Consider the following 72,089-nt stretch of genomic DNA (forward strand, 5'->3'; position numbering starts at 1 on the left):
TAAGCTAGTACAGTCGTTATGGAAATCTTTATGGAAACATCTCAAATTAAAACGTACTGGGGCTGGGGAGACAGCTCCATAGTTAAAGCCATTGTTAAGCAAGGGGACCAAAGTTCAGATCTCTAAAACAGTGCTTCTTTACCTTCCTAATACTGTGACCTTTTAATACTGTTCCTCGTGTTGTGATGGCTGACACCCAATCATAAAGTACTTTCAATGCTACTTCATAACTGTAATTTTGCTACTGTTATGAGTCAAAATGTAAGTATCTGTGTTTTATGATGGTCTTGGGTGACTCCTATGAAAGTGTCCTTCAACCTCCAAAGGGGTCACTACCCAAACATTGGGAACCACTGTCCTAGGGCCACAGTGAATACGACAGTATGCTGAAATTCCAGCCTATGAAGGCAGAGACAAGGGAGTTGCACAGAAGTCTGGCTAGTGAAACTAGGCATATCTTGTGAGTTCTGTGTTTGATTGAGAGATCCTGCCCCAAAGAACAAGGTTGTAGAGTAACCAAAGAGGATTTTTTTCAACATCAACTTTGGCCGCACACACATAAACACATGTGTTCATGCCTGAACATATGCACACCTTTGAACACACACACACACACACACACACACACACACACACACACACGTAAGCCTGATGATCTGACATTCTATCCCTGGAACCCACATAAAGGTGGAAAAGAGAGAACCTAATCTATAAAATTGGTCTCTGCTCTCTACATTTGTGTCATACCACAAGCAGACACACACATCATACACATATGTACACACATAATAATGATAAATAGTGATAAATACAGTTTTTAAAAAAAAAGAAGAAAAGAACTGTCACATAACCCACCTATACTACTCCAGAGCAAATGCCCAAGTGACTCCATATCCTACCACAGAGATTCTTGCACATTCATGTTTACTGCTGCATTTGTCATAATTGCAAGAAAATGGATCCTCCCTATATGTCCACCAACAAACAGATGGATAAAGAAATTGTAGTGCCACTACACAATGCTGAAAGGTAGAGGTAAACAGATGAAAGTGACTGATGTTGAGAAATACTACAGTAAACCGGGTAACTCAGAAAGAAAAAAAAAAGAATATCCTCTTATATGCAGATCCTAGCATATAATGGTTATATGTGTGCATCTATGTGGATATGTGTGCACAGGAGACCATGAGAAGAAGAGCAGCTGAGGAAGGCGGGGTGATGGGGCATTATGTCATGAAAGGAGGCTACAAAGGGTTGGAAGGGTTGGGAAGAGTCAGGAGATATAGGAGAAGAGGATGGTAGGAGAATTAAAAAATATTTTTAAGTGCCAAAATCAAACCTGATATATGTATACTCACTTAAAATTCCTAAAACAAAATAATAATAAGCTTACAAATAATATCAGGCCTAAAATTATAGCTCTCTGTGAAAGGAAAAGAATTCATCAAAAGTAACATGCCTAGAACAGTTTCTGTTAGCAGTTTTTATTCAGTAATTTATTTTGAACTGTCTCAGGGACTTTTCTCTCATTCCCCTCTGTCAGCCTTTATTTGCAAACACCCCGAATCTATCTTCTATATTCTTTCTATGACTTTAAGCTGCTACCCACTTCCTATCTGACCTTGTCTTACCTCCTGAATTTTTTTGACATGAGTCATTCCTGCAGTCTTTACAGTGCCTCCTGGTGTGGCTTGCAAGGGTCTCCATCCACTTAACTAGAAGGTGTGTTGCTTTTCTATAGCAGCTGCAACACATCACAATGATGACAGTAAGTCATTCGTTTATTGCTCACAGAGCCATTGGCCAGAAGTCTGCCCAATGTGGTGTCACAAGCTGTCATTTACACTGACTTCTCTTCTAGAGATTTAGGAAGGACTAAAAGTCCTTGGTATTTTGCTGGCTTGCTGCCGTGGGGTAACTGCTCTCAGATAGAAATCACTTTAGGTTCTTGTTCTGTGCCCTCCTCTTCTACAGCTTGTACCAGCTTTTGTCATTTCTACACAGGGTTCCCTGCCTCTATGTTGAGGAGTTGGAGAGGTGGCTCAGCAGTTAAGAGTGCTTATTGTTCATCTAGAGAAGCAGAGTTCAGTTCTCATCAGTTACACTCACACCGCCTGTAACTCCAGCTCAGGGATCCAACACTTCCTTCTGTCCTCTACATGCATCTACATGGCATACACACACACAGACACACGTGATATACAAAGGTAAAATTTTAAAAATAATTCTCCAAAAGCATTAGTATACTGAGCTGGGCATGGTGGCTGTCTTATTAGGTTTCTATCAGTGTGATAAAACACCACTGCCAAAAGCAACTTTGGGAAGAAAGGGTTTGTTTGGCTTACACTTACAGTCCATCATCAAAGGAAGTCAAGACAGGAACTCAAGACAAGAACCTGGAGGCAGAACTGAAGCAGAAGCTGTGAAAGAACGCTGCTTACTGCTCCCCATGGTTTGCTTCACCTGCTTGCTTATGCATCCCAGGACCACTTTCCCAGAGGTGACAACACATCAGGCTGAGCCCTCCCATATTAATCATTAAGCAAGAAAGTACCAGACAGACTTGCCAACAGGCAATCTGATGATGGCATTTTCTCCTTGGGCTCTGTCTTCCAAGATAAACTCTACCTGTTGTAAAAGTAGACAAAGCACAAACAAAACAACAGCAAACAGGACAGTGGTACAGACAGACCTATAGTTCCAGCATCAGGAAAGTGAAAACAGAAAGATCAAGAGTTCAAGGTCATTCTCAGCTACATAGAGAGTTCTAGTCCAGCCAGGGCTACAAGACCGTACTTCAACACACATTCCCTTCTTCAAATATCTGATTCCCACTCCTATCTGTCTAGCCAGGGAAAACGATTGTCTGTAAAGGATCTATATGATTTGACTAGGACTATCCGAATAATTGCTGTATTTTTTTAGAGCAACTGATGAGTGACATTAATTTCACCTGCAGTATCTCTGGCTCCACATAACATAGTCATGTACTTGATTCTTCACTGAACTCACTGGTTCAACTGCCCTTGAGGAATGATTGTACAGGGATGATCATAGTTAGACATCACCTTCCAAGACAGTCAAGAAAACATCTCTGCAGAATGCTACTTTATACAAGATTAAATAGATGGGTATTGAAGGAAAAGAGAACCTTCCAGAAAGAATATGCAAAATCCACATGACTGAAAAATGCACAACCAATGTGTGTACCGCAGGAGGAACAAAAACTACAGAGGTTAGCAGGCTATGAGGGGTTCATAGATCCAACTGAAGATTCCCTCTCTTCTAAAAACAAAGGTTGGTGGGCTGGTATAATTCAAATGATATTCTGAACACAGAACTCCGCCATAGCATAGAGGATTGGCTGTAACCAGCAAAGTGTGTTAGCCATCCTAGGAGCCTGGGATTGGATCACAAGAGACTGTTGAATATAAGCACAGTCACCGAGTAGCTAAAATCAGCAGGACTCTGCGATTGCTTCAGTGTGGGAGTGATATAGCTGTAGTCCCCAGGAAGCAGACCCTAAAACAGAGATTTCGGAAAAGGGTGTTTACTAAGGTGTACTCTGGAAGTCAACACCTGTGCAAGAGCGGATGAAATCAGGACTGGGCAAAGCGAGAGGCTGAGCAATAACTTAGACCCAATAGAGTCCTCAACCAACCTCAAAGGAGGAGCTGGGGTGTTATGAACAGATTGTCCTTCGGGGGGGATGAGGATGATTCTGGGGCTGATTCCTCTGTGCTGATCAGTCATTAGATGCATAATACACTGGGAAGAGTTCTTGATTTTGAAAGAGTTGTTACTCTGCTCTAGCAACTTCTGAAGGGGGCTGACACTGGAGAGCCATCTGCTAGGCAATGACTCCTTTATTTTTAAGGAATCTGGGCTTTGTATCACAACATCCATTACAGTGGTAGAAGAGCATAGAAGAGTTAGGGTGATTCTTAGGTTTCCTTTTTATTTTTATCTTACGTGTTTATGTGTTATGAGTGTTTTTGTCTACACATATGCATGTGTACCACATGAATGCCTGGTACCTACAGAAGCCAGAAGAGAGAAGTGGATCTGTTCAAACTGGAGTTAAGAATCATTTTGTCAATGCTAGGGAACCAAGCACAGGTACTCTGCAAAAGAAGCAAGTGCTCTTAATAGCTGAAGCATCTATACAGCCCCAATTCCTAATTTTTCAATGTGTGCATCATAACAATTGTATGTAGGACTGTGTATTGCAAGTTCTGGCTTCAGTAAAATCCCCACTAAGTGGAAGCTCTTCAGGGACTGATTGCATGGGAAGATGGCACACAGTCCCATAATTAATACCTGGATACATAGTTTGCTGGATAAATGAATGCAAACTACATCCATGTCCCTCTCCCCCTAGTTTGTCCCCTTGTTTCTCAGTGCTACCGTCATCCAATGTGGGAAAAGCTCATAGGATTATCAGAGATACCACCTGTGCTGGAGCTGAGCAAACAGCATATCAGGTTCCTCTCAGAAGAGCAGAGGTGACAGTGGAGGGAGGGGGTGATGACATCCCAGGCTTAACCCCTCCTTCAGCACTGCAGCCCTTATGAACTCAGTGCTGAATGATCAGGTCCTTTCCAAAACAGTCAGGATACTGATTCTGAATTCCCCATAAATCCAGACTCCCCCCCACCCACCCCCCTTCTAATTCTCTCTTCCTCGGATCCCCCTCCACCCAACCTCTGACAGACACTTTGGGATTCCCAAAAGATATTTCACATCACATTAAAATTTCTTTGGAATGGAGGAGACTGGTAGAAACAAGGCTGAAAAGGCAGAGGAGGCCAGTCCTGCCTCAGGAAGCGGAGTCTACTTCAGTGGCGCCTTCAGTTTTGTCCCTCCCCCCCGACCCCCACCACACCCCAGTGACCCAGTCCTTTTCTGGCCCCCTCTCGTGGGAACCCAACACCCTACACCGGTGCTGTGCCTGTGCTGAGGGCAAATGGAGCATCATCATTTCAGGTAGGGGTGGACGCTGCCTAGAGACGAGGGAGATGACCAAGCTGCCTGCTCCCTATCTTTTACCATGGTCAGGACCAGAACTAGAACCCTTACCACACTTCAACTCGGTTCATTTAGTGTAGTTCTCACCTCAATTCCCGGCCGCCCCCAATGCCCTAGTCCACTCTAGCCCTTTTCCTTGTACAGTCTCCACTGTGAGCAACTGCGGCCCTCCAGGACCCGCTTGGAGGCTTTGAAGAAGAAGCCTAGGTTTGGGGTTTCAGATAGGAGGTGGGATGTGCCCGAGGCAAAGCCAGCCCTCACCGTAGAGCTAAGGTAGCTAATGCCGTGGTGATCACTGCGGCCACTGCGGCAGAACTCGGTAACTGCGGCTCCAGACGGACTAACAGAGCACCTGCTCAGTTGCGGGGGACCCTGGGACGCAAATCAGATCATCACCGCCATCACCACGTCTTCTAAACCACCAAAGAAAGATGCTGGAGCCCACAGCAGCTACTCACTCCCCTATCACATCCCCTCTGGCAGGAGCACGTGTAAACACACACACACACACACACACACACACACACACACACACACACACACACACACACACACACACGAATTTCCAGAACTGGGGGCAGTGGTCTGAGAGGTGGGCAGAAAAGACGTCTCTAAGAGAAGAAGGGAGAACCTAGCGCGGGGGCGAGCCTGGAGAGCAGTCACTGAGGAGCGCGCGCGGAACTCTGGAGCGGAGGAGGCGCGCCAAGAGTCACCTGGTGGGACAAAAGCCGTCCAGAGCCTGGGACTGGCTGGGGATAAGGGGAGGCTGGTGGGGGAATGGAGGAGTAGGGGCCAGGGCAGGGGGGCGGAAACTAGGAGGGGCGGGCGATGTGGTGGGCGGGAGCCTGAGCCAGCAGCGCCGCGGGAGCAGGTGGAACCGGTGCTGGAGCTCGCTTAGCGGAGCTGAGTGGGACTTCACTGGAGCCATGGAGCTGCTCAAGCTGAACCGCAGCGTGCAGGGACCGGGACCCGGGTTGGGGTCTTCTCTGTGCCGCCCGAGTGTCTCCCTCCTCAACAGCAGTAGTGCCGCCGGCAACCTCAGCTGCGAGCCCCCTCGTATCCGCGGAACCGGGACCAGAGGTGGGTGCCTCCCTAAACCCTTCTCACTGCACCCCACAGCACTATTCGAGAACCCCTTCGACCTCTACACTGCCAGCTGCCCATACCTTTCTCAGGTAGGACTTCCTCGACTTCTACACAGGCCCCTCCCCTCCACACACTGCGCTCCCAAGCTCTCTAACTCCAACACCTTCACACCATGGATCAGAGCCCTGGCCTCACTCATACTTGCCCTGCCATAGCTACTCAGCTCATCCCCCCCCCCCCCCCCCAAGCTCAGCATCACACAGCTGGGAAGCAAGACCTCTTCTTGCCAGCAGGTCTAGCTTTCTTTTCCAGTTTACAGAGCCAGTACGAGGGAGAGAGAGGGGGGAAGGCAGGAACAGGGGAAAGAAAGGCAAAAGAAGGATGCTGGGGGCAGAAACTCTCTGGACTGCATAAGAGATAAGAGTTGTAATCTTCTCCCACCCTACCCAAACCTTCCCAAGAAAAGATCCTCAGATCTGGATTTAGCTAGGACTAGGAGATGCTTCCTTTCTGGTTTCATTTGTCCCTAAACTCCTCTGCTTCCAGGGTCAAGTCCTTCCTTCATCCATCTGCAAGCCTTCTCCATCTCTCTGAAGGACTCCGAGTCCCTTCCAAAGCACCCCCAAGTACCCCTTTTCTCACTTGCCTAGAGCCAACTTCCCCTGGCAACAGTCACCTCACTCCTTTGTGTCACCTTCCCTTCCTACTGCTTTCCCTCATCCCAGCTTCAAAATGACTCATTCTTTCCATCAGTAGCATCTTCATTGCTTCAATGAACATCTTAAACTGCACTTCACCCTTCCATCCCCATACTTGCTTGCAGTGTTTAATGAACATTTCCTAGGCTTAGCGCTGGGGACACCGAATGAACTAGACACAGTCTGCAGTCTCAGCAGTCTGCAGCCAAGTACGCAGGGACAGAGACCACGGGGAAAAATCACTGCCTGGAAATCCCACAAGAGGGTCTGATTGGAATATGGACTCCCAAAGGAATTGAGGGTCTGGTAACTTCACTGAGGGTGGAACCTGGGAGCTTGGGTTCAGTAAATGGAAAGGGAAGGAGTTGGATTCTATGTTCAAGAAGCAAACATTGAAATAAATTATAATCTACATATTTACTCAGCCCGTGAAACAATTCATGCTTTCTCAGTGTGGCTTTTGCCCACTGTCACTTAGACTCTTTCATTCAGGAAATATTTATTGAACCAGAAACTGTGCTGGGCAACAAGGATACCAGTTTAACAAAACTGACACAACCCTACTTCATGGAGTTCTGAGTTTATAGGGGAAACAAGACAAGTAAACCAGGAATGGCAGCATGAAGAGAAGAAACATAGTGAATATACAAGAGAGACATTTCCAGCCTACTCTGCCCTTGGGGGTTAAGACTGGTCTCCTGGGATAGGGATATGATGAAGTAGGGAAATACAACAGAGACCTAAGTGACAGAGCAGCAGAGGTATAAAGTGTCTTAGGCAAAAACAGCCTGTCTAAAAAGCTGAAAGTTTAAGGCCATAGCTTGTTTGTTCAGTACAACATAGTTCTCGAATGGCTGGAACATGTACCATTGAAGGTACCTAATAACATTTAGGCTGAACCAGCCTAGAGTATATTTGGGGAGCTTTATAGCCCTTGCTATAACGTGTAGATTTTTATCCTGAGGCACTGGGATCCACGGAATAGTCTATGCTGTAGGGATTGATTGCATGGTGTTGAGATTGAGATGGAATGCAGAAGGATACTTTTAAAAGCTATTGCATTACACAGATCTGCCTGGAAGATGATGCTAGAACAGAAGGAGGGTCTGGCACTGTGGATGCAGAGAAGTGGCTGGATTTGAGAGCCACTTCTGGAAATGGAGTCAACAGAACCTGAACATTGGTTAGAAGTATCGAGGATGGGTGAGGTCAAGGGATGAAATCCAGCTTCTGGTTTAGGAAAGTGAAAGGATGTGGATGGCCTATCATAGAAAGGCAATCAAGGAGGGGCTGGATATGCACTTCATATTACAGCACTCGCCTGCAACTACAAGCATTCAGCTCCTAGTAACAGAAGAGCAGAAGCAGTTTTGGAAGAGGGGATTATTATAAACTCAACTTGGAACCCATACGGTTCAAAAAATGATGGTTACTCACCAAAGCTGTGGAATCCCAAGATCTGGAACTTACCTTGGAGGTCTGAGCTGGAAGTACAGACTTAAAAAGTCTTCACCTGGGGGGTACTGGAAACCATAGGAATAGGCAAAATACTTTTTTAAAGTATTGTATAAAATGAGAGCAGGGAAGCTGAGACAGGACCCTGCAGAAGGCTGGCATTTAAAAGCAAGGCCGAGGAAGGAAGGTCCACAAGGAGGTGCAAACGAAACAGAAACAATAGCTTCGTCTTTGCAGAAAGTAAGAGGAGGGTCTTAGCTGAGGTCAGTGAGGAATACCAGTTATTGCTATGATGCATCAGAGATGAACAAAACAGCCACGTCGGTGTTGTTCATATACAGTAATTAGTTCTGAGGAGGCGATGTGGATACCAAGACCTGACTCAGAAGGAGGAGGACTGGGCCACAGAGAAGGGGTTGCAAGAAGTGAACAAGAGTGGTTAGGCAAAATGTTCAAGAAGTGGGGGTGTGAGGGGAAAAAGAAAAGTAGGGCAGTGGTAGAAAATGTATGGGGTTGAGGAAAGGTAGGAACACGGCAAAGCATTTCTTGTTCTTTCTTTTCTTTTTTTTCTTTTTAAACAGAATCTCAAAATGATGGGTTCTTTCTTTTTTTTTTTTTTTTTTTTTTTTTTTTTTTTTTTTTTTTTTTTTTCTGTATTAGCCCCTAGAGTAGGAAGGACTACAGGTTTGCTACACCATGGGTGTTTAAAAGTAGAGAAGGATAAAGAGAGATGTTAATGGTTCTGAAACAAAGGAGGGCAGCCAGTAGAGCAAGGGTCCCTGAAGAAGCAAGATGTACAGTGATTCAGAGCCCATTCAAGGACTGGCCTCATTTTTCTAGATGTTGTTACGTACGCACATCAGGTCGTTGCCTGGGTGTTCTCATATCATATGCAAAGACTGTTGGCCAGTCTCACTGGAATAGGACCTCCAGAGATGCATGTGTTGCCTGGGCTCACTACAACAAAAGGGAGAAATTTGTATCCTGCGCACTTTATTTTTAGAAGAACCTGTGACTTTGCCATCAGCTCGAATGCTGTCCACAGTAAAATGGCCAACACCAACACTCACATCAGTATCATCCACGGTCATTTAGAAGTTATTTGTCTGTCACAGGCTACCCTTATTTTATTATTACCTTCAAAATATCACATCTTTCCCATGACTTGCTTAAGTAAACCTTCTCCAGGTATTAACCAGAAAATCATGGAGTATCCTTTCTAAGCGCTCAGATATTTTCAGCAAAGACTGTATGCTCGCTCCGGTTCTCAGCTGTTTCACACAATCAAGATTAACATCTTAACTGAGCTAAATGTGTTAACGTCTGACATTTATACTCACTTAAATAGTGCCCACACACCATTGGTATTACTGACTCCCCCTCTGTGGGAACCACCATCACTTGATTATTCTCCCGTTCACATCCAGAGCTCTGCATTTAACCTGTGCCTCCTGAAGATGTCACCTGCAGAGATGTTATTTAGTCTTGGCTATTGTCCTGGTTTATCCCCATGTCACCACAGTTACTCGGGTGTTCTTTAATCTTAAACGTGGCCTGAATTCAACCTGCTATTACCTTCAGACATGCAGATGATACCTTTCTCCAGTCATCTCATAGAGAAATAAGGGTTACCTTCACCTACCTCTATATTATTCTCAGACACTAAAGCATTACTCAGTGTTCTGCTGTTAACAACTCACCCATGCAGATGACCTCTGCATCCTTGCTCAGTGCCACTGACACTTGGATGTCTCCCACACACCCAGCTCCTGTCCTCAGCTGAATGCTATTCATGCTCATCACAGAGAAATATCCATGAGTCCTATACTGACATCTCTGTTTGTAACTAGAACCAGTGCAGCAGGTGAAGGCATTGGCTGCTTCAGCTCTGTAAAGTCTTTCTTAGAAAAGCCCGGTTTGTTTTTGTTTTGTTTTTAGATAGGCGATCATGTGCCCTCTCTTGGTCTTTCCACCACATCTGGTTTAGAGGGTGCTGGGGATCAAACCTCCAGCTTTGAGCATGCTAGGTGAGCTCTCTGCCAACTGAGCCACATCCTCAGCTCAAGTTGCGATGTGGTCTTGATTCTTGTACTCACGTTTCTCTGCTATCATCTGGATGATTACACAAGCACACACACACACCTCACACACCTCACACACCTCACACACCTCACATTTGTCACACATAAGCCTTCCATATCTGTTCTTGTGAAAAGAACATAGCTTGAATCAGGTGTGGTGGCACACACCTTTAATCTCAGCACTCGGGAGGTAGAGGCAGTAGGATCTATGTGAGTTCAAGGCCACCCTGGTCTATGGAGCTCCTGGTCAGCCAGGACTAAATAAAGAGATCCTATCAAGAAGAAGAGGAGAAAGAGGAGGAGGAAGAAGAGGAGGAGGGGAGCTTGAAAATAGACATCCAACAGCACCAGCATCAGCCTGTCATATGCCATTGGTCCATCAAGACCTTTGACATGTGTCTCCCAAGATACACAGGCAGAAAAGAGAGGCACACTGACGTGAGGTGCCATGGTGAAATATACAAGCTGGGACAAAGAGGCATTTAGACTGAGGTTTGATGGAGAGAAGAAAGAAATAGTATGATGAATGGCTGGACCCGACAGCAACTGTTGGAGGGGAAGCATTTTGGGTATTCAAAGATCTAAGCAAGAAATGCTACTGCTAAGTCCTATTGGAAGAACTCTTTTTAAAAGACTTATAGTGGTGGTGGTGGCGGCAGCAGTGGTGTGTGTGTGTTTGTGTGTGTCTGTGCATGTGCACACTTGTGCATGCAAAATAGGGCGTTAAAATAGGGTTTCTAAGATCTGGAATTGCATACAGTTGTGAGCCAACTAGCATAGAAGTGTTCTTTATATCCTTAAGCCTGCGTTCCAGCCCCATGTTAAGGGATTTCTAATAAATAAAACTTTAATTGAATCCTACAACAACTTCTAAACAAGCAAGTTATCGTTATAAAAAACAATAATACAGTTTGGAAACTAAGCCAAGAGTCAGCTAAGAGAAGACAGCTAGCTAACAGCTGAAGAGGAGGCTGTGCCTCTGGACACTACCCTGCAGTGTAGGAGGCTGTCTCCCATCCTTTCTCTCTTCAAACTCCAATCTCCCTGACACTGAGGCCATGGATATGGATGACTCAGTCTACTTCAGTTCAATCCAATTTTGTTCAGGTTTGCATGCTTATGATAGAGGTCCAGAGATGAGTCTGTCCCCCAATAGACAGTGACACAAATGAATGGGTCATCCTCCCAGCCCCTCTGACTCACCCAGCAACACCGGTCCCTCCTGGGGCTCCCACAGCTTCTTGTACATCTCTCAACCTCACTTCTTATCACATTGATTGACAATTATCTGTTTAAGTATCTCAGATTTCCTCTGTACTGTAAGCTCTCAGATGGCAGGGAATTTGCCATAATCACCTCTTTGTCCCCAGTGCCTGACAGAAAGGAGTCCTCTGCAAATGTTTACTGAGTGAGATGAATATTTGGAGAGTAGTAATGCACAACTCAGAAAGGAATGAAAGGTTCTAATAAGTGTGGGGGGGATATAGAACCTGCACAAGGCCAAGGGAGTAGGAGTTTGTTCCAAATGAGGTGTCCAGGATAGCATTTCCAAAGCAGTGGTAGTCAGTCTGATTTATGGAGGGTAAGAGATTTATAGACATTTATCAAATAAAGGAAATAAGTTTGTGATAGGGCTAGAAGCAGGGGCTTTATGAACGAGTGTTCAGTTCCAGGCTGAGAAACCAGCTTAAAAAGGGAGTCACAAGTGTTCATGGTGCATTAAAGAAACTGAGTCATCAAGTGGGTTGGGTGAGTGTGGCACTCCTAAGGAGGGGTTGTAGTTAGTACAGAGTGGTGGGCGGCTTCTTTTCTCTTGTTTAGCTGGGAAGGGGCTGTTTTGTATTTGTTTTTAGAGAACACGGATATGATCCAACACGGTCCTAAAGGGAATGAGTGGTCAGGGGTATATGGAGGTCCAATGGAATGGTCAGAGAAGGAGCCTGTCAATCCAGTAGCTACAGAGGCGTGATCTTTAGATATATCGAACCAGTGATTCCCTGAAGTGTCTACAGAGAAAAGCAAGCATGGAACCAACCATGATGAGAGATGGGCTTTTCTAAGGGAGAGCAGGGTTGAGCCAATTCAGCTAAGCCTCAGCATTTATGATGGTATCTCATTTATTGTCATCATTTTACTGCGTAGTCCCGGGAGATTAGAGAGCGTTCGCTAGGGGTCAGGATCTAGCTGGATATTACAGTTTGGGAGGTGAAGCGGGATTAGGGCTCTGGATGGATGGGGTCAGACCCTCCGACAGCCACCTCTCTCTTCTATACAGAATTGGAGTTGGCCATTAGAATCACCCTTTATGCAGTGATCTTTCTGATGAGTGTTGGCGGAAACTTGCTCATCATTGTGGTCCTGGGACTGAGCCGACGCCTAAGAACGGTCACCAACGCCTTCCTGCTCTCCCTGGCAGTCAGCGACCTCCTGCTGGCTGTCGCTTGCATGCCCTTCACACTCCTGCCCAACCTCATGGGCACATTCATCTTCGGCACAGTCGTCTGCAAGGCCGTTTCCTACCTCATGGGTAAGTGAGACAAACACTGTCTCCCCCTTTGCCCTCTCCCTTCTTAAAGTCCCTAACAAACACATGGGTTTTTCCTGATAGGGGTGGGGGAAATCATCCTGGTGAGCATGCAGAGGGCGTGTTTCCAAGATGACCCTTTCCTTTAACCTTGTTTAGGGGTATCAGTGAGTGTGTCCACTCTAAATCTCGTGGCCATCGCCCTGGAGCGATACAGCGCCATCTGCCGACCACTTCAAGCACGAGTGTGGCAGACACGCTCCCATGCAGCTCGGGTGATCTTAGCCACGTGGCTGCTGTCCGGACTGCTTATGGTACCCTACCCTGTGTACACCGTGGTGCAGCCAGTGGGACCTCGAGTGCTGCAGTGTATGCATCGCTGGCCCAGTGCACGCGTCCGACAAACCTGGTAAGGAAGTCCCGTTTCCATCTCCCTCAGAAGCTTACACTCCTTACCTAAAGCAAAGTTTCTAGGCTGTGGGCTAGGTGGCAGAGGCAGGGGTAGGATTTGGTTATGCCACCGGGAAGGGCAAGAGACCTGCGAGAGACCCTAAATTGGAACTACAAATGTGGGAGTGCAGAATGAGGTTTGGTGAGAAAATTCTAGAAACTCCAGTCTTTGCCTCTTCGTCTACCTGTGCCTGGCCACAGGGTGATAGTGATTGGTCTGTGTTGTGTTCTCAGGTCCGTGCTACTGCTAATGCTTTTGTTCTTCATCCCGGGTGTGGTTATGGCGGTGGCCTATGGACTCATCTCCCGCGAACTCTACCTAGGGCTCCGCTTTGATGGTGACAATGACAGCGAGACCCAAAGCCGGGTCCGAAACAAAGAGGGCCTGCCGGGTGGGGCAGCACCAGGTGGGTGAAAAACACGAGGGGCGGGGCTTTGGTGATGGGTATGAACTAAGGAATTGTAGGGAGGCCGTGGTGAAAGCTGGGGGGAAGGGGCATCGAGTGGAGGTTGGGCTGCAGTTTGAGAATAGTCTGCCTTCTGCTTTGATTGCACCCTCTGTGCTCTGTGTTCAGGGCCTGTCCACCAGAATGGGGGTTGCGGGCATGTGACCAGTCTGGCTGGAGAAGACAGTGATGGCTGCTACGTGCAACTTCCGCGTTCCCGAATGGAGATGACAACGCTGACCACGCCCACTCCTGGACCAGGCCCTGGCCCTCGGCCCAACCAGGCCAAGCTGCTGGCTAAGAAGCGGGTGGTGCGGATGCTGCTGGTGATTGTTTTGCTTTTCTTCCTGTGTTGGCTGCCAGTGTACAGCGTCAACACGTGGCGCGCCTTTGATGGCCTAGGTGCGCACCGAGCACTCTCAGGGGCCCCTATCTCTTTCATCCACTTGTTGAGTTACGCCTCCGCTTGTGTTAACCCTTTGGTCTACTGTTTCATGCACCGCCGCTTCCGCCAGGCCTGCCTGGACACATGTGCCCGCTGTTGCCCACGCCCTCCACGAGCTCGCCCACGGCCTCTTCCGGATGAGGATCCTCCTACGCCCTCCATCGCTTCTCTGTCCAGGCTAAGCTATACCACCATCAGCACCCTGGGGCCTGGCTGAGGCTTTGGGAGAGTGGAGAATGAGACAAGATACATAATTACTATAAAATGACCCATCCAAACACATAAACAAAATCCAGGATTATCCAGGTGGACACCCAACACCGTGGACAGACCTCTCTCTGCACACATAAAATAGTATCTTTGCTGCCCCAGCTGAAACAGACAGGAGTCTCACATAGGAAAGGAGGCTCACTTCTGATATGGGACTGAGTCTCTCCCTAGACATCTGACACTGACCCCATTATAGACAGACCCAAGGTCAGTAGCTGTAAACTTTCCCTATACAAGGGGAACTCTGACAAGGGCTGATTGGCTTCTCCCATGCAGACACTAATGGCACTATCCTGTAGTGCTCATAGCCTAGTGCGATAGTGACTTAGGATATTGCGGCTGTCCCGTTTGACCTCATCACTGCCTTCCTCAGCCAGCACTGAAATCATCAGCAGGCATAACCACATGCCTTTCAGAGCTGCAGATCTTTCAGCACTGAAAAGTCCCCTCATCCGTTTCCATTAGGGACTGTAGAAAGTCCTCTTCCCTCCTGCCTCTCCTCCCTCACCAGACCACGTCATAAAAGAATAAGTGACTTAGTGTCCTCCTGGACTTCCTGAGCTTTGGCAGGCGGGTGAACAGGTGTTGTTTATGGGAAGCTTCTTCTTCTACTTGCTCCCATGACTTCTCAACCCCGTGTCCAACCTTGTGCAAAAAGGCCTTGGTATGAAGATAGCTAAGGATGAGTAGATCCTCTCTTGATTGCCATCTTGGACCTAACTGTGCTCCAGTGATGTAGTAGCTGGGACTCACCGGGGCAGGTGGGATATCCATGACACTTCATGACTCCTGAGTACATCCTCTCATTGGGTGCCATTGTTAAAGTACTATACTAATGACTGCCTGTTAATTTTTTGATGAAAAGATAAAAGATGAAAGACTACATAAGACTCAGATTATTCAATGCATGTTTGAAATGACAAGAGTCAGACCATGACAAGTACATAGATGTTAATTAAAGAGTAAAGTCTTTTTTATTAGATACTTGATCTCCTTTAGTGCCAGAAACTGGCCAAGATACAGTTGAATAGAAGTGCTGTCACTAGATGTAGCAACAAAGAGACCTGTGGGTGATGATGGGCGGAGCGTAGGACTGGAGGTCAGTGGGCATCTCAGAGCCCACCTCCCTTTTTGACCATAAACTCATCTAACGCTAGAGGAAGACAGAGACCAGCAACCTCAACTCTTCACAGAGAGGGAGGGACAAGGAGGAGGAGGAAGAGGAGCAGGAAAGGGACAAGAAGATGGACAAGGATAATCAAAGGCAAAATATTGTGAGAGAAGAGATCCCTGATGCTTTATCTAGCAACAGATGGGAGAAACAGACTGTCTTAGCCAGGCTTACTATTGCTGTGCTGAGATGCCATGACCAAATGCAAGTTGGGGAGGAAAGGGTTTGTTCAGCTTACACTTCTACATCATAGTCCACTATTGGAGGAAATCAGGAAGGGACAGAAACAGGGCAGGAAGCTGGAGGCAAGAGCTGGTGCAGAGGCTACGGAGAGTGCTGATTACTGGTTTGCTCCCCATGACTTGTTCACACTGCTTTTTTTGTAGACCCCAGGACTACCAGCCTAAGGATGGCACCACCTACAATGGGCTGTACCCTCTCCATCCCCCACTAATGGCTTATTAAGAAATGCCCCGCAGGCTTGTATACAGCCAGATCTTATGGAAGCATTTTCTTAATTGAGGCACCCTCCTCTCAGATGACTTTAGCTTGTGTCAAGTTAACATAAAACTGTCCAAGCATACAGACCTAACACACACACACACACACACACACTCACACACACGTGCCAAAGGTCTTATAATAATTTAGGGGAAAGAAGAAATAATTTCAGTGGGCCAGTGATGGCTCAGTAGTTAAAAGTACTTACGACTCAGCCTGATAACCTGAGTTCAGCCCATAGGTCTCTTGATGGAAGGAGAGAATTGACTTCTAAAAGTTGACCTCTGACCTCCAAATGTGCACTGTGGCTGTGTACCTACACTCACACATATATCATACACATATAGTAATGAGTAACCATTTTAAAATAAACAATAACAGCCAACCACTCCTCGTCTAGGGGTTGGTACCGCGTGAGCCCCATTCCCCTCTATGCTGAATGTTAAGATAGGGGAGTCTGGGAGGACTTGGTGGGTATAGTCCAAATGCACTGCATTCATGTACAAAATTATCAAACAATAAATTTTTAAAAACTTAAAGAGTCATATTCATGTAAACCCTGAGATGGAGACAGGTAGATCTGAGTTTTATGAGACATAAGGTATACAACCTATTGATGCCTTTACTAAAGAAAAAGAAGACAAAGTTAGTAGATCTAAAATTGCTAGGGCCTGACCCAGCACTTTGGGAAAAAGCCTGTACAAGTAAGGAGCCCTGAAATGTAAGCTTCACCCACCTTGCCTAACATCCACCCGCTAACCAAGCACCCTAGAGAAAGGCGGATGGAGGGAAATGCAGTGAAAAGGGACAGTAGACCCCCTGTTTACCATTATAGGGTCATTCCTATCCATCCTTTCTCCTGAGTTCTGGGCTGTGAAAGGCTGGGGGAAGGAAGAGAACGAAGGAGAAGGCGTTCCAAGCTGTCAACTTAAGACTCTGCTGTTTAAAAATAGAATCCCAGCTGGCCTGAGGAGCTGGAGGGAGATATTAGGCCTTACGCTCATGCCAGCTTTGCCGTGGGAGCCAGAATAGGCTGCTCTTCTAAAGGGGTGATAGGGCAGACTCCTCTGTAAGGGAGGGGGTGGGGAGAGTCAGAGAGACAGAGAGAGATGGAGAAAGAAAGACAGAGAGACAGAGAGTGCAGGAGCTGGGCTGGGGGAAGACTGAATACAGCCTCTTTGAACTTCCAGTGTGATTCCTAAGTTCTATAGCCCAGGCTTAACCTTGAAACAAGTACAGGGCATAGCCTGAGAAATACCACCATACATATCAAAACGCTTTCACTCACAGACACTCACACCTCCAGGATCCCACTCTGTGCACTATCCTATTGCCAGATGTGAAGTCCCAAGCATCTCCCATCCGTTTTGTGTTTGTTGCAACTTAGCAAATCATGTCTGGTGCACACTCAATGCCACCGTCCCCGTGAGCCCCTGCTTGGTCACTTTAGAAGGCTCGTCTTCTTGTTCAGTACTTCACTGTGGTCTCTCGGTCTCTCCTGATGGTTATTTGTGTCCCTGCCTTATTTCTCTCTCGGGCCAGAAAATGGATGATATAACAGGAAGATGGCAGAGACAGGTGACAGGAAGGTGCTGGTGAAATCTGATGCTTCCTGGTGCTCTTATGACAGGCATTTATTAGACAGTTTTCTTGATGTACTTCCCAAGAGCCTTCAGAGCAGTTCTCCTCTCCAATAGTGAGGAAAGTAGAGCTGGGGAAGCTAAGGGTGTATGTGTGTGTGTGTGTGTGTGTGTGTGTGTGTGTGTGTGTGTGTGTGTCCCCACAGCCAGAAGAGCAGAAGAGGGCCCAAATCTGAGCTCAGGTACCTGCCTCCAAAGCCATCCCTCTTTGTCACGGGGCTTGGACTCTTCAACCCCTGTAGCACTAGCCACCCTGTGTTGTATGAAGCTAGGCTTGGTGGTGCACACCTTTAATGTCAGCACCAGAGACAGAGACAAGTTGTTCTCTGTGAGCTCGAGGCCAGCATGATCTACAAAGTAAGTTATAGGATACTCAGGGCTACACAGTAAGACCTTGTCCAGAAAAAAAAAAATGAGGTGTGTGGTTTCATTCAAATTACCTCAGTGAGTTCCAGTCCCAACTGTCTAACAGTAGGTCCATAACATTATTTCAGAATGAAGTAGAACAGGAGGCATAAAATGTACTGCATTGTACTGGCATATAACATAAGAATGATGAAACCTGAAGTTACTTCCTGACCTGGAGGAAGAAAAGCACCAGTAAACAGGCCCTCTGCAGATGGACAGTCTATCATTTGGATCTAGAGTGACCTCCCAAATGCCCAAGGGTTTACTAGAGTTGTAGTGCCCGCTTCATGACATTGGTAAGTGGTGGAAGGCGCATTTGGAGAGGTGGGTACAAATGATAAAGCTGAATGTATATGTATGTGTTTGTTCACATGGTGGTGGGTCCACATGTGCATGTGAGTGTGTGTGTGCATGTGTGTGCATGTGTGTGCATGCGTGTGTATGTGCACGCATATGTCTTCATATGTGTGTGCTGTCGTGGAGATAGGTCAGCCTCAGGTGTCTTTTTCTCAGGAGCCACCCACCTTGATTTTTGAGACAAGGTCCCTGCTAGCCAGAGAACCATAGTATCCATATGTCTTTACACCTCCTCAAAGGCTGGGACTAAATGCATGTACTTCTGCGCCTGGCTTTTAAAATGTGGGCTCTAGGGCTCTAACCCAGATCCTCATGTTTGCACAGCAAGTACTTTATCAACTGAGCTGTCTCCCCAGCCAGTCTGTAACCTGCTATGTGGAAATCTGCCTCTACCTTCCAAGTGCTAAGATTAAAGGTAGGCCCACCCCCCAACCTAAACCTATTTAAAAAAATGGGCCTTAGTAGGAAGTCTTCAGACCTTTGGAGGTATGCCCACAAAAAGGGATATTGGAATGTCAGCCTTCTATTTTTCCTTTTGCTCCTTTCCCATCATGAAGTAAGTGGTCTTGCTATATCACATGCTCTCCACTATAATTTACTACCCTTCCACAGCCAAGGGCAATGGGATGGGGCCTGTTTAGTTATTCTCCAGTTTAGTTAATGAGCCATACCCTCAAAGCTGTGAGTCAAGCAAACTTTTCCTTTTTTGTTTTTTATTTGTTTGTCTGGTTGTTTTTTTGTTTTTAAAGACAGAGTTTCTATGTGTAGGCTGTAGCCTCCTTTGCCTGTCCTGGGACTCACTCTATAGACCAGCCTGGTCTCAAATTCAGATATTCTGTCTCTGCCTCCTGAATGCTAGGATTAAAAGTATGTGTCACTACCACCTGGCTAATTTTTCCTCTCTATAAGGTAATTGTTTCAAGTAATTTGTTACAGTGTCAGAAAACTGACTTATACAGATAGCCATCCACAACTGAAAACAACAGAACTTCATGTTTAGGAGGAGAGTCAGAACCTGCTGTAAAGTGATACTAGAAAATAGTGTCAGTAATTGAACTCAGCTCTGCCTGGCTCCAAAGCCCATCTTCTTTTTATCATAAATTCTGACTCTGATTTCCAGGGGTGGGGGGGGGTCATTCAAGGATGCAGGAAATTGTTGACAGAAACTTGGAACCACTCAAAACTCTTCCCAGAGTTTAAAACATAGAACAGATATTACATTTGTAGCTCTGCTGGCTTGTATCTAGCATCAACCCTTGTTCTACCCTCTCTATCCCCACAGGGAAGCCCCTTGGAAACCATCTTCCATGACACAAAAGCACTAGGCATTTAACGTCTCCCAAGAAGGCAGGTTTCATATCTGTGTCTCAGAAACTCCTGGTGGTAAGCTAGAGAGAAAGGACTGTAACCATGAATGTGCAGACATCTGCAGTCAGAAACAAATGCTGATTGATCAGATCTGACTGGTGGGAAGAGAAAGATGAGTTATGGTCTCTTCCTTAAAGTATCTCTGAGGAGTGGAAAAGGAAACAGAGCAGGAGACATGGTGAAGACATCAGGACCTGTCTCAGCCTTACTGTTGTGGTCACTGAATGTTCAGCTCTCCAGTACGCTACAGCCCTTATTGAAGGGTCAAACCATGATCCTTTTGGCTGCTGCTAGCACTCTGAACATCAGCTACCGCTTTCTCAAGCTTAGGGGACACTTGATCAGCCAGAACCTTGATTCATCACTGGTAGCCTATGAAAAGATCATCACCTCCCTTTTGATAAGACCCCAGGCTTTTGGCAATAGAATTTCCAGCCTTGCCACACAGCCACATCTTGGGGACAGGAAACAGTTAATGAATTAGAGCCACTGAAGTAGAAGTTGTCTTAATCAAACAGTTTCAGACGTCAGAACCCTAAGTAGACATAGAAGTAGTGATCGATAAGAACTGGAGGGTTCCCAAGAAATGGACATTTAGAGGATAAGGGTGGCTAGAGATAAGGTGTCCGGTTTCTCAGGGCAAAGTAAGCAGGCTTCGAGCAACGTGGAAGAGGCAGGAAGCCAAGACATTCTACAGTGGAATACAGGACCTTGATTATATTTCAAGAAGCAAGGTAACCTAGCTGTGTGCAAGAAAGGACTGCTGGAAAGGCCTGACCCAGACAGAAGCAGGAGGATCCCCCTCTTGCCTAATCCAGAGATGGTATCTTGGTGCTTCAAAGTTAGCAATATTGCCTTTTCCTGAAATAATAGGGTATTATTTCATGGCATTTGAAACCGGCCCCTAAGAAGCCTTCATGTAGACCTATAATTCACCACCACCACCACCACCACCACCACCACCACCACCACCCACAAACAAAAAGAAAAACTACAGGAGAAGTTCAGAGGAGGGTGGTGGGAAGCCTGACTTTCAGAGGCATTTTCAGTTACTGTAGCCAGAGAAAGGGAAGGGTGCTTCATGTGGATTAGGAAGGAAGCAGCTGCATTTATCAACCTAGAACAATAATATAAACAAAAGCTACATTACAGATGAGATCTGGCCAGATGAGACCAATCGGATCCATGGCACGGAGAGTGAAGACCACAGCCCCAGGGTGACAGAAGTTTCCGGTGCTTAGCCTGCTCCACTGCCATTTACCAACTTTGTAAAGGCCAGCCCTGATAGGGTACTTACACTTCTGAGCTTCGTTCTCCCTCAGCTGTCAGTATCTCTCACCTGAGGATACACAATTGTTCGGTGTTGGTCATCAGGGTTACATGGAGCAGATAGCTCCCTTTAGAAAAGTGGGATCTCCAAACGAGTGTTAGAGGGCCCAGCAGCGAGACAATCATAGCAACATTTACTTTGGTACCTCAAAGTAAATGTGATACTGGATCATTATATCCCTATGATGAATCCAGTAGACTTCTGCTCCCCCTGAGTATGTCAGCCTCGTACTGAAACATCACACTTTACTGAAACATCCAACTTATGGTGCATTTATTAGGCATGCATGTAAATGAAGAGTCAACTAATTTCATGACACAAAGACCAATAGAGTCCCAGCCCTCTGCCTGGCTGTACCTATTTCCTTGCTACCAGGAAGAATTACTTTCAAATCTCTTATCCTTTTTTTTTTCCTTCTTAACTCCACATCTTTAAATAGGCTGCTAATATTATTGCTGTTTTTCTGTGCAGCAGAATGATCTATTCACTGCCCAACATGAAGAGTGATGATTTAACTCCCACTTCTATTAGCAACCCATCAGACACAAGGCACATGTGCGCTCACACACACCTTTACCATCACTTCCCAATAAAATTAACTATAATGAAATATCTGTGGGGGCAATCAGGTTCCAAAATAATACTCAGTGACAGTCTTTTACTCTCTTGTAGTCTTCCTTCCATGTCTCTGTATATTTCCTTCTCACTTTAATTAAGACTGACAACCTACAAAATAACAAAATACTTAACAGGAACCAGCCATGTTTGCATGACTCAGTCATCTCAGTGCAAGATCTCTTATGCTACCATTAAATTCTCAATTACTGATTTTAACATGACTTATTTATTTATTCGTTTTTGAAACATCATCTCTATATCCTAGGCTGACTTCAAGTTCTTTGTGTAGCCTAGAGTGACTGTGAACTCCTGAACCTCCTGCCTCCACCTCTAGAGTTCTAACCGGATAGAAGCCTACAGTCATGTCTGGCTTATGTGGTACTAAGAGACTGAACTAAAGCCTCATGTATGGTCTTGAATACACTATCAGTTGGGCAGTATGCCTAGCTCTTATGGCATTTGAAATTAATACTGGGTTTTAAAAATATTTATTATGGCTGAGAATGTAGCTCAGCCACAGAGTATTTACATAGCACTCATTGGAGTCCTGCATCCAATCCCCAGCATCACAAAGATAAGTAAATAAACAAGTAAATTAAGTTCTAGAAATGGTGGCCTAGGCCTAGAATCTAAGCATTTGGGATTAAGAAGTAGGAGGATTGGCCATCTAAGGCCAGCCTGTCTATCTAGCTGATTTTGTCAAATGTATGCGTGAAAGATACATTTTTAATTTAATGACTTGTATACATGAATTTGTGTAAGTCTGCCTTCTGCTTGTGGATAAGATGTAAGCTCTCAGCTACTGCCAAGCCTGCCTGCCTGCCTGCCTACACCATACTCCCAGCCACAATGGTCATGGACTCACCCACTAAAACTGTAAGCAAGCCCCCAACTTAATACTTTCTTTTAGAGGTTGCCTTGGCCATGGTGTCTCTTTTCAGGAACAGAGAAGTAGACCAAGGCATGGGGCAAAGCAGTGAGACTTTTTGGAGAGAATTTTAACCACTAAGATCTTCAGATCTTTCTTTGAGGGCTACTCTGATCTCTAATAGAATGTTTTCTAACTCCTGGGAAGGAGGTAAAGCCCTTGGTCCTGTCACCTGGGGAATCCATGGGAGAAAGGAGACCAGGTCTGGCTGCCCAGCCATTTAGTATGCAAATCCATACATATCCACACTCAAGTTTCCAGTTTGTTTATTATGCTCTGCTCTCAAAGGTACCTGGAGGACCCTCAACTCAACATCCCCTGAGTAAATCACTAGTTTTCTGTCTGTTGAGAGGAACAAGAGAGTTAGGAAGGAAACCTAGAAGTCAACCTCGGAACAGCTTTCACCAACCTTCTCTTATCTTTCTTCCCTTGTCAGTCTTGTTTCTAGGAACGCCTTGACATCCCAACATTTGGGTCTTTTGAGGGTCTGATATTTAACTGTGGCAATTCTTTACTTACCCAGTGCATTGCTAAGAGTCTGCTTAGATGAGTCTATGAGGCTAATAAATACAATTTCATCGGTTTCTTTATAGTTTCCAAAACCTTGTCGTCTCTTTGTCTTGATATCTTGAAGATTTATTCTGTTAGGAAGCAGATCCCAGGGCTAGCAGTCCAGATTAGTGAAGCAGCACCTACCTAGCATACCTTCCTGAGGCCCTGGGTTCAATCACCAACAGGACAAAAGTGGGGGTGGGAGTGGGGCTTTAAACCCAGCTAAGAGATCTGAGCATTTAGTCCTTGGCATGGTGCCAGACAGAGGACAGATCTAGAAGACGAGGAACATTGTGTACATTTGGGCAGAGGGAAATGAAAAAAAAAAATTTAGCCATCAATTTTTTTTCCACTTTCACCCATGTAAGAATACTTAAAATAGTAAAAAATTCTTCACTTGGGTTTTCATGAGGAAGGGGGCGGGGAATGTATGACTGTGTTCGAAGTGCAGTCTTTACCAGGTAGCACTCTGGGCCTCTGCTTAGCTTTTTCTTAAAGATAGAGCACAGGGGTAGGGGTGGGAAATGAGGGCTCCTGCTTTGAGGCCATCTCTAAGCTTTAAAAAGAGAAAATCCTGAGGGTTCTCCTGGAGATGGAATATCACTACCAATAAATTTGCGTTTCCCAAATAATCCTTTTAATCGTAACAATTATAATTTAACAGCTAAAGAATTATAAGAATAGTTATTTTATTTATACTGACAATGCAGGTAAGGAGTAACCTCCCACAGGTCAGTTCTGGCTCTTACCTGCTGGGTCTTTGCGTCAGTCTTCCTCCTTGGAACTTGTCTCAAGGTCAGAGCCTGAAGGTGGAACCACCTCAAACCAGTTCAGACGGAGATGTAAATATGCTAAATGGGTCCCAAGGAGGCCCCTACACATGACACACAAAACTTCTGGTTCCTGAAAGTACTGACTTTAAGATCACTGTTCCCTTCAAGTCCCAGGACAAGACAGGTAAGCCTGTCCTTCTCGACCTCCCACACCAACTCCCAGACAGAGAAGCTACAGAGGACCTTATATTTCCAACATCTGACACCCCAAAACCTCACAGGCTGAGGCCAAGAAAGCTGCTAATAACTGAACTGAGGGAAAGTAATGGGAACAGGAAAAAAGGAAGTCATGAAAGGAAGGGGGCCAGGTGATGGATTTATGTGGGAAGGACCATTGAGGCTTGGGAGGGGCAGGAACAGACTCACAAGAAGAACGAGGAAAAGAAGGATGGAATTGTGGCACAGAGAAAAGGACTTGTGAAGCCAGCTGCTGTGTTATACACCAGCAAAGATAGGGCCTCACCAAGGCCAGGAAAGGTCCGTGTCGCTGTGAGCCAGAAAACGGTTGCCTGGACAGGCCGTGACTTTGCTATTTCAATAACTAGGTAGTGTCCTAATTCTCAATTCTACACCTGCTGGGCTGCCTGTGATGTCATACATGCAGAGCTGTGATGGAGCCACCTCTTCATCACACAACATCTAACCCTTTCAAAATGCTTCCTCTTGTTCAAATGCCCTACAATACCTGCAAATGGAGACTTTAAAACTCAGGTGAAATGACTTGTCCGGAGTTATAATTCAAGCAAAAAACTGAGTAGAGATAAATTTTCCAATTTGGTCATCCAGTAGTCATCATCATCACTACCAAAATCAAAGGATGACTAAATGACACTAGACAATACAGAGATAGTGACTTGAGGGCACAACGAATGTCACCAGATTCATATTGTCTCCTCCTGTTGTGGTTTGGATGTGAAATGTCCCCAGCAAGCTCATGCTTGAACACTTGGACCCTAACTGGTGGCACTATCTGAGGAGGTTATGGAACTCTTTGGATGCTGAACCAAACAGGCAACCATAGGGCTGTAGGTGGGACTCGGCAGTGTAGGCCAGCTCTGCTGCCATGACTAGCTCTCTGTTTTCTTGTCTGCAGAGATATAGCAAGCCCGGCAACAGCCTCCAGCTATCATGAACTCCACCATGCCTTCTCTTCCACGATAAACTTTATCTCTCAAGCTGTAAGCCAGAATAAACCCTCTTCCTTTAGACTGTTTCTGCAAAGCATTTACTCAGTCACAATGAAAAGAAACAAATACATCTTTTTCACAAAGCCTTGGGAGGCAGATTTTGCTCACACTGGGTCTTGGGTCACCACATTTCTCTGTAGCGTCCCTATGGAGCCCTGTCAGGCATTCCATCTCTGAGAACAGTAATCAATTCAGAACTGGGAACCACTCACTCACTGCTTAGGTGACATCAAATACATTCAGGTGACATTCTCCATTCTTCAGGGGTGAGGCAATGTTACAGCTTCCTCGACTCTTAGGACTCTTAGGCTGGCTTGTCTGTACTGCCTTATTCTTTGGTAACAAGCTTAATCATTCTTTTTCTGATTGTTGTGCAGAATCTGCATGACTCCAGTGGTCAGGTGGTCATTTAATGTGTAGATACCAAACCTACAGAAGGAAAGCTTCTGGCCTGGGACTTCGGACTGGTGAGTAGGAACAGATGAGGTGACAGTACAGGAAAAAGTGAGCAGAATGAACACCTACCTGGTCTCTCTGATAATTCTATGACCTAAAAGCTACTCAGCAATATTTCCAAAATTTCCATCATAATAAGAACCATTTTTGATACTCTTTCCCTGGAAAACATGATTCTTTAATTTTAAGGCAAGCACAAGGAGTCTGGAGTTCAATAATGTTCCAAGTGACTCTTGCTTTCATGGGACATTGGGACTATACCTAGAAAATGACAGTTCTAAAATGGATGAAGCTGCTGAGCATCCTGGGAGAATAAATATTTACTATTCTAGAGGAGAAAGTACAGGCCAGAACCCAGACCTGTGAAGGTCGACATACTGCAGTCTGTGCCTGGGATCCATTCACTTTTGAAAAGCACTAGTGTACACGAAATATTTTAAAGCAAGAAAACTATGCTTCCACTGAATGGGCCACAATGGATAAAGTAGGGGTTCTGAAGGGATGAGGCTGAGAGCTTCCAGAAGGAAGCACCCTCTGAGCCAGACTTCTCTAGAACTCTAGAAAGGGAACATGTTTCAGATGAATATTAAGAGAAAATAGAATTCTAAGGAAGAAAAACAGTTTGAACAAATGAAAAGGAGCAGAAATCGCCTGTGTCCTCAGTACTCTAGAGGCTGAGGCGTAATACACAGTGAAAGCTCATTTTAAAAGAAAAGAAGGAAGGATGGGAGAAAAAAAGGAAGGAAGAAAGGAAGGGAGGGAGGGAGGGAGGGAGGGAGGAAGGGAAGGAGGGAAAAAGGGAGGGAAGGAGGGAGAAAGAGAGGGAAGGAGGGAGGGAGGGAGGGCAGGAAGGAGGAAGAAAGGGAGGAAAGGTGGTAAGGAGAAAGGATGGAAAGAAGGAAAAAGAAAGAAAGGAAGGAAAGAAGAAAGAGAGAGAGAGAAAGCAGAAGAAAAGAAAAAAGAAAAATCACTAGCTTTGGTGGTTACATAATAGTAGAAACTTGCACGCCTCCAAGAAAATGCTATGCTAAAAGAGTGGGCAGGCAAAAACAGGCAGGTGAAGGTGAGTGGATGGTTTGAAAACCCAGTACGGCAGTCTGATCACATTAGGGGAAAGAAAGGATGAGAAGTGGGCATGGAAACCTGAGATATCTGTGAGAATAGACCATGAAAGAAGAAGGAACAGGAGCCCTGCTCTTGCTTCCTTTCTGGTTATAAGCTATCCCGTTTCCAGGGCACTTCGTGACTGTATCTGGCCTGGAATCCAGAGGCATAACCCTATATGCCCACATCCTACCAAATACACCCTGAGACTTTTAACATTTCCCTTCTGTTCTGACCTCTTTCTAAACATCTAGTATCCTTCATTGGTTCAAAAGCCCTATCTGGAGTTGGGCATAGTGTCACAGGTCTGTAATCTCAGCAGTCAAGAGGCTGAAGATAAAGAGTTCCCGCCTAGCATGGGCTATACTGTTAGTTCAAGGCCAATCTGGGCTAATTAACAAGATTCCCTCAAAACAATGTAAAAAGTACAAGTTCTGTTTGTTCCCACATCAGAAACACCTTCTTTTCTTCATCAACAATTTCCTATAACCCAAAAGTGCCCCCCTTCATTTGACTGATTTATATTATTCTGTTCACTCACTCAGCTCTGTTTAAACATGTTTTACACAAAGAATATCTTCTGCTTTCTTACTTTAAATTGTCTTCCAACATTCTCTTTTTATTGACTTTCAGTTTTAATTCTTAGTACACACAAACATGTAAGATTATTCAATTCTGCTTGTGCTCTTTCCCTTTGCACAATAAACTTGCATGACCCCATGTGCCTCACACAGGTACCTAGCTCAAGACTTCTCTGGCCACTATTGTTTATTTTTAAATGATAGGGAGGAGGGGATTGTGAGCTCAACAACTCCAGGCCTATTCTGCAATCCCAAACCCAACTGCTTTTCTCTGTCCTCACTAGCTTAGAGCCTGGGTTCAAATGCAGATGTTATCCACTGTCAGTAGCTGTGGAAGAATGTAAAATTACAAAGATTGACACTTTGTAACTCTCCAGTGTAGCTTCAATCCCTTTCTCCCTGTTCTCCTATCTGCTCTTCAACAGCACCCTATGTTTCCTTCTTTTTAAATTATTCATTTATTTTTATTTCATGTGTGTGAGTGTTTTTGTCTGAATGTATGTAAGTGCACTGCATGTGTACAGTGCCTGTGGAGGCCAGAAGGGGGCGTCAGTTCTCTGGAACATGAGTCAGGATGGTTGTGAACTGCCATGTAGCTTCTGGCAACCGAACCCCAACTTCTGCAAGAGCAACAAGTGATCTTTACCACTGAGCCATCTCTCCAGCCCCCATATTTCCTTCTTAAAGGTGTGACCCAGTTGGTAAATTGCTAGGAGCAAAGGACCTCAAACCCAACTCAGACTTAAGTCAGAATCTCACTTTACCAAGATACCTGGGCGAGTCCCTTTATACAAAAGCGTCTGTAAAATGCTGGTACACAGGACAGAACTCTCTATTCTGCTGTTTGATGAGTTCATACTGGAGGCAGTTTTTAGTCTCCACTTTTTGCATATGTTCTTCACCATGTGAGCCTCCTCAGCTGCTGAAGTCCTAAAGCAGCTTAATTTCTACCCCTTCTACTTAGGGCCTGGTTTCTCCCTTGACTGCCAATGAAACCTTGTATCAGTTCCTACAGCTTTACCCAGACGCTTGGAAAAATTAAAAGTCCTCCAGTCATTTTTAGTTCTAAATCAGTCAGTCTCCCATAATGACCAATCTCATACTTAAGACAAATCTCTCTTTTTTTGTTGTTGTCTTTGTTGTTGCTATTTTAAAAACATTATTTTAATTTTTTTGTTTAAAAGTGTTTTATGCAATACATTTTGATCATATTCCTCAACTCCTCTGAGATCCTCCCCAGCTTCCTATTCACGCAATTTTTATCTTAATTCCCTTTTAAAAATACATAAATAGAAACCAACAAACAGAAAGAAAAAAAAAGCAAAAGAAACAAAAAAGCACCTCCTTTTGAGAGAGAGAGAGAGAGAGAGAGAGAGAGAGAGAGAGAGAGAGAGAGAGAGAGAGTCGGTTTTATGCTTGCTACTACTCTTTGACATGGATTCTGCCATCAAGTGTAGTTGCTATACACAGTGACACTATTGAAGGAAAATGATCTTTCACTTTCCTGGCAGGTATCAATTGCAAACGGTCTCTTGGTTAGGGGTGGGGCTTTCTGGCCATTCTCTTCTGTTGGGAGGTGGTGTGTTTTGAACCTGAGCAGGCCTTATGTGTGATGCCACAGTCTCTGTGAATCCTTACCTGCACCAGCCCTGTCGTGTCTGGAAGATGCTGTTTCCTTGGAAACACTCATTTTATGGCTCTTACAGTCTTTTCCTTTTCTGCAGAGATCTCTGAACCTTGAGAGGAGAGGTCTGATAAAGACATTCCTCTTAAGACTGAGTGTCCCAAAGTCTCTCACTCTCTACACACTGTCTAGTTGTGGGTCTCTGTGTTAATTACCATCTACTGTGAAAGGACCTTCTCTGATGAGCTGTGAGCAATGCTCTAACCTATGGGTGTATGCCATTAGGAGTCATTTGTTGCCATGCTCCTTTAACAGAATATTATTAGTAAGGTTTTCTTTAGAGCCCATGGCCTATGCAGTCTCGGGTTCTTACCATTTTGCAGTGTCAGGTATATGTTCCATCTTGTTTCTCCTTCCCCACCCCAAGATAATTCCAACCAGAAGCCTAAGCTAAATGGAATTAGGGAGATGGGACAGGAGACATCACAACACAGATTCAAATGGCTTTGCTTTCTCACATGGTACTGGTGCAACTGGCCACCTTGGCCTCTGATTGCTGTATTGGTCTTCAGGTTTCTCGTGGGGATGGTGGTGGACCATGATCTTGGTGGTGTTCATGGGCACTTATCCAAGCCCCCCAGCATAAATATAGCAGAAGACTGCCTGGTCTGGCCTTAGTGAGAGAAGATGCACCTAACCCTCGAAAGACTTGAGGTCCCCAGGGAAAGGGGAGGCTTGGAGGGGGGAGATACCCTCTTGGAGACAAGGGGGAAGAGGAATGGGATGAAGAACTGTGAGGGAGCAGGTACCAAAAAAGGGGGTTCACCACTGTAGCACCTCCCTTCCTTGACATGTTTGTCACAGGCTTCTGTTTTTCACTATGACCCCTCTGCCTAGCGTCTTCTAGCAGGAATCCCGCTTGGACAGGAGACCCTTGAAGACAACTGTGATGTTCATTTTCTCCTCTCCATATCTGGGCTACCGGAAGCATGCTCTTCTGCTTTTAGTGGCTTAAACATCCTCTTCACTTAGCCATCAGGCTATACCCATATCCCTTTTCCTAGAGCCTTCTTTCATACAGGTCAAATACTAGACGTGTTGGCCCTTTAGGTTCTCAGGGACACAATTTTCCAAGTGATCCTTGAAAGTCCCTCCTGAGGGGTGTAGATGAAGCTCACTTGAGAGAGTATTGCATGCCTGTAGTGTCAGCACTCAGGAGGTACAGGGAGGAAGATCACCATGTTCTGCTACCTGACCCTGCTAGCCTCATGGCCACATCATAATTCAAAATGCTTTTATTCAATTTCAAAAGTTCCCAAAGCAGTAATCCTCTGCATCAGCTATATGTATGAGTTACTGCTCTTTTGAGTTCCTTATGTCCTGTGATAATGAACAATGATGAAGAATTGAAATCTTTGGTTTTGCTCCTGGTGCTTGATCATGTTGATAGTAACCCTAATTAAGACAATCACAGTGCCTGCCTGACTGACTGACTGACTGCTCGCCTGCCTGCCCTGTCTGCCATTATGTTTCCTGCCATTATGGTCATAGACCATAACCCTCTGGAACGATGAACCCCGGATTAAAGACTTTCTTTTAAAAGTAACTTTAGTCTCCCTCAACACCATTGGAAGTCCAGCAGTCTCAACTTACCGAGACCCCAGGGAGCTCCGGCCACCAACCAGAAGCATACACAGGCTAGTCCAAGGCTCCTGGCACAATTATAGCAGAGGTCTGCCTGGTCAGACCTTAGTGGGAGAAGATGTGCCTAATCCTCAAGAGACTTGAGGCTCCAGGAAAGGGGGAGGGTTAGTGGGGGGACACCCTATTGGAGACAAGGGGGAGAAGGAGTGGGATGAGGAACTGTGGGGGGTGGGTACCAAGATGGAGGGACAACGACAGGAATGTAAATAGATAAAATAATAAAAATTGAAAAAATAAAATAAAATTGATAAAAAGTTTGGTCATGATGTTTGGTGGCAGTAATACCAAAGAAACTAAGGTATCTCTGTCCCCTCCCAACAAATCTAATGTAGCCCAGTCTGGCCTCCAATCCACTAGGTGTCCAAGAATGACTTTGAACTTCTCATCTTCCTGCCTTCATCTCCCAAGTGCTAGAATTACAGACATGCACCCCGACATCCAGTTTTATGTGGTGCTGAGGACTGAACCCAGGACTTTGTGCATGCTAGGCAAGAGTTCTACCAACTGAGCCACGTGACCGCAATGCAAAGTTGAAACGTATAAGTTCCCTTTACCAGTCTGAATGCCTACGCATTTATAGCTTTCAAAGGCATTCAAGGTATTTGTAAAATTTTCCTACCTCCATAGAGTGTCCATAAAGTCTGATGTTAAAGGACCATTTTTCTGATTAAATGATAGAAATACACAAGCACTTACCAAAAGAGAGTATTTCTAAAGTCCTCCAGGAAATAATAAACTCAAATACCAACTGTTTTAAATGTGCTACTCAAATATAACATGTATAAAATGTGTACTCAAATAAAACCTCTGTATGTATATATGTATGTAATAGTCCACTTGGGTGTGCTTTCTCTAACCTCTAACAGATCTACTGGTCAGTAAGCTAACATTCCTCATCCTATCAGGGTTGCTGTTGCTGTGATGAAACACCAGGACCAAAAAGCAAGTTAGGGAAAAAAGGGTTTATTCAACTTAGACTTCCTCATCACTATTTATCATTGATGGAACTCAAACAGGGCAAGAACCTGGAGGTAAGAGCTGATGAAGAGGTCATAGAGGGTGCTGTTTACTGGCTTGCTCTCCATGGCTTGCTCATCCAGATTTCTTATAAAACCTGGGACCATCAGCCCTGGGATAGCGCCACCCACAATGGGCTGGTTCCTCCCCCATCAATTACTAATCTAAAAATATGCCCTACAAACTTCTCAATTAGTTCCTATTTTACATCCGTGTATATGTGTGTGTGTGTGTGTGTGTGTGTACATGTAAGAGTGTATGTTATAAGTGTATATGGTTGTGTGAGTGTATAAGTGTATGTGAGCATGTAATTGTGTGTGTGACTGTGTGTATATGCCACTGTGTGTGAATATGTATATGATTATATGTATGTATGAGTGGGTGTATGTATTGTCTGTGTTTGTGTGTATATGTATGCATGTGTATATGTGTATGAGTGTGCATATATATGTGTAACCTGAGTTTGTGTGTATGAGTCCATGTGTCTATGTGTATATGTGTATATATATTGTGTATGTATGTGTCTATGTGTGTGTTTGTTTGTTTACTGTGTAAGTGTGTGTATGTGACTGCGTGTGTGCCTATGTGTGTACAAATGTGTATATGAGTTTGTGTCTTTGTATATGTGTGTGACTGTGTATGACTGTACATGCCTATGTGTGTGTGAATGTGTATATGAGTGTGTGTGACTATGTGAATGTATGTATGCATCTGTGTGTGTATATGTATGTGTGAGTGTGTGTGTGCACGCATGTATGTGTGTCTGTGTGTGTAAGTGTATCTGTGTTTGAATGTGTGTATGTGTGTGTGATTGTGTGACTGTGTGTGACTGTGTGTGTGACTATGTGTGTGCCTATGTGTGTGTGAATGTGTATATGAGTGTGTATGTATGAGTATGTATTATGAGTGTGTGAATGTGTATATGAGTATGTGAGTGTGTGTGTATGTGTCTGTGTGTATGTGTATATAAGTATGTGTGTGCATATGTGTATGTGTGAGTAAGTGAGTATATGTATGTCTGTGTGTGTATGGATGCATTTGTATGTGTGTGATTGTGTGTGTGCAGGTGTATGTGTGCATGTGTGTGTGCGTGTATGTGACTGTGTGTGTGTTTTACTCAGGCAGTCATGGCTGCTCTGTATCCATCACTGCAGCAGCCACCTGGTGTGCAGAAGACAGAATGTCCCAGCACTCCTCCCCACCCTCTCATGGACTCTTGATTTTTTTTTAACCTCCCTAAAACTATCTTTAAGATTTTATCATAGAAAAGCCAAGAAAAGCCAATAATTTGCTGCATTAGATTAGATTAGATTAGATACCCTAAGCAATTCATTAGATATAATTAAACTTTACTAAATTACCCTTGATGTATTTCATAAAAATTTTGTCCAATCAGAATAAAAGTGCTCAGCCTTCCATAGGTTTAGCTTGTATAGGTAAAATGTTACTGCTATGAATGCATGAGAGATTGGATACGGGCCAGTGAGCTTGTAGAGCGGTGTTAGCAACCAGGCTGACAGCTGAGCTGTCTCCGGTTTCCACAAGGTGGCATGAAAGAACCTGCGCTCACACATAGACCCACACGAAATAAATAAATAAATAAATAAATAAATAAATAAATAAATAAATATTTAAAAAATTGAACACGTCCTGTGTGGTTCCTGGAGATCTGTCAATGTTTCAGTTCACCAGTCTTGATGGTGCTTTGTCAGATGTTAGGTAGCAAACAGTATAATGTTATCAGTGATAATTTTGGTTATCATTTGCAGCGGTTACTTGGCTGGAACCTTACTTTTAAAGTTGAATACAACATACTCTAAGCCAGTGATTTTTTTTAAATTTTTTAATCTTTTTTTATGTTTGAGTGTTTTGACTGCATGTATGTCTGTGTATCACATGCATGCAGTGCCTGTGGAGGCCAAAAGAGGACAGAAGATCCTCTGAAAGAAAAATTAAAGCTGGTTATGAGCCATCATGTGGGTATTAAGAATTGAATCCTAGATCCTCTGAAAGAGCAGCCAGTGCTCTTAACAGCTGAGACATATCACCAGCCCCATAAATTAGGGATTTCACATGGGGTTGACCATCAAACTTGTACACGAAGTTTATTAAAATACAAATGTTAAAAATTTCTGCACACATTGCCTTTGATAATGCATATTCCATGATCGGTAAGGAAGGCATTCTTGTCAGAACAACCTAAGACAGGCTCAGTCTTGTTAACGAAATAAAAGGGGAGGAGAGATGGAGAGCCTTTGGGGCTGCTTAGCAAGAAGCTGACATTGGCCAAGGACAAGGAAGTAGGCTTCAAGCAGGAATCTGACATTAGGCTAGAACAAAGAAGTAATTTCAGGTAGGAGTCTAAATTGTAGGCTACAACAAAGAAGTAATCTCAGGCAGGAATCTAAATATTAGGCCAGAACAAAGAAGTAATTTCAGACAGGAATCTAAATTTTAGGCTAGAACAAGGAAGTAGGCTTCAGACATGAAAATGACCTTGGGCTAAGACAGGGAAGTAGGCTCGGATACTTTGGTCACCCTGATAAGCCTTTAGAAACAGTGATCACGGGAGTGTTCATGTAACTGGATTTAATGCCTTGCTTTTTCTTTAACTATTTGTGTTTATTGTCTTGCTTGTTCCTTGACTATTTGCATCTATTGTATTGCTAGTCCCTCAACTTAGAACTGACCTTAATACATGCATGTAATCAAAATGGTATAAAAGCATAAATGAAGAAGGGGTATAGGAGAGGGGGTCCTAGGGAGGGGAAATGGGGAAAGAGGATGGCATCTGTATTTTAAATAAATAAAATATCCAATTAAAAAATAAAAATTGAAAAACAAAACAAAAACAAATCCTGCACACAAGAGGTATAGCCTAGAGGATTTAAGTGTGAGGTCATCATTAACTACAAGCAACCTAAGCTATGTGAGACCTTTTCTCAAAAAGATAATAATGATTAAATTTAACTTAGTACAACTGCTTAGTGTAGGCGCCCTATCTCTTGACTTACTATTTTACTATAGACTCAGTGATGATGATATATCATTTTACATTATGACTCCAGAATTATAAATGCTTCATCTCCTAATTTTCCCTCTATGTTTGTTCATTTATATAAGTTAGCTGTAATATTAACTGCCTCTTTTCAAAATGGTGACAATTATTAACAGTGTAGCTATGTCTTCTAAAGCATTTGGAGGGAGAGCCCAGCTTTGCTTCAGCATGCAACAAATTCCTTATTGACTATTTCTATAACAGGATCTCATCAGATCAGCCCTTAAGAAATCATTAGCAACTAACCTAAATCGCTGGAGTTTCTTTCATCCTCGGATAGATTTTCTTTTATTGCATTTATTAATTTCTTTCAGGGGTCTTCAATCAACCACAGGTTTTATTCTTCCTGTCTTCAACAAAGACAGTCTTGAAGCTACAGAAAATGTTTGTACGTGTACTTTAAACAACTGGTACTTTAATCAGTACCTCTTAGGTTTCTGATCTAATTGCTTAAGTCACTTTAGGACAGGATCAGTAGGCTGAGTCAGAATTTCCTGAACTCTTCTGAGTAAATAAGCAGATGGGTCTGTAGTATTTCTAATCTGAGATCAGCACACACACACACACACACACACACACACACACACACACACACACAAAGAATTAATTACATAGAACTGAAAGAACCAATAAGAGATGATTATAGCAATTTGTCTAAAATATTTTTGGTGTCTTTATGTCATGTCTAGCTATACAAGGGAGCTAGGTTATCTATAACCCATTACATTCAAACACATACCCTCTTTGGTGCTGATGTTGAAACCAGGCCCTCATGCAAGCATTCTAGGCACACTTTCTATCACTGAGCTGTCTGCCAGACTGAAGCCATACAACTTAGTAGACTTTGCCTTTCTAAACTGAAATAGAACTTTCTTTAGGTGAAACTTATTCTCCCTGCTTGATCTTTTAAAAAGTCAGCAATTCTTTATTAATCATTCTCACTGTAAAGATTTATTTATTACTTTATGCATATGAATGTTTTGTCTGCATGTGTGTATGTGTGTATAGAGGATGGAAGATGGTGTTGGATCTGCTAGAAATGGACCAACAGATGGTTGTGAGCTTCTGTATGGATGCTGAGAACCAAATGAGAGTCATAAGCTGCAAGAATAGCAAATTCTCTTAACCACTGAACCACGCCTCCAGCCTCAATAAATTTTGTTTTAATAGCAATATAGTAGTTTTCATAGTTCAAATAATGGTTGCTTTCCTAAGTATGAGTGGGGGGAGTGTTATTTACCAGAACATGGGCAATATATCAGTAACTACATCACTAATGAGAGTGGCATCCCAGCAACCAGCAACTGCAGAAAAATCCACAGTGTGTGATGAGTTGCCACAAGCCCCTTTGCCTTACATGAGGAAGTGGGAACAGAGCCAATATTGTGCAAGTGACACAGCTGCTGAGTCAATGGTTGCAGAGGCCATGTCTCTTCTAGATGACATATTTTGAGTCACTCCTCTACGTCCTCTGGCTCTCACATGCTGTTCCTACAGTGTTCCCTGAGCTGGAGGAGAGTTGATACAGATGTTACAGATGCCCTGTTGAGGGCCAACCATTCTGTCATCGTCTGTCTGGCCAGCTGTGGACTTCTGCAATAGCCACTGCAAAAGTGACACGGGATGACAACAGCACAAATCTATGGGGATAAAAATAAATATTTAGTAGGTTTGTTACTGTGCCCATATAGCAAAACAATGCTTTTGTTCTCCCAGAGGCTTGTGACATCCACAGCTACAGACTCTCGACCAGGTTTATAGCAGCAGCTATGAGTTTCCTGGCCTCTACAGACACTGCCAATTAAACATACAAATTTTTAAATTCATATTAGAGGAAACATGCACTGTTTGTCTTCTGAGCCTGAGGTATCTTGCTTTGCATAATATCTTCCTGGTCCATCCATTTTCCTGTAATTTTCATTATTTCATTTTTCTTTTCAGCTGAATAAAATTCTATTATATCCATCATCAGTTGATGGTCATTTATAATGCATGAGTCTTTAGATTGGCAGTTTAGAGCAGTACAGTCTTTCTCATCTCCTCTAATATCCTTCACTGGAAACGGAAAGGCATGATTCCAATTGTTGGTGTTGTTCTGCATCCCAGTGGCTGCAATGCAGTTGAGCAGCTTTCCTGATGTGATCTTTTCTGCAAAGTTAGTTAGAAATGTTACTTATATGTAATGAGCCCATCTGCTGTCAAGTATCTGTGTGTGTGTGTGTGTGTGTGTGTGTGTGTGTGTGTGTGTGTGTATGTGTGTATGATGTATGTGTGGTGTGTATATGTTGTATATGTATGATGTGTGTGTTTGTGTGTGGTGTATGTGTTGTATGTGTGTGCTATGTAGGTTTGTGTGTGTGATGTGTGTGTAGTGTGTGTGTGGTATGTATGTGGTGTATGGATTTGTGTGTGTGTTGAATGTGTGTTACATGTGTGTGCTGTGGGTTTTGTGTGTGTGTTCTGTGTTCTCTGTGTGTATTGTATAGATTTGCACACATGAACACAGTGCCTTTGAAGGCCAAAAAAAGGTATCAGATCCTCTGCAACCACTGTTTTAGGTAAGTTGTGAGCTGTCTCAACTCCAGATGAGCCATCTTTCCAGTCCCTCAAAGAATACTGTAAATATTTCAAGATCTTTCAACATCTTGCTATGATCCACTGACATGGCTGACTGATGAGATTTTTGCAAGACGACTCACATCCAAATCAAGAATGAACATTACTTCAGTAAAGGCTACCCCTTAGGCGTGATCTGGCCTGAAACACAATGACTAAGACTGCCCTTCTGAGAGGTGTAAAAAGATTAAAATACAGAAGATCTGTACAGCTTAAATGTGGCCAGCACCCAGATAAGGCAGCAGATAAACCATCATATCATAAAGGATGGCATGCTAACCTTGTTTTACTTTGGTCCACCATTCTGCACCTCTTTAGAGGTGCTCATAGCCTACAGGAGACTCCAAGCTTATCCAAGAGTCTTATCAAGACTCTAGACTTGACTATCCCTCCGTCTTTTCTCCAGCTATATGTGTGTTGTTTCTCAAATAGGGAATGCTTCACTATTCCAAAAGCCACTGGCTGCAACATTTTCTTCCTATTTCAATTCCCTCCTCTGCTTTACTCTTTTCTTTTTACTTTATGAACTACTTTAAAACTGCAATCTGTCTTGTTAGTAATGTAAAACAAACTTCTTCCATTGGTTCAGCAGGGAGATTTCCTTGAAGTGAGCAAAAGTTTCTTAAACAGGGGACAGAAGAGGCAATCCATCCTAGCATGCCCCATACTTAACTATCTGAATGGCAGTAGACTGTGGCTAAAATTAAATTTTCTGATGCCTAGGCCTAAAGATGTAGCTCAATTGGTAATACTTTCCAATATATGATAATGATGTAATAATGATATGTAGGGAGTTCTGGGTTAGATTCCCCAGCACCAAGTGAGATGGGAAGGGTTAGGTATAAAGGCAAAAGAATGGGCCAACCTAGGCTACATAGCAAGTTCCAGGACAAGGTAACTACATTTTGAGACCTCACTCAAACAACATCAGAGGGGGGAGGGAGAGAGAGAGGGGAAGAGAGAGAGAGAGAGAGAGAGAGAGAGAGAGAGAGAGAGAGAGAGAGAAGAGGATGCCCAACATAAATAGATATTGCAGTTAAATCTTAAGGAGAAAGTTCCTTGACCTTGGCTTCTATCTTCAAGACCAAAAACTAACAGAGGATTTAGGGCAGCTAGGTTGGTTCCATGACCTAGCTACTGTGAATTGTATCACAACAAACATCTCTTTAGAGCCCTTCAGATAGATACCCATAAGTGGTATAGGTAGATCTTATGCTAAAATGTCATATGTAGATCGTATGACATGAAAGAAGCAAATCTGTCCACAAGAGTGAAAGGGATCACCAGAAAGTTGAGAGGAACACCATCAAGGTACATTATACACTTGTTCCAGTTTTATTCCTGCAGCTGTGAGGAAAATATCCTGACAAAAAGTGGCTTAGGGGAAAAGGGCTTATTTGACTTAAGATTCCAGGTACTAGTCCATTACTGAGGGGAAGTCAATACAGGAGCTCAAGCAGCTAGTTACTCCACTTCCTCAATCAAGAGCAAAGAGAGAAAAATGCAGCCAGGACTGCCTGCTCTTAGCTAGCTTTCTTCTCTCACACTGTTTAAGATCTCCTGCCTAGGGAATGGCTCTGCCTACAGTGGGCAGGGTCTTCCTAAATCAATTAGCAATGAAGAGAACCAACACACACACACACACACACACACACACAGGTTAACCTGATCTAGATGATTTGTCCTTAAGACTCTCTTCTCAGATGATTCTAGTCTATGTCAACTTGACAGTTAAAACTAACCAGCACAATACTTGTATAAAATACCATATGAAGCTCATATAAACATAAACATATGTCATTTTTTAAAAAGTAGTCCAGGTTAACATTTCTCACAGAAACCTCCGGGGGGGGAGGGGGGAAGATTTACCAGATGGTAAATTAACATTCTTGCTGCACCTATGCAAATAACCTCACCAAACCTAATGAGGCCAGACTCATTTTGTGATTAAAAAAAAAAAAATCTTTGAGATGCTTTTTCTAAACAATCCAAAATGGGGAGACTATAAAGAAAAAAAATTGTGGTTAAGTGAGAAATTGTGTGTTGTCATTCTAGGGCAGCTGGGCTGTCTGATTCTGATTCAGGGAAGCTAAGCTGTTCTGCAATTTGTGAATAACTGACAGCAACTGAGTCTTGTCCATAGAAATGCAAATGACTTCTGTCCAGTGGGGGAAAAAAACAAAAAGTCTGCTCAGGCTCAAATTGTACATTCGTTTTAATGTTCCAGATCTCTGACTGTGTCTTTCTTGGGAGTCTCCTCTACCCAGGGTTTGACATTCCATAGGTCTCCTTTTTAAAGCGGTGATTTTTACATCTGTCATGGTTTTGCCTAAAATGTATCTTTTAGTATCTAGTTTGAACTAAGCCACTTATTTTCTGTCCTGTGTGTCTTTGCCTTTGTCTCTACCACAGGTAACTTAACAGACTTGAAGATAATGCTGTTAGACATTTTTTTAAAAATTTTTCCAGACAGGGTTTCTCTGTATAGCCCTGGCTGTCCTGGAACTCACTCTGTAGACCAGGATGGCCTCAAACTCAGAAATCCGCCTGCCTCTGCCTCCCAAGTGCTGGGATTAAAAGCGTGTGCCACCACCACTTGGCGCTGTTAGACTTTTAAGGCAGCCCAGATTCGTAATTTTCCTAGCAACTTAGCACAGAATTTTTTAGCACTTTATGGTATCTTTCCTGCACAGCAGTCACACAGTGCATTTTCTGCTTTTGTTATTAAGAGGGCCTGACACAGCTCAGCAAACATTGTCCTGGTCATTAAACTCCTCTTAACACAACTTATGTACCCCAAAAATACACAAAAGTGAAGCATTCAAACGTAAGGCCCTCTTATTCTTCAAACGCTCAATGACACACTCTATACGATTCTAAACTCATTCTATGTTTGTCAAACATTGAGCTCTGCTTGTACCTAAATGGCAGATAATATGATAGATCGTATTTTCCTCAAAGAGGTCCAATCCATTCTCTTCTTCTTTTGGTGATGTGTACCCAGTAAATCGACCCCTGCTTTCTTTATAAAATAGAATGTTTTGCCGACAGTGGTGCCACATGCCTGAAGGCAGAGCTCTGTGAGTCTGAGGCTAACCTGGTCTACATCACAAGTTTGGAACTAGACAGAGAAAGCTACACATGAGACCCTATATCAAAAAAATAAAAATTATAATTCTTGCCTTTAAAATAAAAAAGGCATACTTCACAGCCAGTTGATAGCTTTATCTTTTAAAGCACATCTGCAGCAAGCGCTAAACCTCTCCTACACGTCGGAAATGTACACTGGGACAATTATGCCTGGAACTCAATTATGCCATCCTCAGCAGAAGAATTTCTGTGACACCCAGCGCCCCCCCCCCCCTCCACTGGGCTGGAATGCGCTACTAATCAGGCCTCATCTTGTTTTGATTTTTCTTCAGTAGTCTTGGATAGCTACCTCTTTTGGCCACCTCTATGATGTCACCCTTGTTAGGGGTGGATACAGAAACAATTTTTCATGCAGTCCAGGCTGGCTTCAGACATATTAAGTAGGCAAGAATGGTCTTGAAGTCCTGATCCTCCTGCCTTTCTGCCAAAGTGCCACTACACCTATGATATTAAATTAAACAGAAAAAAATGGAAATATATAGTATCCTCGATGTGGTTCATAACCCTTTTCCTAAGGCCAGGTGTTTTCCAGAATGTGTCTGCCTTCTGACAACAATCTTAGGGGCTTCGAGTGCTGCTGTTGAGCTTCCTCTAAGCATTTCAGTACTTTTCCCCATCAGGTTGCTGCTCCTACTGAATTCTGACTAAGCCAAGCAATCCATGCAACTGGCACTGTAGACGGTGTCTGTTACGACAAGCTGTTCAGGTGGTTGTGACCCAACAATGTCTGTAAGATGCACAGCTCTTGAACAGACACAAGGCTCTGACTTATAGTCTGCCCTACCCTCATATCCACTGCCAGGCATGTGACACACCAGCTCATAACCTGCTCATAACATTCCAACTAAATCACCTTTTCTGCAGCTTTACGCTCCAGTCTAAGTCCGCACTGTGGTGCTAATGCATGCATACATACAATGAATGGATACCACGTCTCTTACTATAAGATTTAATCACACGCAAAAGCAATCCTTAAACAGTTTTTAAAAGTAAATACACATTTATATACTCCTTTCCTTCTGTATCTTCTCCTAAAAACATTCACAGTTTGCAAATAATCTGATACATCTCGCTCGCTTTTATTTTTGTTCTGCTGCTGCCTCTGAGTTTGTGTGTCCTGTGCTCTGGGCACACTCCAGTCCCCTTTCCTAATGTCACATTATTACAAGCAGACGTCCCAATTGGAGGTATCATAAAAATGTCTATAAAAATGTTCTATACATTTGGGGTGGGGGTTTCTGATGTCATTGGTGAGGTGAACCTCCCTAAATTAGCTTGCCTTTCTTCTTCATGCACCATATTCAGAGGCCTGTAGTAGCGTCTTCATAACTGAAATAGCTGGTTCTGTGCTTCAAGATGCGAAAGTAAGTGGGACATTTGGTCTGACTGACTTACTACTGCTAACAGTTCTGCAGTCTTTTATATTAAAACTATAGAGAAGTACTGAGTAACTAGCTATGAGTTAGGAAAACGTAAAGAATAACCCAACTCTTTCTCCATCAAACAATTTACGTGAATTATAACCTGGCTCGCTGTGGTGCTTCAGCTTATTTTTAACTTTTTCTGTATTTACTGAATCTTTTCAATCTTTTTTTAAAACCCCATTTCCTCTGCTTTCAGGAAATTTCAATTACCTTTATAGCTTTAATATTTTGCCATCTTCAGATAAAATTTACATTTATTTTGTTATTGTTGTTTAACCCAAATTATAATTACTTGTGTGTGTGAGACAGACAGACAGACAGACAGACAGACACCAAGACAGAGACAGAGAGACAAAGACAGAGAGACAGAGACAGACAGAGAAGGCTTCACTCCCTGTGTAGCTCTGGCTTCCTGAAATTTGCTATGTAAACCAAGCTGGCCTTGAGCTCACAGAACTCACTTTTTTCTAATGAGTCAAATTTTGTATTTGATAATTTCTTGTATTTGAAGTACTCTTTAATGGCATCCTTGGCCTGGAATTCTTTGATGTTCTCCTTAACCACTGTGCAACTATAGCCAACCACTGTGTTAGTTCCTCCTCTCCATCACTGCTGCAAAGGCCTACCCGGCTCTCTACTTCCTCATTGTCATCAGTCTTAATTGGGTTGATTCAGTGCTCAGCACAAGAGGCCTTGACAAGGCAGGCACATATAGGCTCAAGGATGGATGCAAGCCTGCAAAGATGGGCTTTGCAGATGTCTACGGCTTTGATAGCTTTGTGAATTCCATGTGCTAGGCCATCACAGATGAGGGCTGTCTTGACCACAGCTTATAAAGCAGTATTAATATCCATCACACCTCCAGCAGCAATGGCCGTGGGTGACAGGTGAATACATGTGAGCCTTTGCCTGTGTGACTCAACTGCAGCAGGAAGAAGAAGCAGAATCCGCCTCCCTTTCCCCTCCTCCAGCTTAATTCTCCACATTAGTGTCTTAGGCAAAACATATGAGGCTCCTCATCTGTCCTCCAGAAAACAAAAGTTGTGAGGGTATGGGAAGAGTCATAAGCAAATACCCAGTCCTCATTTGCTTAGACAGGTTGGAAGTGTGGGCCCATGTTAGAAATTAATAAGGAAGCCTTGGAAAAACAAAACTCCCCACAGTAACAAGGGTCAGTGTGTTTAAGGGTCTGTCCAGGTAATAGGTTTCACAGTTTAAGGACCATGGTGATACGTTTGGACCTTCTGGACCTGCTTCACTCCCCCCGTCCTAGATCAAGATTCTAATGATTCTGGTGAAATAACAGGGACCTGGAGCAAGGATAAGGAAAGTCAGATTTATAATGGACTCTCAGAGCACTGGCAGTGGGGTGGGAGTGAAATCGAGCTTCAGGAACAGCAATTCCTAGTGACAGAATAGCAGTTGCTATGACATTCTAAGTGCAGTCATCTCGAAGCTAAGCTCAGTCAAGAGGCTCTGCCCAAGCACAGAGTTGCTCTTCTGTGACTAAATGAAAGCACCAGGAAACAGGCATTCTTGTTAGGACTAACCTCAATACATTTTGACAGGTTGAATGCTAAGGTTGTCTGTCCATCATTGATAACTTAAGGAAAAGATATTTCAAGAGATAGATTTTGATTCAGAAAAGATACATTAATTCCATTTCTCTTCACCTCAGACATGCCTTTGGTTTGGTTGATTTTGTTTGGTTGGGTGGGTGTTTGTTTGTTTGTCTCGTTTTTTGAGATAAAAGTTATTATTCTATAGTCCAGGCTGTGTACCAATTCACTATATAGCCAAAGATGACCACAAACTTACAGCAATCTTCCTGTCTCAGCCTCCCAAGTGCTTGGATGGCAGGCATGAGTCACCAGACCTAGCAAAACACACTTTTGAAAAGATCTTCATGGCCTCAGAGGAAGCAGAGAGGAAAGCTGAGCTCATAATTATAGATCTGGAAGCAGCACACTGCAAGGCAGAATGAGAATTTTCATAACTTTGAAACATATTTGTAATATGTGGAAATTCTGAAAGATAAATTCAATATGTCCTTTTCCTCAGGGAGCTTAGAGTATAGTGGAGATTAGAACAATTATACAAAGAAAATGACAAATGTCATACAAAAAATGCTACTTTGGCTAAGAGAGAAAGCCATACGTTTGGAGAAAATCAAGAATAATACTTGGCTCACTGAGAATGTAAAATAGATTGGCTATAGTGATGGTTTCAAGAGTCCATGTAAAATGTGATGGGATTCTTATAGTTAAGAATGTGACAACCAAACAGGAAATGGTGCAGGGCCAGCACTCTGCAGACTTGTGAAATACTTGCCTATGGGATACAATTGAGCCTTAGAAATAGAGACAATGACAGTATTGTTAACCAAGGCACAGAAGAAAGAGAATGGGGTGAACGGTGTGTGAGGAGTGAAAGCTTACATTCAAAAGATTTCTCTCTGTCTCTTTGTCTCTGTCTCTCTGTATCTGTCTCTCTCCCTCTCCCTCCTTCCATCCCCTCTGTGTGCGCATGTGTGTGTGTATGTGTGTGTGTGTAAGCATTCATATGTGTGCATGCAAGGAGTCCAGAAAAGGGTGTCAGATATACTCTGACATTCTTTACCTGTTCCTTAGAACTGAGAACTGTCCCTGAGCCCGAGAACCTGTGTCTCAGGTAGACTGGAAGTCAGCAACCTCCGAGATCCTTCTGTCTTCCCCTCTCAGAACTGACCGTTACAGGCAATTTCCAGAAAGCCTAGCTTGTTATGTAGGATCCAAACAGGTCAACATTACTGGGAAGATCTCTGAGCTACTGAGCCATCTCTCTAGCCCCAAGAAGCTTACTTTCTGGGAGACAGCTTTAAGTATGTTACACTGAGGACTCAAGAGATTGGTGAACCTGGATGATGGTACACAGAGGATTATAAAGACTGTTGACATCATGTCTTATTTTTTTCCCCCCAAAGATTCTGGTCTTTTGGACCTCCACATAAATCCAAAGTGTTTATGCCTTCCAAGCCAGTACTTGGAATTCACGCCGCCACCACCGCCCCCATCCTGTCACCTCTTAATTTAGCTTTAGCTTCCTATGACTAACTCGGGTGCCTGCCGTTTTATTTTCCCTCAAGAGCTGATGTGATGAGGACGAGCCTGCTCAGCTGGAATGTAGAATAGCTCCATTATTAAGGCTCTGTCAGGGAGGGATGACTGACTACTGCACACAGGTGCTGGATGCTGTTGTATTTCTCAGCACAATCTGAGTTCTTGATATGCGAATATTAGGAAAATAACGTTTCCGGTCTCAGTTCATTACCCTCTGTAAGTCAGAAGAGGGGCTCACAATAAATGGTGATTTTTCAGCTCCCCTTGGACCTCTGCACACATCGGCAGAGAACAGCTTCAACTTCCATCTACTGTGCACTCAAAAGGTGTCACTCTCATGTCTAACGGTTTTTTGTTTACTTGGTTCTATTTTTCAGCGTTGCTTTGTTAGGTCCAAAAACCCAAACAACCTAAGCAGTCACAGGAGTCCAGAAAGCAAGATCTTTATTTAAATTAGGCAGCAAAAATGGTCAATTCTGGGACAGCAGCACAGACTTGAGAGCTGACCTTGTCTTCAAATGTCCATCTTAGTACTTAAGCAGGTGACAAAAATGTATTGTTCTTAGTCCCCTATTGATTGATCAGGGCTGCAGCACAGACTCGGGAGCTGAACTTTGACCCTGAGCCATGATACAGTTTTTAAGCTCAAAACCCACAAATAGCTGTCCCAAGTTACACTCATGATTTTTCATGGATCAGAATCATTTGTTCAGGAACAATCACTGTGTTTTGAGAACAAACATAGAAGAATGAGGAGGAAATCGGCTAGCCATCAGGAAAGCTCCCCTATAGCCTGGGAACCTGAACTTAATTTTACCATATGATCAAAATGGAGTCTGAAAACCAAGAGCAGCACTTAGGATAAGTTTCACTTGTTTAATCCCAACACCTTAACATTTTTTAAAGATTTACTCTTCACTGTTTATTAAATATATGCTCATTGCAAGCATAACTTGATTGAGAAACTAAGGAAACAAGAAAAGAAGAAGAAATGTGTCTCATTGCTGTTAGCATTTTAAACTAATCTTTTCTCTTATGCATACTTTGATTTTTAAAAGATATCTGGGATCATACTTCGTAAATGATTTGCTTTTCTGATATTTTTAACCATTGGGTTTTGAGAGCTTGCCATACTTTTAAAATCATTCTGTCATTTGGAGAGCTCCATGAAATGTCATTTTTGTGGGTGTGGTTTTTATTTGATGTACTGTCTCCTGTGCTGATTCCTGACTGAAACATAAGCTTCCTGGATTACCTATGTGCCTGTTGGTGTTGAAAGAAAGAAGACATGATAAAAGATAAAATCTGTGTTTAAATGATTTAATTATTAAGTTTTCTGCTTATGTTTTTTTAAAGCATTTGTCTGTTTTGTGTATGTGCATAGCAAGAGCGTGGAAATCACAGGACAACCTGCTGAAGCCAGTTCTTTTCTTCCACCATGTGGAAGAGGTAGAACTCAAAATCATCAGACTTGGCTGCAAGTGCTCCCCACCCACTGAGTCATCTCACAGGTCCTTCTGCTTATATTTTCATTGCAAAAGATATAAACACCTTGATTAAGGAATATACAACTGAGCCAGGCACAGTGGCACATGCCTGTAATCCCAGCATGCCTCAGTACTCTTAACCACTGAGCTAGCTCTCCATCCCCTAATACTGTCTGTCCTTTAAAAGACAGTTTTGTATTGACAACCAATAGTACAAATATGTACTTATTTACAAACTGAAAATAGAGAGATGTTTTCCTCGTCAGCCCAAGGGCCTCTGGATTGGATTTAGATAGAGTTTTCCTGTTATCTGTTTGCTAAAATTAATGTGTTCTTGTCTGCTGAAACAATTACAGAACTGTATAAAATATATAAATATCTTTCCCCATCCTCCTACCAAGGTATTTTTCTATTGCATTCACACACACACACACACACTACAATATATTCATACATACACAAGAATATTTAGCATTTTCATATAATTCATGATTCTATGCTTACTTTCAAAGTTAACAATATATAAATATCTTTTTATATATTTAGATTAATTTTATTATTATGTTGGCTAAAACTCCTCAGCAAGATTCAAGTGTTGTGGCACACACCTTTAATCCCAGCAGAAGCAGGCAGAGCTCTCAGTTTAAGGGCTAGCCTGCTCTACAGAGCAAGTTTCAGGACAGCCAGTGCTACACAGAGAAACACCAAGTATTGAAAACAAAAACAAAAAACCCTCCTTGGCTGGGGTGTGGTGGTAAATGACTATAATCCCCCACATTCAATAGGTGGAAGCAGACAGATCAGGAGTTCAAGGTCATCCTCTGCTATGTATCAAGTTCAAGGGCAGGCCAGGTTACATGAGAACCTGTCCTTAAAAAAAAAAAAAAACATAAAAACAGAAAAAATCCCTGGCTAGCAGTAATAAAAATAATGGTCTTGTCTACATAGAGGGATGTTTTCATTTTATCCAACAACTTAACATCTCCCCAAAATGATATGAGGTTTCTTTTTTAAAAAATTTTTTATTGGATATTTTATTTATACTTCAGATGCCATCCCCTTTCGCCATCCCCCCCCCTTAGAAAACCCCTATCTCATGCCCTCTGTTCCTTTTTGCATTCATACACCTTTTTAAAATGTTAATCAAAGGCTTTATAAGTTTGGTATTGCTCAATCAGAGGTGTAACCCACTACCCAACCTAGATATATCAACTATCTTTGACTGGTGGAGACACGTGAACATCTGCCTCCATGTCTCCCACCTCTTTCTCTCTCTTTCTCTCTCTCATCACCTAGCTTCTCCTCACCTTCTTCTCCTCCTCTCCTTACTCCTTCTCTTCCTCTCAGTACTCCTCCTCCCACCTTAGCTCCTCCTACATATCACCCTTCCTGTTAAAACAAAACTTTTCTCTCAAAATACAATTAGAGCATAATTATGCCAATTTGTACCAGTGAGGTACAAGATAGTCCTAATGCCCAGTCCATCATTTTGTTGACTAACCAGAACCTCTGTCATCTATCCTAACTAAAACACTTAGTACTGAACCTGACTTTTTCCTTGGCTTTAGAATGAATGTCAGCTGAAAACCATCCACTCAAATATTTTCTCTCAAGGTAAATAGCCAGGATTGGCTATGAAACTATAAGTTTTCAACCCCATCAGAAATCCAGAATGATTGAGTTAACTAAAATTGTGGGAAGCACAAAGCATAGCTTCTAAAACGTAGACAATTTATAGAGACCTCTGAACACCTGGACACTCCTTATACTACAAAATGTTGGAGCATCTGTTCTTCCACCTTCTGGCCCAGGATCATCTGACAGACCTTAGTGCTGCAGAATTATTAAGGGCTGATTACTCTGTTTAGGCAGATATAATCAGTCAACTATTCTGCAAGTGTGTCCTTTTCTGGACAGTAATTTGTCTGTAGATGGAAAGAGGCAATTCTTGTCTAGTGGCTGAATCACCACAACTGGAGTAACTCCAAAGATGCTCAATTTCTTCCTAGAGTTCAATACAGGAAGCTGTCAGGAGCAGACAGGTCTCTAATCAAAATGAACATTAAGACAGAAATGTTTGTCACGTCAATTCTGTGGACTTCTGATGTTTTGAAAACCAACTATCCATGTAAGGTATTCTGGACTGTTGTCTGTTCACTCCACTCAGTTATTTCTAAATAAAACATAGAAAACACCCTAACAATAAACTCCAAGCCATGAATTTGCTATAGTCCCTTAACTCACAGGCTGACCATCTCAAATCTGTTAAAAAAAAGTTAAAGAAGGACTGGGTCTAAGCTTTGTATTCCTAAATGTGTTATACTGGTACAATGCCTATGAGAGTATCAATATTCATCTCACTTTTATATCAATAAGAAGCTCGTACCAACGAAAACCTTAAAATTTGTAATCAAAGTAAATTGGTGCCATTTAAGAAATTATAACTTCATCTTGATAATAATTGTACAGATTTCTACCAATAGGTTTCGGCTATGCAATAAACCCTAGCTAATCCTCTCTATTCCCACAAAACCACTACTTTTCCCTAGAAAGACAGCCCAACATTTACCACCTTAGTCCCCAAGCCCAGAGAATAGGGGCGATGACTCTTCATTAGCTTCTTCAAGCTGATTATGGACGTTGAGATATTAGAAGAGGAGTGGGGGGAAGAGTAAATTGATAAGCCTCTGATGCTGTGTCTTCACTGCCTCCAGATGGAATTCCCGGACCTCAGAGGTTTGAGAAGGTCTGCTCAGCTTGCTTGATGAGTAGATACACCAAGGCTGATCATTCTGCAATGTACAATTCTCAAAACAAATTTTAGTATCAAGATAATTTTTAAGAGGGCTGACATTTTATTAAAGATGTTGGTTCTAACAGCTTTTTTCCCCTCTTTTATTAGATATAATATTTACATTTCAAATTTTATCCCCTTACCCCATTCCCCCCACCACCCAGGAACCCCTTATCCCATCCCCCCTCCTTCTGCTTCTATGAGGGTGTGCACCCACCTACCCCCCCACCCTCAGATTCCCCCACACACACTCAGTGTTCAGCCTTCATGGGACCAAAGATCTCCTCTCCCACCTATGCCCAACAAGGCCATCCTCCCCTACATATACAGCTGGAGTCATGGAGATTTCAACACCCCACTCTCAGCTATGGACAGATCATGGAAACTAAACCGAGACACAATGAAACTAACAGAAGTTATGAACCAATTGGACTTAACTGACATCTATAGAACATTTCATCCTAAAACAAAAGAATATACCTTCTTCTCAGCACCTCATGGTACCTTCTCCAAAATAGACCATATAACTGGTCACAAAACAGGCCTTAACAGATACAAAAAGATTGAAATAATCCCTTGTACCCTATCAGACCACCATGGACTAAGACTGGTCTTTGACATGGACAAAAACAACGGAAAGCCCACATATACTTGGAAACTGAACAATGCTCTACTCAATGGTAACTTGGTCAAGGAAGAAATTAAAGACTTTTTAGAATTATTAAATGAAAATGAGGACATATCATATCAAATCTTGTGGGACTCCCTGAAAGCAGTACTAAGAGGAAAAATCATAGCTCTAAGTGCCTACAAAAAGAAATTGGAAAGAGCATACATCAACAACTTGACAGCAAACATGAAAGCATTAGAACAAAAAGAAGCTAAAATACCTAAGAGGAGTAGATGGCAGGAAATAATCAAACTCAGGGCTGAAATCAACCAAGTTGAAACAAAAAGAACTATACAAAATATCAACAAAACCAGGAGCTGGTTCTTTGAGAAAATCAACAAGATAGACAAACCCTTAGCCAGACTAAACAAAGGGCGCAGAGACAGTACTCAAATTAATAAAATCAGAACTGAAAAGGGAGACATAACAACAGAAACAGAGGAAATTAAAAAAATCGTCAGATCCTACTACAAAGGCCTATACTTAAAAAAAAAAAATGGAAAATCTGGATGAAATGAGGTTTCTTTGGAGTAGGGAAGTTTCTCATTTCTCAGCCTTTTTAGAAATACCTCACACTCACCATGCAAATATGGCCATAGTTGGGTTTCTGCCATCACCTAGAGATTAGCATGTTCCCATGTGACACCAGTTCTGATTTCTCTCTATATTTTGAGAGCATCGGCTACCTGGCATCCACATAATCTTCTGCCAGTTTCAAAGGCAAATTTTATCAAATTAGATAGTAATTACTATTTCATCCAAAATGCCTTGTATACATCATAGCCATGAAATGGAGAAGATCTGAAGCAATGGGGATTCATAGTTTAGCAAATGGAATCGGAGAGAGCTCGGGTTTAGATGCAAGAGCTGCTGGAGTGGAGATGCTGTGCCCATTTCTCAAACCCCAAAAGACCACCAAGGCACGATTCCGATGCAATCGCACGAGGGTCTTTATTCAAGCTCACGCCCTGGGCACACCATCCTCACTGACACAGCAAGACAAGAAGGTGAAGCTCTAAGCCCAGTTTCAAGCAAGCGTTTATAGAGGCAAGCAAAAAAGCAAGGCACACATCTCATTGGGGGGGCTATTATGGAATTTGCGCCCTTTAAAATAATTGGCTGGTGCTGGGAACCAAACCATTAACTTTCATAAGTAAATATCTTTAGGTACAACTGTAAGTTCTGCTTTCCTCCTGACTGGTGGTTGTTAGTGAGTGACCTGGAGACTAGTGCTAGATGCAGGCTTGTTGGTTAACTTGAGTTCAACCTTAGGTCAGATTCTCTAAGATGGAGCCTGAACCCAAGGTGGAGTTGGTCTGGTCTCTCAGAGACATATTTTCTTCACATTCCCTGGCTATCTTTAAAGGAAAGTCAAAATAGAGAAAGAGGGTAAGAAGAAGGGGGCAAGAGAAAAGGACTAGAAATAAGCTTAACTACTGACACCATAAGCACCTGTATCTCTGTTGTTATAAATTGATGTTTTTAACAGAAATATGCTTAAAATCAGGTGTTTGATGTTTCTATCTGCTTGCGAATAAAAGGGCTGTCATCTGTAAGAGGGAGTTGACCTTGAAAGTATGTACAGCATTTTCAATAAGTTTGCTTGATTATATACCTGATGGCTGTGATAAAATATCCTGACAAAAACCACCTGTGGGGAGAAAGGGTTTAGTGGGCTCACAGTTCCAAGTTGCAGTCCATGATAGTAGGGAAGTCAGGGTAGGAGACTATGTAGGTCACATCACATCCACAGTCCAGAGTAAAAGCAAATGCACTGTTCTGCCTGTTTATGCTCAGCTAGCTTTCTTGACTCTTACATAGTTCATGGAATTGTGCCACCAACATTTAGTGTATGTCTTCCTATCTCAATCAACAACCAAGACAATACCCTACAGACGTGCCCATGGGCCATCGATTTACAAGATCTTTCTAAGATTTCCTTATTTTTTACCTGTATGGGTGTTTTGCCTGAATATATGCACAAGCATCACTTGCATATCTGATGCCCACAAACGCCAGAAGAGGGCATCAGATCCTCTGGGACTGGAGATATGGATGGTTGTGAGCCACCATGTGGATGCTAGAAATTGAACACAGGTCTTCTGCAAGAGAAGCCAGTGCTCCTATTCTCTGAGCCATCTCTAGCCCAATTTTTCATTAAGACTCTCTTGTCAGATGACTGAATTGACAGTTAAAACAAGCACAGTGCCTCCATGCAAATTATCAAAAATACTTAAATTGGAGTATGAAGCATTCATTCATAAATATGAGAAATTTCCTTTTGAAACTTCTTTTGGAAATGTGTATTTTGACCGGAATGGATGTGTGATTCATATGTGTGAGAAATTGGGAACGTGTAAATCTTATCAGTTTCTGACTAAATGTGTGATTTTTCTTTGGAAAAAAAAATAGTTTGATTTACTAGTTATGCTTTTCCATACAGTCCTCAAGAGCACTGAAGTAATAAAATGGACTTTATTCAAGAAAGATAAAATACCAACTCTGATTCAGTCATGTTTGCAACCTTAACCTTGCTTTCAGAATGGTTTTTCCATCAACCTTCTTCCATAATAGGGACCTTGAAAGCTTCAATCAAGCAACATGTCAGAAAAAAAATAGAAAGAAAGAAAAAAGAAATTTGAAATATATCCAAAAACCTGTCATTTATTTTATACATAGATTTCTGTAGGAGAAATATGGAGAGAAGTCATCTAAGCTAGTGAAAAACTCAGCCTCAGTCAGCTCCAGAATCAAGAAAGGAGTGAATCTATCATGGCTCCTATTTTAGAAAAATTTCTATATGACATATCCTGCATTGATTTGTATAATTTCAACTTACTGCTATCAAACTAGTCATTTATGTACCCATAAATATACCAACAATTATAAATTAGAGATGAGATATTTATCAATTTGGATATTCCCTTATTAGATGATTAAAATTAAAAATGGAAGCTAGCCATAGTGGTGTATGCCTGTAGTTGTATCATGTGGGAAACAGAGACAGAAAGACCACAACCTTAGGGCAGCCTGAGCTACCGACATAAGTATTAGGCTAACAAACCCTGTCACAAGAAGGGGAAGAAGGATCGTAGGAGCCAGATGAGTTGAGGACACCAGGAGAATACAACCCACAGGATAAACTAAGTAGGGCTCATAGAGGCTTACAGAGACTGAGGTGGCAAGCTTGGGGCCTGCATGGGTCTGTGCTAGATCTTCTGCATATACGTTATTGTTGTTTAGCTTTGGGTTTTGTTGGACTCCTAATAGTAGGAGTTGGGTGTCTCTAACTCTTTTGCCAGCTCCTGGGACCCTTTTTCCTTCAACTGGGTTGCCTTGTCCAGTCTTGATATGACAATTTGTGCCTGCTCTTGTTGTAACTTGTTATGCCATGTTCAGTTAATATCCCTAGGAGGCCTGCTCTTTTCTGAAGAGAAACAGAGGAAGTGGATCTGGGGTGGGGGGGGGGGGGAGAGGTGACTGGGAGGAGTGGAGGAAGGGGAGTCTGCATTTGGCATGTACTGTATGAGAGAAGAATAAATACATAAAAATAACAAAATTAGAAAATAAAAACCCTGTCTCAAAACAGAAAAAAAGAAAAGAGGTGGTGAGGAGGTACCTAGCAAGGTAATCTGGATGTGTGACATCCTGGGCTCAATCTCCCACACCTTGAATTTTAAAAATATGTATGTAAGAGAGATCAACGAGGTTCACAAGTAAAGGCATATGCTGAGCAAGCTTGACCAACTACCTGAGTGCCATCCTCAGAACCTACATCAAGGTGGAAAGAAAGAATCTGTAGAGGAATTTTAATCTAGCAACATGGCTTCTCGGTCAAGGGGTTACATCCAAAGACCTTGTAGGTCTATGTGTAGGTCTATGGAATACAGACATGCCCTTAGTACACACCTTTAATTCTAAATAATATAGGTAAGGTTAGTTTGTAGAAGGAAACAGCCATGTTTGAGAGTAATATCTAAATGAGGGTAAGTCAAAGTGAGGAGTCTGAATAAGATTTGCCAGAATGAGTCAGAGATAGGATACACCCAGCCTCATGAAAACAGGCAGGAATGAGAGGCTGCTTAAGGGAAGTGGGAGGGAGTCAGGAGGGAGTCAGTGCAGAGAGTGCAGTGTAGTGGGGTTGAGGTCATCTGTGAGTTCATGCAGTTCAGCGCAGGTCAGCAGGGGCAGCTGAAGCCAGAGAATGAGAAGGAGCCAAAAGATTAGAACACATTGCCAGAGTTAGTTTGAGGCCAAGCAGAGCAATTCAGTGAGAAGCTGAGAGAAGCCAGATTGAACCAGTCATCTTGGAGAGAAGTCTGAGCGAGAACAGCTGAGTTCAACCAGCCAACAGAGTTCAGAAAGACTTTTCTTAGAAAGGATGAACTTATTCAGCAGCGAGCTTCCAAAATGGCAATTACATCTGGCAAATAGAAGATGCTATTACAGGAATCAATTCCACAAAGCTGACTTTTACCTGTGCACATATCATGTACATGACCATGTACACACACATAATACATTTCAAAATGTGTGTGTTTATTGGTGAAATATACTATGTAGCTTAATGCTTAAAGGTGGCCACATTTTTATCTTCATTATATTAATGTTAGATATTATTTAAAAATACAGTTGGGGAACATGGAAAGGATTTTTGTGGAGGCAGAGTCTCTCTCACTATATAGCCAAATTGGCTTCATCTCACAATTCTCCTGCCTCAGCTTCCTGGATTATACATGTGCATCTATAATTCTTAGCCTTTAGGATTATAGATGTGTTTCATCAGGTCCAGCTAATGACAAGTATATCTTAATCCACTTAAATAGTTAATTGTTATTTTATTATAGCCAGAATAAATGAAATCCTTTATAATTTTTCCAAATTTCATTTTTATTTAAAAAAATTAAAATAGAGGGCTGGAGAGACTGCTCAATTGTTAAGAGCACTAGCTGCTTTTCCAAAAGACCTGTATCCACATGGTGGCTCATAACTGTCTGTGACTCCAGTTCTACCAAGCAAGCATGTGAAGCAAAGACATACATGCAGCTAAAATACATACACATAAAATAATAGAAATAAAAGTTTAATTGAAACATTTGGCTTGATGTTTGGAACAACAAAGTTTAAATGAATAGACCTGAAGATACTGTGCTACACAAACTTGTTCATTTAAAGCTTCAGAAATGTAACTTTGTTCATCTAACAATTTTATATTATTGTAATTTAATAGTCTAGTACTTTTAATCATTCTTTTTATTATTATTTTTTTTCCTTTTCAAAATTTATTTTATATTTTATTTACATTTCAGATGCCATCCCCTTTCCCCATTTCCCCTCCCCAGAAAGCCCTATCCCATTCCCCCTCCTCCTTTTTGCTTTTATACATTTTTTTAAAATGTTAATCAAAGGCTTTATAAGTTTGGTAATGCTCAATCAGAAGTGTAACCCACTACCCAACCTAGATATATAAACTATCTTTAACTGGTGACTTTTAATCATTCTTAAATGGTTTGGGGGAATTATGAAATATGACACTGAGTTATATGTGTATGCATATTCACACATAACTGTATGGCACATATGTGTATGTTTAAACAGGTTAAAAAGTTTTCCAAGTCTCTTTAGTCTCCCAAGACTTCCAATGACTTCCGAGAAGTCATTCGACAAAGTCAACATCTGAATCTTTTACTGCTTCTCTATCTTTCAGTGTGTATTCATTCACATGTGCATATAAATGAAGTAAGCAGTTTCAACTGCAAGCCAAAGGGTAAGTCTGTTTTAACCTCTCCTTCCCAGAATTGTCTGAGATAAGGGTTTTAGACATCACTGTTTGTGAGTCTGCCTGGTACCTCATTCTTACTCTTCTGATTCAGCTTCTGAGAATGCTGTATGAGGAACACTTGCTTCATGTCCCCTCATGTCCTTCCAGATGGGTCATATTTTCAGAGCTGTATTCTATTCCGATGATGCTGACCCTATTTGCATGGAGTTCCCATAAAATCTATTTTAGGTTTCTCAAACTGTGTGGGGAGGAGAAATGGTGCATATTTACAATACTATATTCTGTATTTGCTCATAGAGGGCAAGTTTGTCTTATTATAGATTGTAGTAGCCCCTTATAAAACCCATAATGTTTATTCTATAATGTGCTTGGATAAAAGGACAATATAGTTTAATGATCTGCCATTCATCATAAGGAAGTGATAAATGTTTGAAGAGACAGACAAATTTAAACTGATTTTAGGGGTGGAGAAATTTCTCTGCTGTGAAGAGGACATAAGGTTCTTACAGAGGACCTAAGTCCAGTTCACAGTGGCAGGATCATAGGCTCACGAACATCTACAACTCCAGTTCCAGGGAATTCAGTGCACTCTTCTGGTCTCAACAGGCAGCTGCACACATATGCATATGACACACACACATGCACACGCACACGCACGCACCACGCACCACCCACGCACCACCCATGTACCACGCACACACGGGCAAATGCATATATAATTAAAAACAGACAAGGCAGTGGCACTTACATTTAATCTCAGGCCTCAAGAGGCAGAGACAGGTGAATCTCTGTGAGTTAAAGGCCAGCCTAGTTTATATAGTGAGTTCTAGAACTGTCAGCGCTAAGACCCTGTATTAAAATATATTAATAAAATAAAAATAGATCCTTTTATTTAAAAAAGTGAACTGGACATTATATAATGTTCAGAAGTGTAGAGATGCCATGTGGGTGTTCTTGGGGCCCCACCCACTCGCTGCTATCTTACTGGTAGCACCTCCCAGTGTAGTTCTGTTCTGACTGGTAGAGCTCACTGCTGTAGCTTGGTCCAGCTTTCACTGCATTGAGCCAATCCAATGCCATCACCAACAGGATCAAATCCAAAGGGATTCAGAAGCTGTTTTAGTGTTACCAGATGTGCCCAAGGGAATGTCTCGACAAGAATGAGTAAAGTGCCGCCTGAATCTCATCAAAGACAACTGCTGGCTTGAGAATTTATGGGTCATGTTTTAGAGAAATCCAAAATGACTTCCTAGACCTCCTTGGGAGATGCTTCAGCACTAAGATGGTCCACAACAACATTGTCTACAGAAGATACATCATCCAGTGAAAGCATGTCCCTTGAAAAAGGCGGGGAGGGACTTTTTGGAGGAGGAAGACAAAGGACGGCAGAGGGAGAAGAAGGTCTAGACTCATTTTCCAAAAATCATAGACAGTTTTGCTTTCATAAACCCCATCCTATTTGTATTTATTTCATTTACTACAACACACACACATGCACACACATATACACACACATACACATACATGCACACACATACACACACATGCAAACACACATACACATGCACACACACATACACACACAATGCACACACACATACACACATGCACACACATATACACACGTGCACACACATATACACACATGCACACACATATACACACATACACACACATGCACACACATATACACACACACACATGCACACTTGTATGCTGCCCTGCATGTGGTAGTCAAAGGCAATTTATTTTTTACATTTTTATGGTAGATTTTATTTAGAATTATATACTGCAGTGTTACCACTTTATTATTTCTCATAAGTATCAATGTTAAAATTAGCCATCTCTTTCTAAAACTGGTCAGAATAACACTTTCTATTTGTAAATTGATTTGTATCACTCTAAATAGTGTTTATTCCCAAAGCAATTCTTAGGAGCTGGTTCTCTCCTGCCACCTTGTGGGATATAGGGACTAAGATCAAGTATGCAGGTCTTGCCCAAATGCCTCTCTCCACTAAGCTATCTCACCAGCCCGCAAAAAACAAATTTTAACTATATTTTTACAACCGTGTTAATCTATATTAACTGTGTTTATTACAATACCATTCTTGAATAAAACATCCATTGCTTTCTTCTGACTTAAAAGAAAACAAAATAGTGTGCCAGGTTTGGAACACAAACCTTTAATCTTAGCACACAGGAAGCACCAGCAGGCAGATTTTATGAGTTTCAGGTCAGCTTGGTGTACATAGCAAGTTCTAGGCCAGCTAAGATTACATAGTTAGACTCTGTCTCAAAAACAAACAAATAAACAAATAAGTAAATAGAACATTTTCATGGGCCTGTAAAATGGTTGCAGACCCTACATACAGTGCCTACATGCCTACATGCTTTAGTCAGCCCAGAGAGATGCCAAGAAAGCAAATAAAAAAGACCACTAAACAGATTGGTCTCCTGAGGCCAAGTTCTTACTCATCCTTAAACTCCTGGTGCCTCCCCAGAGAAGTTCTTACTGCTTAGTGCCACCCAATTCCAAGCAATGTGCTAGGAATTCGAAGGTAGGTTAAGGAGTCCCCTACTGTGCACTCTGGGTGCTGTTGTCACTGGGGCTACATCTATTAGAACATTTTCAATTACAGGACAAAAAAAAAAAAAATCCAATATCAGGCTTAGTGTCTCTAGCTTATAATCCTATTTGGAAGACTGAGCTAAAGGGATCACAAGTTCAAGGCCAGCCTGAGCAATTTTGTGAGCCTGTGTTTTGTTTTGTTGTTTAAGGTTTATTTTATTTTGCCTACATATATGTATGTGTACCACATGTGTGGTTAGTATCCAGGGTGCTCAGAAGAGAGCATTGAATACCTTGTAGCTGGAGTTAGAGACAGCTGTAAACTATCATGTGTGCTGGGGATCAAGCCCAGGATCTCTGCAATAGCAACAAGTGCTCCTAACTGCTGAGCCATCTTTCCAGCCTCTGAGAATATATTTTAAAATAAAAACATTTTTTTAAACAGTTGTTTTTTTTTTCTTTTTAGATTTATGTATTTATTTTATTTATGAGTATACTGTAGCTGTCTTCGGACACACCAGAAGAGGGCATCCAATCTCATTACAGATGGTTGTGAGCCACCATGTGGTTGCTGGGATTTGAACTCAGGACCTCTGGAAGAGCAGTCAGTGCTCTTAACCACTGAGCCATCTGTCCAGCCCCAATAAAAACATTTTTTGAGATACACCTCGGTGGTAAATTTCTTGTGTAGCATATGTAAGACCTAGTTTTAGTCCCCAGTATAAAAACAACAAAGCAAAGGGTTAAATAAGTATATTGTTTAGTGCCTATAAGTTCAAATGCTTGTAGTATTAGCCAATTTCCTGCACGAGTAAATTTAGCCACCTAGCAATCCTAACAAAACGGGGAACTTGAAGCTCACATGTGCCTGGCCAGGTTCTGATCACTTTTTGCCTGTCCACTCATTCAACTCAATGGCAGATCTTCACAGTAAATAGCACGGTTAGCTCTGTTGTGCTAATTTGTCTCTGGTCCTTGGCTTTCTATGCAAGTTTTCTTCTCAAGTCCTTAAAGTGTCCCCAAATGTATTAGATTCATTTAGGAGATAAAATGCCACAGAGTTTAAAAAAAAAAAAAAAAAAAAAAAACCTCTGCAAGACTCAGTGACTCACTAGATGTGGGATTCAGTTCACTGATGTGAGTGTAGTCGCATCTTGACTGTGACACTTAAAGTATGGTAAGTCTTGGCTGTTGAGCAGAAAGAGCTTTCTGCACAGGGGTGGACTTGACATGTCCCCCATGATCAGTCTAACTTACTTGAAACTAACTTCTGACTTACTTGAGACCATTCATGTAAATAAAATGAAATGTTAAGATCCATGTGGCTTAGGAACCAAATTCCTGACCAGGGTGTTAACTGAAGAAGGAAACACCGACAGAAGAATGAAGAAAAGACAGACAGACACGTGTATAAGGAAGCTAGGATCGAGTGAGATTCTCTAACTGACACCTCCCCAGCCTGGAGCCCCTAGTGTGATCATTAGGTACAGCACAGGGAGGCCTGGCTAGTTTGGGGAGAAGGTCTCTGTAGGTGAGCAGCCTCAGGCTGTAAACATCCTGAAGCAGGAAGCTAGAGTTGCACACACTGATCAGTTGCCCATAAACACTCGATGCTCAGACTCCCTACTCAGATTCCCCAGGAAAGCTTTGCCATTCCTCTTGAGCCTGGCCGTAGGAGTAACAGCTTTGTCAGCTTGGCCTAGGAGTCCTGGACATGGCTGTGCCCATGTGTCAAAATAGACTCATTTCAAGCTCTTCAAGCTCCATACAAAGGAGTAATTCAACAAGAGTCAGCAACTAGAAAAGGAAGTCAGGTTGGCATGAAGACTGCAGCAGTCCTCAAGCGGCTTCCCCTATAACAGCCCCCCCCCCCCCTTCTGGAACAGAGCACTTAACTCCAAACTGTATTACAAGGTGGGCGTGATGCCACCCAGGAATCTAGGCAGGGGAACTGAGAACAGTCAAGGTCAGGCTGGACTACATACGGAAGCCCTGTCTCTCAAGTACAGCAACTTCTGTTACAAAGGCAAGTTTCATGTGAACTCCATAAAGGCAGCATCCTTTTGAGGGAGGGGCTCTTCCAGACAGGGTCTTCCAGACTCTGGTGCCTTTACCTCACAGTAATCATCTTGCCTTAACCTCCCAAGAAACCACAAATATCAAAAGAACAGTATTTTTTTTCTAGTACTAGGGATTGAACCTCATGCTGAGCGAATGATCTACCAATGTGCTATCCTCACCCCAAGCTCAACAGTCTTTTTTTCTTTTTTTTAATTCTCATAACAGATCTGGTAAAGAAAATTGGCAATTGCCAGCTATGAAGCCCAGATGTCTTTGAGTATGAAAGCAATGTTCGCATGGCAGCTCGCCATCTACCTGTTTAAAACATATTTGTTAAAGTAAAACAATCCACAGGAAAAGGCCAAGGTTTAAAAGAACACAAAACAAGAACAAGTAATGACTGGGCTGAGGAGAGTGGGAAAGTCCAAGATGACTCAGCCCCGTGTACCCTGCTGTATATAGTGAGCCTCCTCCAACATATCCCTGGGGGGAAGCAACTGCCACATAAGAAATCATAGCAAGAGGTTCTGATCTCAGGATAAAGGAAAAGCTTTTAGTCACTGTCCCAGTGTGCTTACTGTTGCTGTGATAAACACTGTGACCAAAAGCCGTCTAAGGAGGAAAGGGTTTATTATATTGCTGAAGAAGACACAAGCTTGCACAAGCGTGTGTGTGTGTGTGTGTGTGTGTGTGTACAGATTAGGCACAAACCACACCCAAACACCTCTTATCACAGAGAAATCCTCTATTAATCGCGGAAGAAAAGTTAAAGTGGCTGTTTTCTAACTCAAGCAGAAAAACAGCAACAAATGACCTTGCAGGTGAAATTTTTAAGAGAAAAGGGAGATGTTTGTGTTAGAATGGGCTAGGTGTATTTTGATTGGGCATGTTAATTAGGTGAGCCAAAGGGGCTTTTTGACAGCTGGACCTTGGTGGTCAGTCTCCGGAGGAGGGAGTGACCAAATCAGGGACTAGACCTTGCTGGCGTGCTTTAGGGATATAATCTAATAGCTTTTAGCAAGGCAGAGGTGATGGAAGAGAAGGTCAAGGTCTGCCAGAGCCATGGCTGCCAGGCCAGGACCAGCCTTCAATCATAGCTCGCAGTTCACCATATTAAACAACCCAGGACTAATTACCCAGAGGTGACATTGCCTACGCTGAGATAGGTCCTCCCACATCAATCATTAATAAAGGAAGTGACCCCACTGACCTCCCTGTAGGCCAGTCTCAGTTGAGGTTCTCTCTTTCCATAACATTCTACCTGGGTCAGGTTGACAGAAAACTAACCATCGCTGTCAGTTACAGTGGCTAAAAATAGAGTTGATGGGAGGGAGATAGTGACCTCCTGGATGCTGGGCTTTTTCAAACACAGACCAGCTAAAAATAGGTAAGACACTTTAGTGGACTCCGTGGCTTTGAGGCGTCTCGGAGCTGAGGTTATGTGTCCTCCACTTGGAACAAAGAAAAGCCCAAAACATTCCCCATATTTACTCAGAGGAGAAATTCCCTACTCTGAGTGCATATATTCTTTATTGCTGGAGAAGAAATACCGCATCAGAAAACAGGCTTGATAACCCTACTTGTCATCTTTGCATGCCTTAAGATCTGTCCGACTTCTCTCGTAGGCTCTGGCAAGATGAAAGATGTTCTCTCTGGCTGGGTTGTTGTACTTACTCGGCAGTTAGATTTCTTAGGGAAATTAATGAATCTAGCACTAGAGTTGATCAATCTTTCTTGAGCTTTGCTATTTCAGATCAACTGGATCAACAAATACATCTCCATTTCGGGCCTAAAGAGCTGAGAACTAACCTCTAAAATTTAGTGGTCTATCGGTGTATGTCCACCTGCTTAAAGCGGCTCTGTCGGTCTGCCTTGCACTGTGGGGCAGCTGGGGCTCAACCTGTGCCCCTCTGCCATTGAATTTATAATCTTATTAGCAATTACTCTAGCCGTGACAATTGAGAACATAATGTAACCAAGTGGCCTATTAAGAAACAGAACTAATTTTGTTTTCGCTCGATTCAATTATTTGCTACTGTAGACCAATTAGAACGGAATAAAAACTAACATTATACTTTTTCTTGGAAGTTCGCCAAGTCTTTGGGTTTCTAGAAATTTCTAGAAGAACCTAGACCTTTTATGTACAAAATATTCCTCTGAGGCCTTCCTTTTGTTTTGAGTTAAAAGAGAGAAATCACTTGGATTCCTGGGGGTTTGAAAAGTTGAGACTTTCATTTTTTCTGTCCCTTTGAGGTGTCAGATCCTTGAAAGCAATAGCAGAAACCTGAGGTGGTGTGAATGGTAAGGTTTGGGAGCCTGTAGGAGGAGCCTCCAGTTTCCCCATTTGACAGGACCCCTGTGCCCCAGACCAACAAAGTCAGGACCATCAGCTGTCTTCTTTCTGGAAAATCAAACGGAGCTGACAGAGCTATGGGATGTTGGATGAAACACCAGCTAGGACACTGATACCCCAATAGTGACACCATGTGGTCAAAAGGAGCACCAGCAGCACAAAAACAGTAAGTAGAACAGTCTCCAGAGCAAAGTTGTCACAGTCTGGCAGGGTGGGATGAGGTGGCAACCACAACCACGAACGGGCCACTAGAGCGTTGAGGGCAAGGAGTGCTTTGGGAAAAAGGAACAGATGCATCTGACCCTGAAGCGTCTGGCCCTGAAAAAGGTGTCCCTTGCTGAGTTTTCCAGGCGATGAGATTTAGAGCACGTAGCTAAACAGGACAACACAGTTTCAGTACAAGAGAGCTCTTGGAGCTGGACCTGAGCCCAGATGTTTGTGTTTTCATGCAGCTTATATACATAGCTTGAAGGAAAGTGTTGTATAAAATATTCAATGCAGCCGGGCAGTGGTGGCGCACGCCTTTAATCCCAGCACTTGGGAGGCAGAGGCTGGCGGATTTCTGAGTTCGAGGCCAGCCTGGTCTACAGAGTGAGTTCCAGGACAGCCAGAACTACACAGAGAAAACCTGTCTTGAAAAACCAAAAAAAAAAAAAAAAAAAAAAAAATCACTGCAATGGCACTCTGATAGTGACCACTCTGATAGTGACCTGTCACATGTGGTGTGGTGTGATCTCCTACTTGTGACATCATTTCAGTGCTCAGAGTTTTGAACCAGAGACTGTCTTGCATGAGGACACCCAGCAAGGAAGCAGCTCACACAAGATCTTCAGGTAGATCGAGAAGCTTTAGCTTTATTGTAGCTTTATTGTGAAGGTGATGAGAGACAATGAGAGGGTGAATGGGGGTGGGGGGCTGGCGTGATCAGACAGGCAGTCTAACCCTGGTCACATGTAAAAATGCCTCAAAGAATGTTAAAAAGAAATCATACTGTAAAGGTCAAGTCCATGGTGATTGCTTCCTAGTGGGAGGGAACGACAGAATCGTTTGTCCAACCAGAGAGCTTAACTTTAGTTCTGAACCATACTCAGCAGGACCTGCCACAGAGTAGGCACTCAGTAAATGGCTGTTGGTCTTGAATGGAACTTATTCAAAAGCTATAGAAGAATATAGGAGCTGGAGAGATGGTTGAGCAGTTAAAGGCATTTGTTGCTCTTGCAGAGGACCTGGGTTCAGTTCCCAGCACCTAGATGGTGTCTCACAACCATCTGTAACTCCAGTTCCAGGGGATCCAGTGCTCTCTTCTGGCTTCTATGGACATTAGGCATACATGTGGTGCACATACATATATGTGGGCAAAACACATAAAATACACCTAAAAAGAATGTTTTAAATTAGAAAATAGAGAGCCAAGGATGGCCCAGTGGGTAGGAGTATGTGTGTGTGCATAAGCCTGGTGATCTAAGTTCAATTCTCATGGTGGGAGAAGAGAACCAGGAAAAGTCCACCAGCCTCCACACATGTGCAATGATACAATGCATATGTTTGCTTTTCTTTTTTAATATGATAGAAACAAACTTCCAGAGTCACTGGGCAGCTTCTGTCCCATAGATGACATAAGAGAGCAGATTGTTCCCCCAGTCACTTGCACATCATCTGAGTGTGTCATCTGGTTCAGAAGCACACACTGGTGTCTCAGCCAGTCCTTAGATCTAGTCACTGCACCCATAGCAGCTTCGCCTGATGTGTAGGCCAGCTGCAGTCTGTACGCCCCTAGAAAGACATCATGAGCAAAATGCTGTGCTTCTGTCCTACCTGGCCAAGTAGTGAGAAGCTTGGCCTACTTCAAGCAGCTGGGCTTGTGTGCAGATCATTTTCCTAAAAAGGTAGTAGCTAATCCCCCTCCCTTTGAGGCGCCCACTGGTATTTATGATGACCAGTTTTATGCTGGATATGGGAGTGCCCACAGAATAGTGGTGAACATTCGAACATTCCAGAATATTTGAAAGTCCATGAGACTGACATGATGTATACCCTCCATGAGGCATTAACACCGCAGTTTCTCTATTATGCATCAAGAGTGACATTAACGCCTCACACTATACTACTGAGATGATTTGGTTTTTAAATTTTTAAAATGGGGGCTGGTGAGATGGCTTTCGGCCTGAAGTGAGGCAGATTGCGGTAGCAGGCATATCTGGCTGACATGCTTACTTACCTCATAGCAGTCAGGAAACAGAGACAGAAACAGAGCACCCATCTGTCTACCCAGTGACCTGCTTTCTCCAACTAAGCCTAACCTCCATCTTTTCCCTGTCTCCCAATAAGGTTCACATACTATGGTTCCATTAAGGGCATACTCCACTCATTAGATCACAAGCCATTCTAACACACACACACACACACACACACAGAGAGAGAGAGAGAGAGAGAGAGAGAGAGAGAGAGAAGCTAGCAAGCTCTCAGCAATGAGCCTTCGGGGAACCTTTCAGATTCAAACCCTAACAAGATCAAAAAAAATATAGATCCTATTTTTTTTTTATTTTATGCATCGCCACTTATGAAGTCAGTCTCTGTCTCTCTGTCTCTCTGTCTCTCTGTCTCTCTCTCTCTCTCTCTCTCTCTCTCTCTCTCTCTCTCTCTCTCTCTCTCGTTTGTGAGAGGTGCTCGATTCTAGGAGGCCTAGACTCTCAACCTATCAGATCACTCATTTGGTTTTGAAAACAATGAGTGCTTTGTGTGTTTTGTTTTGTTTTGTTGGCAAAGCATAAGTAGACCAAGGGCTATTTTTGGATTGCTTTTCAACTGCACCCCAACCCAATGGTGTGAGCTGTATGTGAGCATCAGACACCAGAAGTAGGAAGAGCGCATTAGTGGACATTACCTTGGGCGTTTTTCATCAAAGAACTGCACACTGTCCGCCAGCCGGGCCCAAAGTTGTACATATATGTCCCCACGAGGAATGTAGTTTAAGCAGTGAATGGCCAATATTTCTCCGTGCCAGTGGAGGAGAATCCAGGATTTAGTGAAAAGTGAGATCGTTTGCCATTCAGCTCATTCCAGGGTCCATCAAGCTCCCCTCCCCCCACCCCCACCGCCTTCCCCAACCCACACTCATTCTCCTCATTCTCGCTCTTTCACATTGAGTCTGGGTTAGAGAAAATTACTTTTATTGGTGGTGAACCTAAATTAAGCTGAATGCTCCTCTTTCAGAGGACACGGGGTACCAGACTGGAAAGCCAGGAAGGAAGGATTGGAGCTGGGCAGTGGATGCAGGATTCTCTCCTTATTTGGATGTAAGTGCTGCACTCTGTATTTATTTTGGGACAAGCACTGAATGGGGCAGGCAGCCCCAATGATCAGGCCGCGCTCTCTATTTGAAGCACAGGTCTCTCAGGATCTTCCTTGGTAGGCTGAGGAGGTTCTGGCTCCAGAGCAGACTCGAGCACGGACTCCGTTGCAGGCTGAGCTGCAGGCTGGCCTTCTGGTGGGCCTTCGGAGCTCCGGACAGGCCCTAGGCGTGGCGGCTTGACTGGTGTGGGCTGTGCTGCTTCAGAGCCTTTACGACTGGAAAGAGCCCTTTTCAGGCTTTGAACCTTCTGTAAGCCTGTGCGCCGCAGCCGCTGAGCCCGGGACTCCACCCGCTCTTCATCAGAACTCTCTCCAACTTCATCCTCTGGCTGCTCTGGGCCCAGCACCAACTGGTCCTCGGGGCCTAAGAGCTCTGGTGCTTTCTGGAAGGCGCGGGCTGGAATTTCAGTCTCCTCCTAAATGTGATGACACTGCTTTTGATTCTCTGGTTTGGCCATGGCGCTTAGCCAGGACCAGCCTGAAATTCTTTTCCCCCGCGATTACACAAAAGGAAGCTACTCCACCCTTTGCATCTGCACCAGGAATTGGGGCCAAAAGAGAGGAATGGGAAGATGGGGTGCGGGGGTGGGGGTGGGCAGAGGAGCAGAGAGGCAGAGAAGCAGAGGAGCAGAGGGATGAACATAGAGGGAAAGAGTGAACTGTGCAAGTTTGCAAAGTGGATGAAGCCTGTAAAGTATGAAACAAGATAACAGCTGTATGGACACTTGGAAGAGGCAGAGTAACAACACCCTAATGGTTATTTTCATGTAGTTAGGACTGACCAAATCTGCGGACTGGCCTGAATTAAAGCGCAGAGGGCATGGATTGGCCAGGCTGGGAGTGAAAGGGATAAGGCCGCGAAGTGAAAAGTGGGTGCGGCTCTGAGACTCTTCCACAACAGAGGGCGGCACGTAGGGTCAGGAATGTGGAGATGGTGGACCGGTGGATGGCGGGATTCCCTCCTCGGAGATAACCTAGAGTTGGGGGTTGGGTGGGATGCCTGAGGTCACTGACCTTGAAGAGCAGGACATGCAGCTTCCCGCGCGCCACCAGCAGCCCGTGGTTGGCCTCCAGCCGCTGCACCTGAGCGGCGCGGCGCACCGCCCGCTCCTGGGCTGCGTCGGCGTGCGAGCCCACGCGCTCCGCCTTGGCCAGCAGCTGCGCCAGTGTGTTGCTGGTGGTGTCGTGGCTGCGACTCAGCGCGCCCAGGCCACTCTGGATGCGGCGCACCGAGCCCGCCAGGCCTCCCTGCCTCTCAGCCAGGCCGCCCTGCCGCTCCCGCAGCGCCTCCAGCATGGTGGCCAGCTTCTCCAGCAAAGTCACCACGGTGACGGCGTGCACGGGACCCCCAGCCGGCGGCCCGGGCTCAGGCCCCGGCTCCAGTGCGCTCTCCCCCATGATCTCTGACCGCTGGGCCTGCTCTTGCTGAGACCGATGGCTGCGATCTGGGCCGGGGCTGCCTTTCCCCGCCTCCTCCCCCAGTTCAGGCCGTGACTCAGCCGGGCGGGAGTTGGCATTCTCTGCGGTGGGAAAAGGAGGAGGCCGAACAAGGAGGCGGGATGTCCAAAGGGGGCTCTTTTGAAGGCTCCGCCCGGGGATCTGCGGGGATGGCAGCCCGGCCCAGAGGCACCTCTTTTCTGAGTTTGTGCTCCTTTTTCGCCCATTTTCCTGGTGGGCCTCTTTCAGGCCTATGCTCTCCACAGCAAAGGGCAAACCACTAAAATTTTCATTTATGTATCTAGTGACCAAAAAAGGGGGGCGGGAGTGGAAGGCAGAGGTGCTAAACGCATAACCTAAGCCATCAAAGCTGCAGAACCCCAACGCTAGGCGGAGGCCTGTAACGTTCGGAATGTTCTGCCTCAGACCCAGTACTGCCTAGGCCCAAGGCAGGGCTTTGTGTCTAGGCGGGCAGGGCGGGGCATCCTCTGATATTTTCCAGGTTTAGCCTCTGGCTTCGTTTATTGCTGTTTCTTCCTGTTGGGCTGTGTTATCCTTCTTTGGATTCCTGGAGTATAGCTCAGTCATGATTTACAATAAGTACTGGTTTGTCTGTTTTAATGGGGATTGGCTGTGGTTCCTGTCTAATGCCTTCAATCCCCGCCCCCCTCCGAAACTGGTAAGCGTGAGCATTTGCTGCAGTAGCCAGGTAGGAAGGTTCGCTGACGCTGAGTAGGTAGGAAGAGCACCAGTTGGAGACCATCGTAGAATACATAGTGAATGTTAGAGTGGAAAATCGCTACTTAAAGGTTGATTCCTGACTTCTGGTTGTGGAGATTTTGGGTTTTACTATTTATATCCTAGTTTGTTTTGCTCATCTTGGACCCCGAATTACCAGAGTCATCTGAGCCTGACAAAATAACACAAAGAGTTTGAAACAGGGTTTCATGTAGCTCAGGCATGAATTCATTGTTGGCCAACGGTGATCTGGAACATCTGATCTTGCTTCTACACACAACTGCTGAGATTACAGTTGTGTCCCACCAAGCCAACTTTATGCTGGTGCTGGAGATCGAACCCAGGGCCCTGTGGTCCCTAGTCAACAACTCGAGGAGCTACATCTCCAACCCTGTTTCTTTGTTTTTGCGACGAAGGGCTAACTGTGTAGCCCAGTCCTCAAACTCAAAATCTTCCTCTCTCAGACACTGGAGTGTTGAAATTATAAGTATTCACTGACTAATTCTTAGTTGGTTGATAAAAAGTAGTGTTAAGGATCAAACCCAAAGCCTCAAACATGCTGGACAAGTGTCTACCACTAAGCCACACCCCAGCCCAACAACTTGAAAATCTTTTATTTATTTATTTATTTATTTATTTATTTGTTTATGTGTGTGAATGTGTCTACATGCATATGCAAAGACCTATGGATGTCAGAAGGTGTCAGATCCCCTCAAGCTGTAGTTACTGGCCATTGTGAGGTGTTTAATGTGGGTGCTAAAAATATGATTCCTGTCCTATGTAAGAGCCTCAAGTACTCTTACTGGCTGAGCCATCTCTCCAGCTTAGACACACAATTGTCTTGGGTCACCCAAAAGACTTCATACATGAATAAGGTTGAGAAAAACTTTAGTGACCGATTCTAACCAAGCACACATCACCATCTGGTCAGTTCTAGCTGTAGATGTTCAAAGATATGATATCACCATCAAAGATATCACCACCTATCACAAAGCTCGTGGCTGGCACTCTTACAACCAAGGTCAGGTTAAAATAAAATGGGCTCGGTTATACACCTGTGATCCTGGAACTAAGGAAGGCGAGCAGAAAGATTAAGACTATTCGTAGCTGCACAGGGAGACCAAAATGGCATAGCAAATATAAGTAATGGAGGTTTTACATGGCACCGACATTTCAAAAGTGAAGGCACGAAGGGCAACTGTCTTGTTCTATGCTTAAGTTAATGAGGAACGGAGAGCTACACAGACATGGGGTTAGACAAGGGGGTGTGGTCTGGTCATAGTAGATGAGAGGGAACCCAGCAAGGCCTGTCTGCTCAGTTCTGTGTCAACCCTGTACAGCTGTTCCCCTGCGTAAGGAACAGAGTCCCCCTACAATGAAGATACTGAAGAAGACCAGTGATCTTTCTCATTTCTTGGTTTTTTTTTTTTACTTGAAAATTTATTGTGTGTGTGTGTGTGTGTATGTGTGTGTGTGTGTGTGTGAGAGAGAGAGAGAGAGAGAGAGAGAGAGAGAGAGAGAGAGAGAGAGAGTGCAGGTGCCCACAGAGCCAATAGCATTCGTTTCTCCTGGAGGTGAAGTTGCAGGTGGTTGTGAGCCACCCAGTGTGGGTGCTGGCATAGAACCTGGGCCCTTAGGAAGAGCAACAAGTGTTCTCAACTACTGAGTCATCTTCCTAACCCCTAATTTCTGTGATTTACTTTAGAAAAGAATTGTAGTAGAAGCAGGCAGGTCTCTATGAGGTCAGCCTGGTCTACATAGTGAATTCCAGGACAGCCAGGGCTACACAGAGAAACCCTGTCTCAAAAATAAATAAATAAATAAATAAATAAATAAATAAATAAATAAATAAATAAATGGAGAGAGAGACAGGGAGAACTGTGGTCTCTGTGAATTGCTCTGGGAAACAGGTGGCAGGAGACCAAAGGCCATGAGAAGCTCAATGAGGACTTCCATTCTCCGTCAGGTCAAATGCTTAATATGTCAAAATACAGTGCTTTGTGGCATCATTTTCTGAGTTCCAATATGACCCTTTGGCCACATAAATAAGAAAAAAAGAAAAACAAATTGAGGTATTTGTATATTTCTTCTTCTCTCACCATGGTGATTTAGGAACACAGGCGAGCAGCCAGGACAGTTCAAAAAACAACAACATCAACAAAAACCTATTCCCATGGATCTACTTCTTCCAGAGAGAGTAGAGCAGAAATCCAGATCACCCAGTTCATGGAAGGAAACCATATGCAGTGCCCCAACCACTGTTTGATAGACAGCTGACTTCCTACTGTGAAATGATTTGAAGTATTGTTACTATTCTTTTACTGGGAACTCCAGTAAGAGTTTCCAGGGCCTGAGCTAACGCAGACTTGTTGCCAGCCTACAAACTGGAAAGGGTGATTCATGCCATACGCTAAACAAGCATCTGGGGGTGGGCGTGTTATTTAGACCATGGTTTCACTCGCAGTTGTGAAAATGATATTGGAGGTGTTTGGTGGTTATTTTAAACTGCTCTAACAGTGGAAATGAAATAAACAGAGATATCATTCTAAGTAAACTTTCCTCTGCTCCATCACAATGTCCAAAAAATGTAATTTTGCTGGTCAATGCTGTAAATATTCTTTATTCTTTCCCATACTAAATATCATACTTTTAAAAAGAGAAGTATTTCATTGTCCTATAAAATAAAATGACTAATCCTGTTTTGTTTGTTTGCTAAAAGAAAAAAAAAATTGACAGGGACTGAGGCTCAGTGGACAGGCACTTCCTTCCAGCCTTTGTCATGGGCATCCTGTCTACGGAAGGGGTAAGGACATGCCACACAATAAGGGCTCAGTGCCACTCGCAGTTTAAATACCTATGAGTTTGGGGCATTAGGAAAAAAGAATTTTCACTGGTTCCAGGAGTTAAACCAGGAACTAAATCAAATGGATAAACGCTGGGGTGTTATAGTGTAACTGAGAGCCCCAGGAATGCCTTCAATCGCAAGAATCAGGCACACTGCTTACTCAAATGACTGGTGGTTTGGTTTGGGTTTTTTTTTTTTTTTTTTCAACTTTTATATACCGAATATTATCTCTCAGAAACATATGCATGAGTCTTAACTCCCAATACCTGTAAGTGTGACCTTATTTGGATTCTGGGCCTTTGCAGATAAAAGTAATGCTCTTGAGATGAGATCACCTTGAACTAAGGTAGGCCCCTAGACTGCTGCCTTTATAAGGGAAGATGCAGGGGCTCAGACAAGAAGAGGACGTGAAAGCTGAGGCAGATACTATGCAGCAGCCACAGTGGTTGGTACTACTAATGTTAAGAGGCAGATGAGATATACATACATACATACATACATACATACATACATACATACATACATACACATTGTCCTGCCCAGGCAGGCACGAGCCAAGGCCTGCCAATGACAGTCAGTGCCACCACACATTAGGAGAGACAGATGGTCTATGTACATTGTCCTGCCCAGCCTTCTGGGGCATCTGATGCTGCTGACACTGATTCCGAACATCTGCCCTCCAGGACTATGAAAACAATGGTTTGGGGAGTGTTTTAATCATTCTTTCCTTTCTTTCATTTTTTTCTTTTTCTTCCTTTCTTTTATTATTTTATTTATATTTTTTAATCACTATT

General features: G+C 43.3%; 2 protein-coding genes and 1 pseudogene across 2 annotated transcripts; 1 reads left to right on the plus strand and 2 right to left on the minus strand.

The window, feature by feature from the left end:
- Positions 1-5,859: 5,859 nt before the first annotated feature.
- On the plus strand, positions 5,860-16,664 carry Cckbr (cholecystokinin B receptor). The gene is made up of 5 exons (XM_034514942.2): positions 5,860-6,108; positions 12,624-12,875; positions 13,032-13,281; positions 13,557-13,729; positions 13,898-16,664. Exons 1-5 carry the CDS (start codon positions 5,955-5,957, stop codon positions 14,428-14,430), a joined length of 1,362 nt encoding a protein of 453 aa, XP_034370833.1. The 5' UTR covers positions 5,860-5,954; the 3' UTR covers positions 14,431-16,664.
- A 14,252-nt stretch (positions 16,665-30,916) lies between these two features.
- On the minus strand, positions 30,917-42,991 carry LOC117714678 (small ribosomal subunit protein eS12 pseudogene; annotated as a pseudogene).
- A 23,086-nt stretch (positions 42,992-66,077) lies between these two features.
- Positions 66,078-67,795, minus strand: Cavin3 (caveolae associated protein 3). Its single transcript, XM_034494680.2, has 2 exons — positions 67,290-67,795; positions 66,078-66,691 (listed from the first exon to the last, which is right to left on the minus strand). The coding sequence occupies exons 1-2, from the start codon at positions 67,671-67,673 to the stop codon at positions 66,284-66,286; spliced, it is 792 nt and encodes a 263-aa protein (XP_034350571.1). The 5' UTR covers positions 67,674-67,795; the 3' UTR covers positions 66,078-66,283.
- Between the last annotated feature and the right edge of the window lie 4,294 nt (positions 67,796-72,089).

The sequence above is a fragment of the Arvicanthis niloticus genome, chromosome 1 (genome assembly GCF_011762505.2).
Source record: "Arvicanthis niloticus isolate mArvNil1 chromosome 1, mArvNil1.pat.X, whole genome shotgun sequence".
Lineage (NCBI taxonomy): Eukaryota > Metazoa > Chordata > Mammalia > Rodentia > Muridae > Arvicanthis > Arvicanthis niloticus.

Coding starts and splice junctions, on each gene's coding strand:
- Cckbr (XM_034514942.2), top strand. CDS start 5,955: ATGGAGCTGCTCAAGCTGAACCGCAGCGTGCAGGGACCGGGACCCGGG. Junction 12,876..13,031: donor GGCCGTTTCCTACCTCATGG/GTAAGTGAGACA, acceptor AACCTTGTTTAG/GGGTATCAGTGAGTGTGTCC. Junction 13,730..13,897: donor GCCGGGTGGGGCAGCACCAG/GTGGGTGAAAAA, acceptor CTCTGTGTTCAG/GGCCTGTCCACCAGAATGGG.
- Cavin3 (XM_034494680.2), bottom strand. CDS start 67,673: ATGGGGGAGAGCGCACTGGAGCCGGGGCCTGAGCCCGGGCCGCCGGCT. Junction 66,692..67,289: donor TGCATGTCCTGCTCTTCAAG/GTCAGTGACCTC, acceptor CATCACATTTAG/GAGGAGACTGAAATTCCAGC.